At 40.8% G+C, this 72,089-nt stretch overlaps 1 protein-coding gene across 1 annotated transcript; it reads left to right on the forward strand.

Annotated features, from left to right (window-relative positions):
* Positions 1–6,915: 6,915 nt before the first annotated feature.
* On the forward strand, positions 6,916–51,769 carry STX7 (syntaxin 7). Its single transcript, XM_004587325.4, has 10 exons — positions 6,916–7,000; positions 14,590–14,732; positions 37,670–37,739; positions 40,646–40,739; positions 41,413–41,550; positions 42,529–42,581; positions 43,699–43,795; positions 45,506–45,578; positions 49,252–49,334; positions 50,875–51,769. The coding sequence occupies exons 2-10, from the start codon at positions 14,648–14,650 to the stop codon at positions 50,965–50,967; spliced, it is 786 nt and encodes a 261-aa protein (XP_004587382.1). The 5' UTR covers positions 6,916–7,000; positions 14,590–14,647; the 3' UTR covers positions 50,968–51,769.
* The last annotated feature ends 20,320 nt before the right edge of the window (positions 51,770–72,089 follow it).

A 72,089-nucleotide genomic window follows, 5' to 3' on the forward strand; every position in this document is an offset into this window, starting at 1 on the left:
GGCTGAAGTGATGATTATTTTTATTTGAATTTACCTGGTGGCTAACCATCCTGAGCATTTTTTTCTTGTTTCTGCTGATAATTTGTATTTCATACTTTAAAAAAGATGCCTATTTATGTCCTTTGTCTATTTCCTAATTGGATTGCTTTTGTTGTTTTTACTAAGTTTCTTGAGCTCCATATATATCATGGATATTAACCCATAACCAGGTGAATAGTTTGCAAACATTTTCTTTCATTCTGTCAGTTGTGTCTTTACTATGTTAAGTGTTTCCATTGCTGTGTATAAGATTCTAGCTTTATGTAATTCCTTTTGCTTATTTTTACTTTTTCTTGTCTGTATTTCTCAAATGTTATCCAAGAAGTTTAGGTCCATACCAAATATCTTGCGACATCTCTCCTATATTTTTCTCTAGCAATTTGATGATTTAATGTCTTAGGTTATATTGTTGATCCATTTTGAGTTGATTTTTGTATAGGGTGAAAATAAGGGTCTTACCTCATATTTCTGTATGTAGAGATCTAAAATTCCCAGCACCAATTGTTGAAGATTCTGTGGGTCAACATTACATATCCAAAGTCTTGTCCTTCTGCAATAACATTGTTAGGTGGGTACTAGTCCACTGATGGGGTAGGGAAGGAGTGGAAATCTTAAGGGAATTCTCTTTACATTATGTCTAGGGGCTATTAGATCCAATAGCACTATGCTAATAAGGTACTACAAGGAATTTCATGATTTTACATCCAGTGATATCCAAGAACAGGTGGTGGTATGCATGGGGGAAGAGAAATAATGATCCATATCCATATCTTTAAAACTCCAGTCTAAAGCAGAATGGACTCTGTTCTTTCCTAAGATGCCTTGTGCAACTTCTGAAAATCTCTTCTGTGAAGCCAAGGATCTCTTATGCATCCATTGCCAACAAGTTCTGATGGTTGAGTTGATAGAGTCAGGTTGCTACATTCAGAATTTGCAGAACAGCATCAATTTACAGAGTTGCCACACTGAGTGTGCATCCCCTATCCATATTCTTACTCTTGGTCAAAACAAAGTATTATGATTGTTTCTCATATTAGCGATATCTTAGGTCTGACAATGTTAAATTTACCTGAATCCCAAGATTGTGGATATCAGCGATGGTTAAAGAAACACTTCCCCACCTACAACCATGTTTTATGAACTAGGAAATACAATAGCAAACACTGACCCTTCCCATATTTGTATGACTCAGAAAACATTCACAATTTTCCTGTATCAAGTTCTGATGTAAATACCCCCAAATTCCCACTCTTGACCTTTGAAAGGATTGGCTGACCTTCTGGTATCCAATGATCAATAGAAAAACAATTGCTGATTAATGAATCCTCTGTTAAGCAGTTTCCAAAATTTTGGATTAGTCTCAGCCTGAGCCAGAAAGCCACATGCCCCCTTTAATAATCCATTCCTTTAAAAACTAAATCTGGGATAAAATTTCTCTGATCTAATGTCTGATATTGTCACTTTCATTTATGTCACATGCCCACACCCAATTCTTCCCAATCTTCTTTCCTACTCTCTACAAAGCAGAAATACTTTGGCCTGAAGTTATTTTTCAAAAGATTTATTGTGTTTATTCGAAAGGCAGGGCATCAGGGAGAAAGGAAGAGAACTAGAGAGAAAAAGAATTTCCATCTGCTTGTTTAATCCCTAAGTGGTTGCAAGGGCTGGAGTCTGGGATTCCATTTAGGTCTCCCTCCTGGGTATGGAGTCCATACACTTGGGTCATTTTTTGTTGGTTCCCCAGGTGCCTTAACAGGAAGCTGGATTAAAAAGAGAGCAGGGCAGTTGGAATAGTGGCTTAACCTCCTGTATCACAATGTTAGCCCCCATTTATAGATCTTGTGGTTTAAGAGTTCTCCATATTACAATAATTCCTTCCCCTAGCTGCAGTAATTTTTTACTGTTTGTCTTTATCAAGTCCAAGTTTGTTTATTGTATTAAAAAGTTGAAGCAAAAAACACGAACATTATGCTTTATCCGTATTTCACTTATATTTATATATTAAGCTACAAAAGTAAAAGGATGTTATTTGGGGGTCATAGGAATTGCAGTTTGGGAGACACAGACCCAGATAGCTTTGCATCAGTGTTTTGAGGAGAGTTAGCAAAGTAAGTGCTCATGTGTTAATGAAGAACAAGGGTGTACCACTAATGAAATAAAGAAAGGATGAAAAGACAAAATAAAAAAGAAAGTGGGAAAGAAAGCCAGAAAGAAAGTGGGAAATAAAGAAAGGGAGAAAGAAAGAATGAGAGAGAGGAAGAAAAATAGAATGAAGGAGAAAGAAAAATAGAATGAAAGGAAATAGATAAAGAGAAAAGAAAATAGAATGAAAGAAGGAAGGAAGGAAGGAAGGAAGGAAGGAAGGAAGGAAGGAAGGAAGGAAGGAAGGAAGGAAGGAAGGAAGGAAGAAAGGAAGGAAGGAAGGAAGGAAAAAAAGAAAAACTGCACAGATGGAATGGAGATGTTGAGCCACTGAGAGTTTGGTGACTTCCTGACACACACCTGGAACCTCTAGCTCCAATGTAATCATTTTGTGGTCTTCATTGTTGCAGATACTGGAGTTCAAAGGGTGGAAGGGACCAAAGTTCACACTTCAGGCAGCAGGTGGAATCCTAATTTCTTCCCAACCATTCTGGGAAGCTCTTTCAGTGTTGTTTTGATTGTAATTGGGCTTTTATTTTCCTGATATTCAAATGTAAGTATTGGCTATTTTGATGTTTTTTTCTTTGTAATTTATAATCTCCTTGGATTTACTTAGGCCTTGGGGCCTCCACTATTTTCATCACTCATTCCCAGGATGTTTCAGTTAGCAGGGACCTTAGCTTATTAAAATTCTGTTGATTTTCCTGGCCCATTAGCAGGAAGCTGGATCAGAAGCAGAGCAATTGGGACTCTTATGCGATGCTAGCCTTACAGGAGATGGCCTAACCACTGTTCCACAACACCAGCCCTTACCTACTGTCCATCTCTACCCACGGTTCTGATTTAGATCTGACTTTCCAGAAAGCTCGAGTAACACACATAGAAGTGTAGGGTACTTAATGTCCCCGGGGTGGATTTTATTGATTCATAGAGGGAAGGAAGGCAGCAGTAGTGTCCTGTGCTTTATCTCCTTTCCCTCCACCTCTACATTTTGTTCAAAGTCGTAGTGATTCTCCAGGCTTGTCTGAAAGATGTCCAAAGTCACTGATCATAAGCGACCACGCCATGCTTTCTTGGAGACAAGCCAATGTATGCTTGCTCTCCCTCCTTCCTGACCTCCCTTCCCTGTTCTTACTGCATGGGATTATTGTAATGACTTAGTGTCCACAGACAAAAATCACAAGAGATCATTGTTGTTGCATTAAGCTTTAGCACTATTCCCCAACAGACCAGGTAAAAAAAATAAAAATGGAGTCAGTGGTGCTAAAGTTCACCAAGTTATTTATCTGACTTCTGAGAAATAAGAATTAGGGAGAGAATAACTAAATCTCCCAAACAGTCCAGTCTCAAATGGTTTAGCAAGGAGAGTCCCTCTGCTTTACTCCTTAAATAAAACAGGCAAGCCTAACTATTCTGCTAGCAACCACGTTCTCCTACAGCTCTGGCTCCCCATCCCTACCTTTCTCAGAAAACATCTTTAAAGACGCAGATCTGACTTTGGCTCTCTCTTGACTTTCTCTGCCTATAACATTAAACCTCTTCTATTCAGTCCACAGGAGCACTTATGGAATGAAATGGAATTCCATCTTATGGAATGAAATATGGTCCAATTCAAAAGTTGTAAGTTGCATGAGAGTTCCTTGAATGATGGAAATTTTGCCTCTTATTCGAGTTCCTCAACCACTTCAAGTCCAATGAGCAGCTGAAAGTTTTTGATTTACTTGAACTGTTCCTTTAAAAAAAAAAAAAGTCTTCCTTTCATTGTCTAGTTTATCTGTCCCTGGTTTATTTCTTATCTGTCTCCCCCTCCTTTTCAGGGTTTTATTTTCTGCCTATTTCTTTAAAGCAGACAGTCCATACTACTCCACACCTTTAGTGAATCAGCTCATCTCTTTCAGTAGCTCCAACTGGAACTTTGCTGTGGCATCTCTTGAGAGAGATAGAGAAAGTTTTCTGGAAGTGTCTTGGATTTTGAAGGTTTCTCTGACTCTTGTCTGGGTGGGATTGTGCAGAAGACCTTTCCCATTGGTGGTCTCTAACCGATCAGTAAGTGGCTGGGCAATTCCTGTGTTGCCCTCTTGAAGGTGTATTGACTGACAAATGATAAGTTTCCCAACAGCGTATGTACAATCATGGGGAAGTGAGATGGTGCCGAGATGGTGCCTCAGGGAGAATGGCCCCATAGGGTTTGCCTCTGGACCTCACACAAGATTTTAGCAGGCTTGGACTGTCTCAGAAATGATGAGATGATCTCTCCCCCCCCCCCTTTTAATTTTATACATCCAGTGAATTTCAAATGTCAAGTATTTCCATATGATAGCTCACTCATTAAATGGCCTCAACAGTCCGGAATCTTGCCAAGGCAAAGCCAGAAGCCTGGAATTCCATCAGAGTCTCAAACATTGGTGGAAGATTCCCAAGCACTTGGATCTTCTTCCACTGTTTCCCTAGGCACATTGGCAGGGAGCTGAATCAGAAGTGGAGATTCCAGGACTTGAATGAGTAATCTTAGGGGGTGCTGGCATCACAGGCAGTGGCTTACACTGTTGTGTCATACTGGCCACCTCAATTCTTCTTCAATATTTCTCAAGTAATTTTTCCCTCCTTCTCCAGTATACTTGCCTTAGTATTCAACACCTTTGATATTGCAGAGAAACTTAATTGGGGAATACTCTCATTACGACAGCCTCCTAAGAGATTTCTGTGTTTTTCCCCCTTCATTCTCAATGTTATTTCCCTTTCATTCCCTCTGCTTTTCAAAGTTTTTTTTATTGCATGCAATTATTTTTAAAAAAGATTTTATTTATTTATTTGAAAATCAGTGTTACAGGGAGAGAAAGAGATTGATCTTGGATCTACTGATTCACTCCCCAAATGCTCGGGATGGCTGTGGATAAATCAGGGAGAAGCCAGAAGCCAGGGGCTCGTTCACATCTTCCCATACATGCACAAGCCCAAGTACTCCGGCCATTCTCTGGTGCTTTCCATGGTGTGGAATTATGAACACACTGCACCCATCCCTAATATCTTCTAATTATTCAGTTTTTCTTAGATTGTGACTTAGCATGACATAGCGTCTTTCCATTATATAAATTCCACTTGCCTTTTCATTGTCCTATCCCTCCAATCTAGTGAGTACGCTTTCTGTAAGTACATTTATACAGGCATTCCTAAAACATCACCTTTTCTACAACATGGTTAAGCTTTATGTGCTCCTCATTTGCCACAGTGGCCTTTCTCTTCTTTTCCTCTGGTGACTTCATATATTTTTTCCAAAATTCTGTTACCACTTGTGTTTTAGAATACTTGGTAACAACACAGGAAAGCACCCCCTTCCCTGGGCTTTCACCATGCATTGTGCAAATCTCTGTCCCAGTACGTCTTGTGGGGACGTGCTTCCCATTCTCAAGCACCCTTGGGAAAAATACTACATCTTACTCATCTTGATTTCCGCAGTGCTGTCACAGTCCTTGAAATGTAAGGATCTCTACAAGTCACTGAAGGAACAACGTGTTAGGAGGGATTCTAGGTTCTGAGGTAGGACAGCTGCATCTGTGCAGGTCACACTGACCTGGGATTTTATCATTTGGGGGGTTTCCGTTTCCTTAGTTTGCAAAGTGAGGAAGCAAAAGGGCCTGTTCGGCTTTGGTGGTTGGCAATATTGCCTTCTACAAGAGTTCAAATGTGTATTTTGTCTGATCACAGAATGTGGTGCTAACAACGTGAGAATATCAAAAAAGCAGATTCCACACACTTCTCTCTTACACACATTTCTCCGATGTCCTAAAATGCAGGTAATTTGTGTTTGTTGGGCCAATATTCCTAAACATTCACACTGATCATGGTTGGGTCACGATGCCTTTAGGTGGGCATGTGCCCCTGCTCGACTAGCAAGCCCCTCTCTCTGTTGATCCTGTTTTATAGAGGTTAAGACTGGCCCTTATTCATGGATACAATGTATAAGTATTATACCAAACTACCTCCCTCCCGTTTTGGGGGGCAGTAACTTGTTCAAAATAGTGTCTGCGTGTGCCTTTCCCCCCTGAGTTCCTCCTGGACTTTTGATAACATTTAACCTCATAATCTTTTCAGAATGTAGCTTTGTCTTGATACAGGCAAAGTACAAAGCAGTCTAATTCTAATTAATTTGCCGAGGTATTTCTCTTGACAGCCGATGCTTCTTCATGGTAATCGTTCTGTTTGAATATTTATTATTGGAACATGTGCTGCTGGTTTTAAAGTTTGCAAAGGTTTCTCCCTGCCTTGAAAAGACGTCTGGTATGATTTGTATGCTCAACGAAAACTATCCATGAGTGACTTCCTTTATTCTTGCATTGTTCCTGCTAGGATGGCGTATCTGCTGTTTGCATGTTAGAATGGAGCTGTGCGTTCGATTTATTGCCGATTTAAGGGTGAGGAAGGAAAGGAGACAGGAGCTGATGGGACGGGGTGAAGACACGAGTCCAGGAAGGCACTCCATCAAGAAGACGATTGCGCTTCATTTCCTCTTCTCTGTACGCAGGCTACGGCGCCCACCATCTGTACGCTAGGCTTCAAAGGGCTGTTCCCTGCAATTTGCTGGTCCCTCCATTCCTTCCCTGGGAACCAGAGGGGCCGGGAGAGAGTCTCTGTCAATCAGTTCCTTGGGCCAATGGGAGAGGAGATAGCCCCGCCCGCCCCGCCTCCGTGCCTGGGTTTCCCTGGGAGCATGCGCAGTGGGTGTTGCTGCGCCGCCGCCCATCAGCTGAGCGTGCAGCCGGGGGCTGGGGCCCCTGGGTGACAGTGGTCGCAGAAGGAGCAGGAGGCCGAGAAGGTCAGGGTAAGCGAAGCCTGGGGCTGGGGGCCCTGGCTGGGCCACCGGAGCGCAGTGTCACCTGCTCCGTGGCTTCCCTGAGCGACCGCCGGACGCCGCCCTGGACTCTGCGTCGGGCTAGCTGGGCGGAGAGCCGGTGCGGACTCCGGGGTGGACGCCGGCCCCAGACCCCGGGCGCTCTGGCTGCAGAAGGACCTGTGGGCAGGCCTGGCCGGGGCTCCGGGGTGGGCTCCGGGGTGGGCGCCGGCCCCAGACCCCGGGGCGCTCTGGCTGCAAAAGGACCTGTGGGCAGGCCTGGCCGGGGCTCCGGGGTGGGCGCCGGCCCCAGACCCCGGGGCGCTCTGGCTGCAGAAGGACCGGTGGGCAGGCCTGGCCGGGGCTCCGGGGTGGGCTCCGGGGTGGGCGCCGGCCCCAGATCCCGGGGCGCTCTGGCTGCAGAAGGACCGGTGGGCAGGCCTGGCCGGGGCTCCAGGATGGGCTCCGGGGTGGGCGCCGGCCCCAGACCCCGGGGCGCTCTGGCTGCGGACAGACGGGTTGGCCGGCCTGGCCAGCTCGGCTGGTCGCGCCCTGGGCCTCCCGGGGCTGCTCTCCTGGGGCCAGAGCCACTGACCCGCTGCCCTCTTCCTCCTTCCAACTCACGGGTTCAAAACACACATTTAAACTTCTCTTCCTGAAAACAGGGGAACCGAAAATCAAATGCTTGTCCTAGACAGACCCTAGTCGTGTGTTGAGTGGCTCCCCGTGGTTGCTTTTTCCATTTGGCTTGGTGACTTTGACATGCCAACTTTTTTTCTTAGTGCAAGTGTTTTTTTTTTAATTGGTTACAAAATGATCTTAGAACAGGCATAAAATATTTTAAGAATTCCAACCACCCTCTAACTCCCTCAACCCCTGTCTCGTTTTCTGCTTTCTTTAAATATAGACAAAGTGAGGGGTGTGTGAATGTGTGAAAACGTTGTCTTTATGGCAAGTGCTATGTGTTTTCTTTTTTTTTTTCCTCTCCTATTTCTCAGATCTGCTTGGGTCTTCCAGTTGTATATTCATTTTTGTACTACAGATTGTTGTATTTCAACTGCAGGTTATATATCATTTCAGTCTTGCCCCGAATCTTGAAGAAAAGGAAGTGATTATGCAATGGGGTAGTGTTTAGTAATGTTGCAGGTGGGTGTTCCAGCTGCCCTGAGCTGCACCTGGGCAGAGACTGACAAGAAAATGTTACACCGAGTCTTGTGATGTGGGTGAACCTTAGACATGTGACCAGTTAAAAATTAGGCTGCAGCGTGAAGGTGTCTAGTGAGCTGCTGTGGGATCACACATTCACTTCTGCAAAGTCTGTGTCATTTTCCTTCAGATATTTTATATTTGCTGTGGGTAACCAAGTCAATTCTCATTTTAGTTATGTTCCCAAACTTCAGCCAAGTTCTGGCAGTTGAAGAAGAAATTATATAAAATCTCTGCAGTAAGTCTGAATAAGGTTTTCCCATGGATCCGTGTAATTTGAAAGTATAATGTGTGCCAAGGTGAAGGTGAAACCCTTGGTAAAGTGAAGAGAGACTATGGGGGTGGTGAGCCGAGTTTGCACACGCTGTGGGTTCTGTTGGGAATCTGGGCTCTGCACTGAACACTCGCACTTTCCCTTGAGTATCCACTGTGCAGCTGGCACTGCCCATGGCACAGGCTGGCAAGGCTGGGTCTCTCCTGCTGATGTTCCACAGGTGAGGATAGACAGCAACAGAGTACCAACTGCAGTGTTTCTGGCAGGGACGAGTGTTGGGGAGCAGTGGGAGAGAAGGATGGAGGGGCAGGAGTGGTGGATTCTCACTTCAGATTTGGCTTCCTTGGCAAGTGATGACTCCTGGGGGAAGTCAGTCCCCTGCAGATCACAAGGAAAAAATTCTAGAGGCAGGAAATGGCATCAGCACAGGAAAACCACAATCTTGGGGCATCCTTTCGCGATCTCCAGTGCTTTAAAAATGGTAGTATGAGGATACTTCAGAGTGGTTTTTTTTTTCAAAGATTTAGTTTATTTTTATTGGAAAGGCAGATATACAGAGAGGAGGACAGACAGAGGGAGAGAGAGATCTTCCGTCTGCTGATTCACTCCCCAAACAGCTGCAACAGCCAGAGCTAAGCCGATCCGAAGCCAGGGGCCCGGAGCTTCTTCTGGGTCTCCCACGTGGGTGCAGGATCCCTAAGTTTTGAGCCATCCTTACCTGCTTTCCCAGGCCACATGCAGGGAGCTGGATGGGAAGCAGGGCCGCCAAGATTAGAACCAGCACCCATATGGGATCCCAGTGCATGCCAGGCAAGGATTTTAGCCATTAGGCTGCTGCGCTGGTCCCTGTTGTATACATGTTTATTAAGCACTTACTATATAGCCTGAATCTGAAAAAAGAATAGTCCACAAAGTAGACAAAAATGCATCTTCCTTCCCAGACTCCAAAAATATACATTCTGGGATACACTGTGGAGGCAAATCCACTGTGCTGGTACCAATGATTGAGAAAGTGAAACTGACCGCTCTGTCCAGGCTACATTTATAGCATATGAGGAGTGTGCTTACTGGAAATCTTGAAGGCTCCTGAAAGTGGCCACTGGCAGTGGGGCAGTGTCTGTCATGCAGGTTTGCCTTTGTTCCCTCTGTGTGCGCTCTTGGGACGCAGCCTTCAGAAGGCTGTGTGGTGAGTGCTGGCTTTGATGTTCCCTGCCCTCTTTTCTCTTTGTAATTACCTGGGTGATGAGGTCAGCATCATGCAATAGAACTTTCAGCAAGCATGGAAAAGGATGGTCCAAGCGCTGTCCAGGCTGCTGGACGCCAGCCACGTGCAATCTTTGAAAGCTTAAAAGGTTGCTGTTATGACTCGGGAGTGAATTTTTCCTTTCACATAATTGCAGTTTTAATAGCTTAGGGAGTTTGTGACTACTCTGCTAGTGTAGGTCCAGATAATGTAATTATTACTCTGAGGAGTCAAAGGAGGAATTCCAAATGGACCTTGAAAGGGGTTTCCTGAGAGTGGGGTAGCCCGCGCCAGCCAGAGCGAGATCCTGAGAATAGATGTGCAAAGCAAACAGTGGAAAAACTTGCCGTTAGTTTTAGCATGCAAAGTTCACAAACTTCTAGGTCAGTTTATAGTTAACTATTTGTGTGTGCGTATTTTTGTAGTAAAGTTAGTCATTTATTCCCTTATTTCTGCTGCTCTACCATCAGGAGAGCCAATCATTGATGACTTTCAGATACCACTTATTAGAATAAGAGAAAACAAAAATGCTTTGTAGTTGTACTGCTTGACCAACTCACATAAGTATACTGAATCTACTTCCTCATCTTCAGAGAATTGGATATCAAATCAAAGGTGGGGAATTGGTTTTTATTTTTAATTGGGTGAATCAACCTGTCCTTAATCTTACTTTGTAGGAAAACAATATTATTTTTTAAATGCTTTTATTCTTATTTGAAAGGTAGATTTACAGAGAGAAGAGATAAAGAGAGAATCTTCTATCCACTGATTCATTCCCACAGATGAGCACAGTGACCGGAGCTGAACCAATTTAAAGCCAGGAGCCTGGAGCCTCATTCAAGTCTCCCATATAGGTACAGGGTCCCAAGGCTTAGGGCCCTTACTCCCCGGCCATAAGCAGGGAACTGGATGGGAAGTGGAGCAGCCAGGACATGAACCTATGCACTTACAGGATACTGCTGCACTAGCAGGCTGAAGATTTGCCTGTGGAGTCACAGCCCTGGACCCCCATATTATTTTTTTTAAGTGTGAACTTTTGTTATGTCTTAGTTTCAAGTATTTACTCCTTCTGCTTATCTTAAAATAAGTTAATTGCAGTATGTTTCAATTTCTTAAATCACACAGCCTCCTAGCCTTATAATGCACAAAATAACTGGGAATAAAAAAAGCTCAGCTCTGGCCATTGCGGCCGCTTGGGGAGTGAACTCACGGATGTAAGATCTTTCTATCTCTCCTTCTGTCTGTACGTATCTAATTAATTAGAAAAGGAAGGAAATATTGAGTCCTGAATAAGTGTTAGCCATTGTTAATCTTTTACATTTTTTTCATTTCCTTTCTCTTCCATCATTCCTAGATTGCTTTTCATTCTTCACTCAAGACTTAACTGAAGTGAGCAACCCTGTGCTTTTCCCTAAATTCCACACCGACCAAGAATAGCAGTTCCTTGGTTGAAAAAAGCCTCAGTTTCTCACTAGCAGGAACATTCTCAAGTGGAGTCGCTGGAGTATAGGGATGAGGGAAATCCAATAAACTCCTGGAGAGGCAAAAAGGTGCCTGAAATGAGAATAGTGAGAAGGGTTAGGCTACATTTGCATGAGTTTTGAGGATTAAGTAAAGAACTATCCTACTATTCTCAGACCAATAATTCACTGTGTGGGGGAAAGGGAGCCTCAGATGATTGTGTTGATTCTAACACAGATGAGATTTGCAGTCTTGGCTGATGCTGGCTAGACATATGCAAGGAGCAGTTCAGACCTTTCCATCCTGTGAGATGAAAAGCACTTGGTCTCTGGACATTATCTTGTTTTGATCCTGGCAGTAACCCAAGTACTAACTGTCTTGTCCAAGATTGCCACTTCCACTGACAGCTAAACAGGTAGTTGGTGAGTTTGTGTAGTTTCAAAGACATGGAGCCCACAGAGAGATTTGAATATGATTTGGAAGTATGGCTATGAGACTCATGCATGTTTAGGCTAAAATGGAGCCATATGCACATAGCAGTTCCCAAGAAATTACATTAATAAGAAAGAGTCTTTTCTCAGACATTACACATGTGTTGGTTGTAAGATACTGTGGATGGAGGAAAGGAGACAAGGAGAGATCATTGTGCCAATAGAATATTGTGTTATGCATACAGTGGAATATTATTTGGCAATAAGAAGGGATGACATACTGAAACTTATTACAACTTGGAGGCCCTTGAAAATGTGCTAAGAGAATGAAGCCAGTACCCAAGTACTTGAACCTTCCCTTGCTGCCTTGCAACATGTGCAGTAACAGGAAGCTGAATCAGAAATGGATGAGCCAGACTCAGCCAGGCTCTGTGATATGGGTGGCCTCTCAGTTGATGACTTAACTGCTACACACCATGCGCACCCTGAATTGTCTGTTATTAATTGGATTATTTGGAGTGTTTTTTTCCTCTTTTGCTATTGAGTTGTGGGCTTACCTTACATATTCTAACGCCTTCTCGAATATTTAGCTTGCAACCTTTTTCTGTCAATCTATATGTTGTCTCTTTACTCTCCTAATTATTTCCTTTGTTGATAGAAGCTCTTTAGTTTGATGAAATACCCTTTGTCTGGGGATCTGAGTTAAAAAACCCTTGTCCAGTCCTGTGTCTTAAAGTGTGTCTCCAATATTTTCAACTGGCCTGAGAGTTTCAGGTTTTCCATTTAGATCTAGTTAATTCATCTTTATAATCCATAGTTTTCTCATCATTAAATCAAAACTAATACCACTCACTTAAGGGTGAGGTTGACAGCAATATGCCACTGCGTAGTCAGTAAAAAGATGAATGTAGGAGTGCTTGTAGTGTTTTGCTATTCACAATTGTATACATACAGACTATCCCTTCACAACCTTCTTTTCAAATCCTGGGTAATGAGTGGAGCAGGGTGCTGTCGACTGGAGGGGAGCAGAGGGGAGTGAAGTGGAGTGGGAAAATGAAGAACTTTATTTCATTTTTTTCTGCAGCAGCATCCCAGCTTTGCCTTCTATTCCCAAATGGTGGCTGATGGAAAAGTGGCTTGTTTATGTTCTGTTGGGAAAATGTGATGTGGTTTTCCAGGACATTCTTTTGCTTCTCAGTAGTTGGGTCTGCTGCTTTAACTTTTTTCCATCAATATTGGAGACCTGTGAGTCAGAGGTTCCTGAGCTGCTCCTGTGTGTGTTAAATTAGGCATCACGAGCTTTCAGAGGGGTTTCAGAAGCCTGAAGCCTGTATTCCTTCTAAGTTCTTAAAATGCCTGTTTCGTAGTAAGGACTGCTTTAAATGTTAAGCAAAGATGTGTGCATGTGGACCTTGCCTTGCCGCTACTTGCAGTTCAGTTCAGGAGGCAAATTGGATTTACAAACTTCTACACAGAGAAGGGATTTAATAATCCAAGGAAGTTTGCAAAGGTATGGTCCTCATTTTAGTGGTTAAACTTGTTAACATGAGCCTGCCCTTTAAAGTGCAGTTTTTTTTTAAAATAGACACGAGAGTTTTACTATTTATTGCACCAATTGCCTGATTCCAGCCCTGTTTCCTTAGTCAGATTTGTCATTGTAACCTTCCAGATTGATAATTTAAAAAATGTAAGCCAAAATTCACTTTTTTTCTATTTTATTTTTCAACTTATGGTACAATCCCATAGGCTCTGGGATTTCCCCTAACACCTCCCCAAATTCCCTCCCTCCCAACTGATTTCCTCCATTTATTACAATAGGCTAGTCTGTCATAAGCCGTCATAAGTCCATCATTCTGTTACTTAAGTGTGTCCTGACATTTTTTGGTACAGACGATGGCAACTAGTTCAGCATCCTGTTGTCAGGATACATCCAACAGTCTCATTGTGAGTCCATCTTTGATTTGGAAGTAGAGATGTGTACTGCATGATATTTTCATATCTGGATATGATAGTCTTTATTATGCAATTACTATACATTTCCTTAAATGAGAAGCCATGAAACTAAATCAACAAGATTAAAGTTAAAACAAAAATTTACAGTTAAAACAAAAATGTTACTGAATGACCAATGTATCCATGAAGAAATGAAAAAGAAAATACAAAACGTTTCTTGGCGAAAACGGTGCTACTGTGTTATTTATGAGTCAGTGAATAATTTAATAAAAGCAACGATTTTGAAGAAATGAAGATAAAAACAATGTTAAAACACATGATTTGCAGCAAAAACAGTATTGAGAGGGTTGCTGATCTTATAATTTGCATTAAGGTTGCCTTGTATCAGAGAGAACATATGGTGTTTGTCCTTTTTGAAATTTACCTATTTCACTGAGCATAATGTTCTCTAGTTGGGACCATTTGGCCACAAATTGTAGAATTGCAGTCTTGTTAATGGTTGAGTGGTATTCCATGGAGTAGATGTACCACAGTTACTTTAACCACTCCTCTTTGGATGCACATCTGGGTTGTTTCCATGTCTTTGCTGTTGTAGATTGTGCTGCTTGTAAATATGGGATTATAGATTCCTTTCTTGTATGCAGTTTTTATTTCATTTGGATGTATTCCTAGGAGTGGGATAACTGGGTCATATGGCAGGTCAATTTTCAGTTCTTTTAGCACTCTTCATACTGAATTCCATAGCAGTTGTACTAGCCTACACTCCCACCAACAGTGAAGGAGGATACCTTTCTCCCCACATCCATGCCAGCAGGTGTTGTTAGTAGAGTTCTGAATGTAGGCCACTCTCACTGGAGTTAGTTGAAACCTCAAGGTGGTTTTCATTTGTATCTTCTCAATGGCTTGGAAGTCTGAGCTTTTTTTCGTATGTCTGTTAGCCATCTGAATTTGTTCTTTTGAAAAATGTCTGTTCACTTCCTAGAGCTGTTTGATTTTCCTTTATGTTCTTCAGGTGACTACTTTGAAATCTACACAGTCCACTAACAGCTGATGAAATTAGCAGTTCAGCCATGTCTTACACTCCAGGAATCGTTGGAGACCCCGCCCAGCTGGCCCAGCGCATCTCTTCCAACATCCAGAAGATCACACAGTGTTGTAAGTTGAGCTTCCTATTGAGTATGCTGTTTGTTTTTAATTCAAAACTGCATTTGGTGGAGGTTCCTGAAAGGACAACTCTGGTGATTGAAAGAGGAGGAAGCATTCCTAACAGCAGTTTTTAAACAACCAGGCCTCGGAATGAACATTAGAGATAACTATATTAGGTGAGGTGACATGTTCCACATTTTTCTGCCAGAGGTAGCGAAGTATGCATTATTTCAGGAATGAAATAAAGATGTTAAAGGATAACAGATGTCAGCATTTTCTTTAAAATCATCTAGTTCAAGGTGAGTATATGACACATTGGCTCAGTTTTATAGTTTACAACTGGGGAACACCGCTATGAGCTAAAGGGATAATGTTTAAAAAACTAAATCTGACTAGATCATTAAAGTTAATTTTGTAAAGGCAAATATTTGCCACATTATTAACGAGCAGGGAAAAGCTAAGGATAGATGTTTTTAGTCTATTGAGACTGGTAAATAGACAATGATCAGAGACCGAGAAGCAGTAGACTGATCCCCATGAAGCATTTTATCAGAAGTTACTTCTCCTAAGCATATGTAATTTTTTAAAGACTCATCATTGCAAATTTAAGCCTGTGGATTTTCGAAATTTGATAATTGTCCCTAAATAACAGCTAACAACATACTGTTGATTCTTACATTTTGCTCTGTTTTGGACATTCGCCTAAACTTCATATTTCACAGTAGGCTAATCCCATTGTATTTTTTGGTCTGCTTCCCTAAGGTTTCTGTCCTTACCAAAATGTTAACATACTGCTGAAACACAGAATATTTTCAAATGACCATACTAGGTTTCTTTATTAAGTCGTCAACTTCCCAATGAACTTTACATAAATGATTTAAGTGAAGTGCCAATGTATTTGGAGGCAAGGGGATTAAAATTAAATTACAGATGATTCTAAAACTATATCACCATGTACCATGTAACCCTTATTCTGATTTGAGGCTGTTCTTGTTTTCTCTGGCTATTCTTAGAGGAGTAGGTAAGTGAATAGAGTTGGGGTTTGCTGTGCACAGCGGACAGTGCTGGCATGAGTACCAGGATAGGCTCTACCTAGCTCTTCTAGCTTCAGGTTTATTCTGATGGTGGCCACTAAAGATCCTCTCCTTATGGCTCCCATGCTGCTGGTTAGAAATTCTGCTGGCAGGTAAACAGCAGATAAGCTCTTGCTGGTTCCAATATAGGCTCTTCTGCTTCCAGCCCAGCTCCCTGGTGATGTACTCGGGAAGCTGAAATGCTTGAGTCACATTTGTCCACAGGGGAGAGCTGGATGGATTTCCTTGTTCTACCTTTGGCCTGGCCTCAGTGCAGGTCTTGGAGCCATTTGGAAAGTGAACCAGTGGATGGAAGGCATCTGTGTGTGTGTTATGTATATCTTTCAAATAAATAAATGTTAAAAAAAAGGAAGTGTTGCCAGTCTGCCTCAGGTAAATTTGATTACCTATGTGGAAATTAATGAGGTTTTTTTGTTTTTGTTGTTTGCTTTTTAATTTTTATTTGAAAGCTAGAATTTATGGAGAAGGAGAGATAGAGAGGAGGCATTCCTTCTACTGACTCCCTCCCCAAATGGCCGCAATGGCCAGAGCCAAGGTGATCTGAAGCCAGAGGCTTCTTCCAGGTCTCAACAACTTGTACTATTCTCCCCTGCCTTCCCAGGACATAGGCAGGCAGCTGGATCAGAAGCAGAGAAGCTGGGTGAGGAAGCAGAGCCAGCATGGGATGCTGCTGACACCATAGGGCAGAGAATTAGCTTGCTGTGCCAGCACGCTGGCCCAAAAGACTAAAGGAACTTGTAATTTATATTTGTATTTATAGAAAATCAGAACTTTCGTGCAAGAAAGCAGGCCAGAGTCTTCCTCCCAAGAAGGGACAGGCATTCTGTGCTGGAAAAGCTAAATTATGTCAGGGTGTCAGGAACTCTAGGAAGAACATATGAAATGACTGTGTTATACCAAGATTACAGAAGTAGTAAGCACTGAGTGGTTTGAAAGATTTGATGTGAACATGAACTAGAAGGAGATAATGGTTCACTTAAATCAAGCCATCTCAGTATGGAAGATTGATCTGCTTAGATGAAAAGTTATAAATTGGGCCAAAGTAGAATTCATGGAATGTCTGTCCATTAGTTAAGTGTGTGACTATGTTGGGATGCAAGAGAAGCTGGGGTGTGGGAGGGTGGTACAGTGGCTCCCCGATGTCCAAAGTGAAGAAGTGAGAAGGCTAGGACTAAAGCACTGTTGTATGTAGAACAGAAACCACACATTCTGCCTGGACATAGAGGCCTCAAGTTTAAGGCAACTACAGGGTATCAAACTCCAACTTGAAAATGAGGGAGGGCTTTTCAATAATCCAAAGCCTTAAATGGGAGAAATTACCTGTTTCAAGAGGAGAGAGATTGCAGTCACTGACTGACCTGAGTCATATGCTTGTCAGATCTTTAGCTAAGAGTTTTAACCTTGGAATGATGGTTCACATTAAGTGGCTTTCAATTTTTATACGAGTCAACAATTAACTTGAGCACTTGCCGCTTGTTAGGCAGTGTTTCAGACAATGGGGAATCTATAAAGCTAAGCTCTCAGTGTATTTCACAGCATACTAAGGAGCAACAGTATCTAAAAAATGAATAAGCAGTGTAATTTCCTATGAGAGTGATGTAGGAATATGGACTGAGGAAGTAAGTTCAGCTTAGATGGTGCCTGAATGATGAAGAGGGGCTGACAGTGAGAAGATGCAGGGAGTGTGCATTTTGGAGAAAATGATAGCTGGAATTAAAATCCTAAAGCACTCTACAGTCTAAAGTTTATAGTATATAGAAAATAGAGCAAAAAAGAGAAATCCGTTGTCGCTAAAGCCAAACACTTCAGGTAAGAGTAGCAGCAGAAGAACTAAGAGAGGAGGCATGGGCAGACCCCTGGGGGCCTATTGGTTCGGTGAGTTTAGATTTCATTCTGAGAGGTAGTGGAAATCACTGGAAGGTTTTAGACAGTGGAGAGACACACCACGCCTGCACTTTGAAGACTGTTTCCTGACAGCTTTGAAGGTAGACATTAGTGGAAGTGCAAGGGGACTTCCTGGTTATTGCAGACATCTGTTGAGAGAGTTGTTGGCTTGTACCAATGTGATAGCAGTCAGGATACAGAAAACTGACAAGTGTATTTTGGAGGCAGACCCGATAAGACTTGCTAATGCAGGTGGGTTGGCATGGGAGCGAGAGAGTGGACACAGCTTTTGCATCAAGTAGGTGAATTGTTGGTAGCAAGTGCACCTGAGATGATAAAGCACAAGTAGGGGAAACGTTTTTTGTTTCTTTGTTAAGCCAAGTAGATTTTGAGATGTTCATTAAACATCTTAACCAGCAGGTGGAATGCACTCTCTTTCTCTCTCCCTTTGTTTTTCCGTCTCTCTTTCACTCTTTCAAATAAATATCTTTAAAGGTAGAGAAGTGTTAGAGCGTTAAACAATGTGCTAGTTAGGAAGACAGGGAGCAAACAGCATGAAGACTCCCAGAATGAATGGCCAGTAGGTGAGAAAAAAAGGGGGGGGGAGGGAATAAATGGCCAGAGATTAAAAAAATAAAAGTTTCCAGAGTGAAGTATTCGATTCAATAATGGGTGAGGCAGCATCAGTCTAATGCTGTTGAGAAACCAAGTAAGTTAAAAGCTGACAATTGGATGTAGCAAACTGACGACTTTGAAAAGCATAGTCTCATATCCATATTCCAAATTTGGAGAAAGGAAGAGTTACTGCCCCCCATTTTAAAAAAAGATTTATTTTATTACAAAATCAGATATACAGAGAGGAAGAGAGACAGAGAGGAAGATCTTCCATCTGATGATTCACTCCCCAAGTGAGCGCAACTGCCAGTGTTGTGCTGATCTGAAGCTGGAAACCAGGAACCTCTTCCAGGTCTCCCACATGGGTGCAGGGTCCCAAAGCTTTGGGCCGTCCTCAATTGCTGTCCCAGGCCACAAGCAGGGAGCTGGATGGGAAGTGGAGCTGCCGGTATGAGAACTGGCGCCCATATGGGATCCCGGGGTGTTCAAGGCGAGGACTTTAGCTGCTAGGCCACGCCGCCAGGCCCTGTCCCCCATTTTTAAAGAGACTTCCCAGCGTCCTGCTTACCGCTGCTTGGGCTTTTGACCACATGGCTTGAAAGGCTGGAAACAAGTGTCAGGTGGATTTAATATACTTATTGACATTGGGAGTTACTCCATTTATGATACAACAGTTTAATTAGTTTTTCATAAACAGCCATGTTGGTAAGCAAGGGTATAACATATATATATATATATATATGTTTTATATATATATATATATATATATATATATAATATATATATATATATATGGCATTTCTCTAGAACAAAAAGAAGATTCTAGTGAAGATCTAGTTGCAGAAGAAATGTCTTTGAAGGTGAGAGGGAATGAGAGATGGATCACTATTGAGTAGTTTACCTTTCCCTCTCTGTAGAGGTAAGGCTGAATCTGTTATGAGTGGAAGCGTGGTGGGTCTGTGTTAGAAGTTTATGGAAAGAAATGCAAGTGGTCTTGTTATGGTTTGGACAGTTGACAGGATGGTTATTCTGGGGAGGTGGTAGTGTTGGGCATATCGGCAGATGGAGCACATATTTGAGTCAAGCCAGGCATCACTGTGTATTTTTTCTAATGTTGAGACTGAGTGTCCAAATGAAGAGAAATTCATGTGTGGATTGAGTAAATTATTGTTAAAACTCTAACCTGCCATCTGGGCTGCATGATGAGGACTATGCAGAAGTCACGTGAAAGTGAAAAACAGAAGTGTGAAATTTCAGTTCACTTTTTCCTTTTGGTGATGCTGTAGTAATACTGGGAGTGATTGCAAAAACGGTGCTGTGTACCACATTTCTGCTCTTCACGCTGCATTTACATCATTTGAGTTTGTGTCAGTGTTTATAAAATAACTAAAGAGACCATGATGTATGAGGTGAATCCCCTTGTGGTTAGAAGATGGCGCCTTTTCAGCAGAGGTCTTCCTGAGTACCCCTATGGGGAAAGTTTAGTTTCATACTTGTTTTGGTCAGGTAAGTAAAACTTACAAGTTACTGAGTTTACTGGTTTAGTTTATACTGAAAAAAAAAAAGAAAAATGACTACTGATTCTCGGAAGAATTCAAGAATAACAAATGGTAATATTGAAATTTTGTTACTAGTATTATTTTATAGCAGTTGCAATTTACAAAGAGTAGGATCACTAAAACGTTTTTAAACATGCATTTTTGTCAATTTTTTGTTAAGTAATCTATAAACACGAACTATAGTTCAAATGTTTATAGATAATAAACATTTGATAATAAACATTATTATAGATAATAAACATTTGAACTATTTTACAGTGATAGTACTTGTATTAAAATAAAATACTGAAGTACTTTAGATATTTATATATAATGTTATTATAATGATGTCAAAATAATAGAGCACTTGGAAAATAAGTTAAAATAAATATAATTGAACTCAATGCATTGGTTCAACTGGCTAATCCTCCACCTCCAAGTGCCCAGCTTCCGTATAGGTATTGGTTCATGTCCCAGCTACTCCACTTCCCATCCAGCTCCCTACTTGTGGCCCAAGGCCTTGTGACTCCTGGCTCCTGGCTTCAGACCAGCTCAGCTCTGACCACTGGGGCCAATTGGAAATGAACCAGTGGATGGAAGATCTTTATCTCTCCTCTATGTAGAGCTGCCTTTCCAATAAAAATAAATAAACCTTAAAAAATAATAATAAGTGTAACAAAGTGAATTTTATTACAGAATCCTCTGTGGGTTTCTCTGTGGGACATTAATATGATTAAAATGTTTTTATCCAATTGAACAAACTGGTTGACTGCATAGTGGAGACTGCAGGGAACTTGTGTTTGTCCATGGCATGGGCAGTTTGCTCTGTCAGTGACTCAGTATACTGGCAAATCTCCCTCATGCCAGGGCTGCAGGCAGCCATCCCAGGTAGATTGGAGTTACCTTACAAAATAAACTTCATTATCCCAAGTCTGGAAAATCATCATGCAACTGAACAATGTTTACTTTTAGCTTGGGAACTTTGATTTTGCATGTCCATTTACCTCCTTTCTTCCCTACCCCGTGTTCCCTGAGACCGACTCCTGCCTATGTTTAATACAGGGAAGGATAGGAAAGCTCTGGGGGCTGAAATGACTGAGCGCAGTATACAGATAGATCCAAGTGTCACGTTTTTACGGAGCCATTCATCCATTCCCAAGCACAAATAACATATAACAAGTCTTTAGAACACAAGCAGAAATTGTGTTTTAAAAAGAAGCTAAATAAATATGTTAAAACCTAAAATATGTTAAAGCAAAACTGGGATTTTTTTCAAACTTTAAAAAAATTAAAGTACAATATACACTGATTTGTACATGCATTTTTTAAGTATAATGAATGGATTGGCTATTACATCACATATGCACAAAGAAGTAGGCTCTCACCAGCCGCCCGGAGCTGTTTGCATGCCTGTGCCCACTTCAGTTGCTTCTTCAGATAAACGGTATCCTGACTTAACATCACTGATCTGTTTTCCTTGTTTTCAAACCTTTTGTAATAGAATTAAATAGTGTGCTTAACATTGTTTTAGGCTCTTTCATTCTTTCTCTTGTGTCTGTGTATTTATTCATTTTTGTCATTACTGTGTAGTATTCCATATGCAAACATACCGCAGTTTATTTATTCCATCTCCTAGTAGCGGGCCTTTGTACTCATCTCATTTTTTAATTTAGTTTTTGTTATTATCTATTACTGACGATCCGTTACTGAATGTTCTTGTGTGTTGATTGGTGGCTTGTATGTAGCTATGTAGGATATGTGTTGCTCGGTCATGGGGTATCTGTGCATTCAGCTTTGGTAGCTGCAATTAACGTCTCCTCAGTGATTATACCAGGTTATACATCTACCAGCCAGCATCAGAGTTATTATAGCTCAAACTTTTTGCCAACATTTAGCACTAACACTTTATTACATTTTATTAGCCATACTTTTCTCTTATTGTGGTTTACTCTGTAGTACCCTAGTTACAAGCAGTCTTTTTCTGAACTCAGATCCACACAGCAGGGTGAGCTAGCATACACTACCTAGCTTTCCAACACATGATTTTGTGGGGGTGGATTATGGTTTCTTCCAAGTTTAACAACTAATTCCAGTCAGAATTTTAAAGAGTTCAGAAAGCTCTGCTGACATGTGCGTGATTGTTATTGTTAAGAGACCAAGTGCCTTTTTAGGTCCTTAATGCAGCTTATAAAATCTAGTAGCAGTATTAGACATCCTTGAGACAGGCTAGAGTTCCACCAGGACTTATGGATTGTTTCTAAGTATTGGAAGATAAGGCAGTGTGTAGATAAATATTTCATATCACAATTCACAAATTATTCATTGAATTAAGAAATAGAAATAAAATAAACCACATTTCCACAAAACATGGTTCTTGAATACATTTTTCCCATACCTCTGTCCTGAACATGAAATTCCTTACCCTTGTTCTACCCATTACCAGAATAAATGTATATCCTGTTGATTTGACCTGCCACATTTACCTGTTCCTCTCTGTGTACCCTGTCAGTGCCCACGTCCAAGGCACTGCCATTTTTCTGGGCACCTGTACCTCCTGATTCTTCTCTTGGGTTCCATTCCTACCCACCTACATTTTTCTCCATGTGGTAGCCAAGGAAAACTTAGCATTTTTTTCTTTTTGTTTCTTTACTCATTTGAGAGGCAAAGATTATTATTATTATTTTTAAGTAGAGTGATAGAGGGAGATACAGAGAGAGATCATCATCTACTAGTTAACTCCCCAAAAGGCCATCCAGATGAGGACTGCATAAACTCCATCTGAGCTGGCAGGACCTAAGTACTTGGGCCACCATCTGCTGCCTTCTAGGCTGTGAATTAACGGGAAACTTGATCTGAAGTAGAAGCAGGACTCAGTTGTGGATGTTTCTAAATGGAATGTGGATGTCCCAAGAAGTGACTTAACCCACAGTGTCACAGTACCATTGTTTGCAATCTACTGCAATATTTTCTGCTAACATAAGTTCCCAAGGAAAGGTAGCTATTGTGTCTCAGATACAAAACTATTTTTGCATGACTTCATTCTTTTTGTGAAATTTTTTGTGGGATTTCTTTTTGTTTGCTTTTTGGATAATTATGTATTGTATGTGTGTATCTTGCATCATTTAGCCAATTTGCCATTAACTGACATTTTATCCTAGGGTTATATGTTTTAAAATTGAAGAAGTTAGTGATTTATGTTACTTCCCCAAATTAGACCTCTGGGTTCTATTTGATAACATGAAATGCTGGCTGTATGGTAAAAATATATGCATGTTTCTGAGAACACCTATTTAAAAAGTGTTAGGGTTTTTTTGCAACCATAAATATAATCTATGTTCAGTAATTATATTACAGAATAGCTTCTCTTTAATTAAAACATAGCTTGTGGTTGGTTATGTAACAGCCACTACGTGCCCCCTGAGGCTGCCTCCATACACATTTGAGTTGGCATGTTCCTGACATGGGGCATCTACCAGCAGGAGTTAGGCTTGCTGGGCTTAGTTTCATTTCCTGTGATAATTTTTGACAATTGCCATCCTCATTGCTTCGATTTCTTTTTGATGTCCTTGTTTGCTGAAAAGTGTGTTTTCATTAAACAGTGATTGCTGTATGTACTCAATCCAAACTGAGTATTTTTCTTTCTCTTCTCTCTTTAAATCTCTCTCTCTTTCACAAAATATTTATGTGTTTGAAAGCCAGAGAGAGAGTGAGAGAGAGAGAGAGAGAAAGAGAAAGAGAAGATAGGCAGGGAAATTGGCATGTTCACCTGTTGGTCCACTTACCAAGTGGCTGCACTGGCTAGGACTGAGCAAAGCCAACTCCAGGAAGTTGGGATTGCATCCAGAGATCCCACATTGGTGCCAAAGGCACAAGCACTTGAGCCATCTTTTTCTTTCCAGGTGAATCCAAAGTGATTTCAGCTGACATTCCATTTTTTTCTCCCAGTTTCCTTTCTTGTAATAGTGTCAGTTTCATGATCTTTCCATGCCATAATTGATTAATGATCTGGAGAATGGCCACCTGGTTCTCTGGGGAAGCTGGTTCTTTATCTCAGGTAAAGTGAATTACTACAGACATTACTGAGATGACTGCTAGCCAGTGGATTATTTCTCTTGTTCTGGAAGAGGGATGGAGTGGGCTAACTCTAGTGGTCATAGTTGTGTAGTATTGCTTACATATCCTGATTATGCACTCATCTCTCTCTCTGAAAGATCAGCAAGCTAGTATTTCCAAAGCTTTTACTTTTCACTTATTTACTTGAAAGACAGAGAAAGAGATGGACCGATGTAGTTTTGGTTCACTGATTCTGCAGCAGTCAGGCTGAAGACAAGGGCCAGGAACTCTTTCCAGGTTTCCCACGTGAGTACAGGGACCCAGGTATTTGAGCTGTCACCTGCTACTTCCCAGGTCTGCATTAGCAGGAAGCTGGGATCAGGTCACAGAGGATCACTGATTTTCTTCGTTAAAGAATTTTTTTTTTTATTCAAAAGGCAGAATGACAAAGGGAGAGAAAGAGAATCTCCCATCTGCTGGTTCACACCCCAAATAGCTGCAATTTCTAAGACAGGGATAGACAGAAGACTGAATCCAGGAACTCCACCCATGTCTCCTTTGTAGGTAACAGGGACTCAGGCACTTGAACCATCATCTGCTACCCTCCCGGGAGCATTCGTGGGGAAGCAGGTCTGAAGCAGGGTAGCCAGCTTCTCACCAGCATACCAGTATTGGATGTAAGGGATCTCCAGTATTGGAATAACTGCACCACAATACCTGCCTCAGTGTGTGTGTAACCGGGGATTGAACTAACCAAGAATGAAGGCAAGAGTCTTGGTGGACAGAGTGGTGTTGATGCAGGAACTGTGGCCAAGCACCTGGGAGCAAGTGTAGCCTCATGAACGGAAGTGATGACACTACCCTGAGTGGCAGGGAAGGGTCCTGTACGTTTGCTTTGTTGTGCTCCTAAACATCTCATCCTTATCTCTCAATTTTTTTTTCTTTTTCAAGCTCCTCTAGAGCCTTGGCAATGCCTGTGAGCTGGCCATCTTCTCTAGGGACTTTTGTGGGATCTTCCTTTAAAGCTGCCCTTGTCTCGTTGAGTTGTGTTTGATCGGGTTTCTCATTTTCACCTTATCCACTCTGGAATAGCTTTTGTTCCTGTTGCAGGTTCACTGCAATGAGTTTCACTGTTCTTTTCCAAGGTTATGTGATGGCTGTGCCATTTCTTTCTGCTACACAGTGTGATGAGTTTAATTTTCCATCCAGGAATTCCTGGGAAGGTCAAAGCAAGTGCTTGGTTTCTCTGCTTTCTGCTGGCTCTTCTCTGAAGGAGTGTTCCCTTACACCTCCGCCTCCCTGTACCTGACCTGGCAGAGGTGGGCTTCCTTCTCCCTCCTACTGTCACACCAGGGTTTCATGGGCCACCAGATGCACAGCTACCTCCTTCCAAGGTTTCCCCCATTTCCTGGGATGGTGGGCATCTTGAGGGCTCCTGCATAGGTGCTGAGCCCCGCTTTTCCAACACCCTCATCCCTGGCAGTGTCCCCAGGTCCTCAGTGCGTATGAGGTGATCTTCAAGAAGTTAATAGAACATGAGTATTACAGGGGGATAGAATGATGACTCATTTGGCTAACTCTCCCCCTGCCAGTACCAGGATCCCATATGTGTTCTGGTTGCTTCACTTCCCATCCAGCTCCCTGCTTATGAACCAGAAAAGCAGTGGAGAATGGCTCAAGTACTAGGGCCTTTGCAACCATACACAAGACCTGCAAACCCCTGGCTTTGAGCTGGCTAAGCTCTGGCAGTTCCAGCCCTAGAGGCCATTTGGAAAGTGAATACATAGGTGGGAGACCTTTCTGTCTCTCCTTCCTGCTGCTTTCCTATGTACATTATCAATGATCTGGATTGTAAACAGAGCCAGGACTCAGTGTGGCTTTCCATTATGGAATCTGGCATCACAGACTGTGAGGCACCGGAATACCAGCCTTCCATTAAGTTTTTTGAATATTCTCTGTACAAAATGAGTATGTTGGGTGTGACATATTCATATATAACTTATATACATAGGCTAAAGCACATTTTACTGTAGTATTTTTAGTAATCTTATGCAGTAAACAAAGTTTCATGGTGTGGAGATTCCCAGTGTGGAGTCACATTGATGCTTGGTTTTAGATGTGAGGGCATTCTGGAATGTCTGATGAGGGCTGCTGAAGCTGTAGACAATTACTTCCTGGAGCCGCTTGGCGCTCTGCCTCCCTCTACAGCCTTCCTCACCTTCCTCGCCTCCTGCCCCAACCCATACAATTTCCTGCCCAGGAGCTGCTCTTTTCTATTGCTTTTGGCTGTATTTATACATTTTTGAGAATTTTATTATGATAATTTTTCTAAAAAGAATATCACTTCGTGGCTTGTCTTCATCTTTTTCCTTCCCTCAGTTCTCCATGTCTTGAGGAAGGAAGAAAAGGAAGAATTCAGAAATACACGTCTACATTGTTCCTTTAAGAAGCAGAAATCCATTTTCTGAATTTTAGAAACTTCTGCGTAGTGATGTCTTGGCAGTTAGAGAAATCAGAAGTAAAGGTTTGGGAATCAGTGCTGTATCAAAGGTGAGCCTGAGGCCCGGCTCGACCTCTGCTGCTTTTGGAGGATGATTGGGTGACGGGAAGGAAGCTTAGGGGGACGACAGGCAAACAGGGCATCAAGAAGGCTAGAGTCCTGGCGGGTACAGCACTGCACTACGGTCTGTTCCTTGCTGTTTGCTTCTTAACACATCGCACCCTTCAGGGACCAGGTCCTCGATGGGGCTCTGTTTCTCTGTCCAGACTTCCTTAGCACAGGTCAACAAGCAGGTGCAGGTGATAAAATGTGAGCATCAACTTTGCTAAGAGACAACTTGTAATGTTCCAGCCATTTAGAAATATAAAGTAATTGTTTACACATAGTTTTTAAATGACTTGTTTTTTCTAGTTTGGTTTTGAGTACTGTATCTTCAAATTTAACCTCTTTTTAACTCTACAGTAACTTTATAATGCCATAAATTTCTTCTTTGAAGTATCCGGAAGGTACAACAGTGAGAAATGTAAAATTTAATGATGTGTTGTGAGATTGCCTCTTGGAAGAAGAGTGGGCCTGCAGGATTGTGTGCTGGGAGAGAGAGCACGGTGCCCAGTGTCCCTGGTCCTGGGCTGGTGCCTGGTGGCCCCGGTCCTGGGCTGGTACCTAGTGGCCCCGGTCCTGGGCTGGTGCCCGGTGGCCCCGGTCCTGGGCTGGGAGTCTTCCTTAGAGATGTGCTTCTTTTCTTCTCCTCCTTTTTCCTTTTTAAGATTTATTATTATTGGCCCCCTCGCAATGGCTCAGTGGCTAAATCCTCATCTTGTAGATGCTGGGACCCCATTTAGGCAGCAGTTCGTGTCCTGGCTGCCCCATTTTTCATCCAGCTCCCTACTTGTGGCCTGGGATAGCAGTAGAGGACGTCCCAAAGTCTTGGGACCCTACACCCACGTGGGAGACTATGAAGGTGCTCTTGACTCCTGGCTCCTGGCTTCAGCTCAGCTCAGCTCTGGCCATTGCTGCCACTTGGGGAGTGAACCAGTGGATGGAAGATCTTTTTGTCTCTCCTTTCTGTAAATCTGTCTTTCCAATAAAAATAAATAATCTGCTGTAAAGATTTATTATTATGATTATTATCATCATCTATTTGAAAGGCAGAGGCTACTATTTACAGGCCAGGGCTAGGGCAGGAGTCAGGAGCTTCATCCTGAACTCCTACATGAGCGGCATGGAGGCAGTCAGTTGGAGCTCTGCCTGTGCTTCCTCAGCCGCATTAGTAGGAGCTGGATTGCTGGTGGACCAGCCGGGACTCAAGAACCAGCATCTCTGTGGGCTGCCGGTGTCACAGGCAGCAACTGCCTCTTCTCCCTCTCCCTCTGCACCCGTCGTGGTCGCCACAATTGGTAATGCTTTTATAATTAGCATCCTGCGAAGGTCATAAGATAGAGCACAAGAGCCAGGGCACACTGAAAAAAGCCACACTTACGCCGGTACTTCAAAATCTACCAAAAAATGCATGTAACAAAAAAAAAAACGTATGGATTTAAAAAGTTTTTGCAACAAAATAAACTGATTTGTTTTCCTTCCCGTTTTCACAACTTTTAAAAGCACATTCATGTTTTGGTAGCTGTCATTTAGGTTCTTCAGAAACATTTCCATGGGTGATGTGTTTTTTTACACTCTTTATAATGTGCTCTTCTTAATTTTTCTTGATCTCAACACCAAATTCTTTTGATTTATTTTCTTAAAACTTTTTGGTGTTGATATTTACTTATCTTTAATAAACCACTTGATAGAAATGTTTTCGAATGATATATTCTTATGCATCGTTTACTTTATAATGTTACCTGATAGTAATAGCGTCTTGTATTCTCCCAGTGATTTGCACTGCTTCAAAATATTTCATGTGTATCTTTTTTAAGCGTATTTATTTGAAAGGCAGATTGAAAGAGAGAGAGGAAGAAACAGAGAGAGACAGCCCTTCCATCTGGTGTATCACTCAGATGGCTACAGGAAGCCAGTGCGGAGCTGGGCCAAGAACTCAATTCACATCTCCTGCTTGCGTGCCAGGGAACTAAGCACTTGGGTTAACTTCCACTGTCTTCCTAAGTGCATTGGCAGGGAGTTGAATTGGAACCGAGTAGCTGGGGCTGGTATAGAATACTGTTGTTGAAAGTGATGTCTTAACTTGTTATGCCATAATACTAGCCCCTCATGTGTATCAAGAGAATTTGGTGTGTTTATCAAGAGAAATCAAGAAGAGTGTAAAAGACACATCACCAATGAAAAGGTTCTTGAAGAATCTAAATGTTACTAAAATACGAATGTACCTTTTAAAGTTGTTCAAAATACTTCAAACCAGCCCTAAGCACAGGCAGAAAATGTTTGATAGATGAGAAAAGATTTGAATCTAAAGCATATTTGAATCTAAAACATATTTTTAAGTGTTTAGCTTTTTAGTCCCATTTCAAGTACATCATTTATATGCAACTATTGGATACATGTCATTGTCAAATAGTGGCTGAACTCGTCCCTTTTCATTATGGGATGTAACTCCTATGCCAGCTGATATTTATGGTCGCTACCATTTTGTATAGCAGCGTAGATTATGAAACTTAAAGAGTGTCCCTCCAGCGTGGTCCACGTTGGGTAAGAATTCCTCCTGCTCTTCTCGTTATCCGTGTCTGCCCTCCAGGAGAATAACATAAGCAGCATCATACTGTTAGCTCATTTACTGACCTCTGAACTGTGTCAAGTGCAAGCTGCCTACCTATATTGTTCTCAGTTTAAATTCATGATGGCTGAGCAGTAGGTGGTTTGTTGCTACTTGACTCTTAAGAGTTTCCCTTTTTAATCATTTATTGGCTAATTTCATAATTTTATTTTGAACACAAAGGTCATTTTCTAGTATAGTATACCTATGCTTTGTAGGCCTAATCTTACGTATTTGTAAAACTTTGCTTTTTGCTTATTGTTCCTTTTTTCCCCTTAAAGTTTAAAGAGCGGAGATTCGGTCTCATCTGGTGCCAGCTGGGCACCAAAGGCCATCAGTGCCTTTGGCAACGCAAAGGCCATCAGTGCTCCCCTGCTCCCCTTATGAGCCTGCCCTCATGTCCCTGGCCTAGTACCATCGTGTGCTGAGGGTGTAGCCGCCTAGAACCTGCTGGGCCTCTGGCCTGCTGCTCTCAGAACTGTGCAGTGTCATGCAGAGGAAGAGGCTTGCCCAGGACGAATCAGGTACTTGGTCTACTGAAGGTATCAGCAGGGCCCTCTTCCAGGACCACAGCATTAAGACCCTGGTCAAGCTGAGTGGCACACCATGGGTACAGCCTGCCTAGATCACACCATCAGCTTCCAGGCCTGCCACTCCCTGATTGGCACAGTGGCATGCTACTGCTGAGTCCTAGGGCTCTGGCGTCAGAACCCTGGCCTGCCAAGGGCTATCAGTGGGCACCCCTCCTTCAGGACTCTGACCTCAGGCACCAGACCTAGCCTGCTAGTGTGCCATGGATGCAGCCTGCCTAGGACCCCAACTTCAAGCCTCTAGGCTGAAGAGGGGAGGGGAGGAAAGAGGAGAGGGAAGCACAGGGCAAATAAAAGGGGAGGGCCAGAAAAGGGAGCAGGGAGAAGGATCAAGAAGGACAGAGAGAGAGAGAGAGGAAGACAGAGAGAGAGATTGAGATTGAGGCTCCACTGGCTCACTCTCAAACGTTCGCATCCACAAGAACTAGGGTGGTCCAGAACCTCCTGGGTCCAGGCAGAAAGAGACTCCTCTTCCGGGTCTCTCGTGTGCGTACAGGGTCTTAAGGACTTGAGGCGTCTTCAGCTGCTTTGTCAGATCCTAAGCAGCGAGTTGGATGAGAAGTAGAGCCGCTGGCAGGCTAGAACCAGTGCCATGTGGGATGGCAAAGTCCATGCTTTACTTGCAGTGCCGCAGCACTGTCTCCTGTCTGACTCTTGAAACAATTAGAACTTGGAGAAATGGTGTAGATGGCCGGAGATCAACAGCCAGGGCGTGACATCAGGTTTCCAAGCCAACGGGTCTGGCTTCAGGTTTGCCTGCTGATCTCTATTAAACTGCACTCATGTTCACAGACACCTGTCTGAAAGTTTCTCTAACCATGATTTTTTTTTGTTTTGTTTTGTGACTGGCTGGCACAACTCACTTGCCCTGAGTTATGTGGAGCCAGATACTACAGGTGCCTTGTACTGTAGTCAGGCCTGTGATGCCCCTGCATCCCAGTCACCTGTCTGTCAGAGAGTTCCTCACCTAATACCAACTTCTTCTTTTCTTTGGATACAGTTCTATTAGTACAGGGATCTCCCCCTCAACCCTCCATATTCTCCCCTCCAGACCCCCAGACACACACTATTTCCCACCATATTATAATAGTAAAGTCCTTCAGCAGAATCACAAGTCCCATCATTCTACTATTTGACAATAGCATAACTACACTTTTAAGATACAAAGTATTCTTAATGAGACAGCATTCTCTCTCTCTCTCTCTCTCTCTCTCTCTCTCTCTCTCTCTCTCTCTCTCTCAGCATTTGCTTTATTTTCATTGGAAAGTCAGATTTACAGAGAGAGATGAAAATCTTCCATCTGCTGGTTCACTCCCCAAGTGGCTTCAATGGTTGAAGCTGAGACTATCTGAACCAGGAGCCAGGAACTTCTTCTAGGTCTCCCAGACAGGTGCAGGATTTTAAGGCTTTTGGCTGTCCTCTTCTGCTTTCCCGGGCCACAAGCAGGGAGCTGGAAGGGAAATGGAATAGCCCAGATAGGAACTGGCACCCATATGGGATTCTGGCACGTGCAAGGCGAGGACTTTAACAGAAACAGCATTTTCTAAAGACCACTAGATGGCAGCAGAGCCTCATGGAACAGATTAGGTCCTCAAGCAAGGACCCAGAGCTGGGACTGTTTTGAATCAATGCATCATTTTCGGATGTGTGGGAAATAGTACTTTTTTTCTGTTAGGAAAAATATGTTTCTTAAAAGTCACCTCTTTGGAGACAAACAGTTCAGAATTGCAGGTTATACAAAAATACTGTGTTCACTGTATTCAAATATATCTTGACTTAATTGTGTATATAGTAAATGTTCTCTCAAGCGGCTGTTTATTTTGAAGGAGTTGTAATATGAAAGGTTGTTTCTTAGTGTTATGGATCGTGACTTTTATTTATTCTGCAACTGCCTGTAGGCTGATGCAAGTGGAGTCTGACTAGCGTACGAACCACAGCATCCTGGGCTGCGTGATGAAGTGGACTGTTTATAGGGGCTTGGGAGGAGCTAGTATTACTGTCAGTTTTTCCAGATCAAGTTCCAAATATGGGCTCTTTCATGTTCTTTTTGCTTTGATTTAGTTTGGTTTGGTTGCTTGTTAATTTTAAAAAAATACATTGGCTATTCTCGGGTTGAAAAGCACACACAGCTGGATGGTGGGCCGCTGACGCCCATCGCTTGCTGACCGCAGTGCACAGGATTTAGTGCAGTAAAGTGTAAGTGACGTCTCTCAATCCTGTCAGTTCATAAAACTTGAAGAAAGGGCAGCGTCAGGTTCCTGGTCCCTTTCAGTGGAGCAGAAGGAGCCTTGTAATCCCTCGTGGGGCAGGTAGGGGGCGGTCTGCCGGAAACACCCGGACCTCTCCATTCAGGGGCGGTCTGCCGGAAACACCCGGACCTCTCCATTCAGTGTGTTTAAACTATGTCTTGTTTATTCCATGCTTGCTTTGGCATCTGTCACACACATGCAAACAGTGAGATTGTGAAATTATCTTCTTAAAAACAAATGTATTTTTAATTTTTCTACGCATTTTTAAACATGCATTTGTTTCTTTGAAAGGCAGAGTTACACAGAGAGATCTTCCTTCTACCCACTGAATCGTTCTTCCAGATGGCCACAGTGGCTGGGACTGGGTCACGCTGAGCTAGGAATCAGGAGCCAGGAGCTCCCTCCTGGTCTCCCATATGAGTGGCAGGAGCACCAACAGTTGGGCCAACTTCAGTGCTTTCTCAGGCCCGTTGACAAGGCATTGGGTCAGAAGTGGAGCAGCCAGAACTTGAACCGGTGCTTCTTTGGGATGTGGAACTGTATGTAGCAGCTTAACCCAGTTGTTACGGTGTCAGCCCCAGAATTTACCTTTCTTTTTATTATCATTTTATTATACAGTTCCATAGCTCGTGGGATTTCCCTTATCCCCTCCCCAGTTCCCTCCCCCCTCAGTAAGTTCCCCTATATCTTTACTGTAGTATAGTTGTTAATACGCAATCATATGTCCATCATTGCGGGCATAGACAATGGCAGACGGTCCAGCATCCTATTGTCAAGATATAGTTAACAGTTTCATTGTGAGTCCATCTTTGTCTGGAGGTAGAGATGCATACTGCATTGTATCCTCACATCTGGATATGATAGTCTCCATCACACAGTTACTATATATCTCCTTAAATGAAAAGCCACAATACAAAATCAAAAATAGGAAGAAAAATAGAAATTTACAATGCCATGAACCTAAACACCATGCTGGTGAATGTCTAATGTGTCGCTGAAGAAATGAAAAAGAAATTCAAGAACCTTCTTGAAGAAAATGATGCTTCTCTATGATCGATGAGTCATTGAAGAATTTAATCAGAAGAAAGTGTTTTGAAGAGATGAAACTAACAACAAAAATATCAAAATCCATGAGATACAGTTTCTGCTGATCTTTGTTGATGAAATGTGTCTCCTGTAGGCTTTGTTTTTAATCCAGTCTACTAATCTATGATGTTTGATTGATGAGGTTAAAACATTTATATTCAGGGTTAATACAAATAGTTGGTAATTTGGTTCTGTCATTTTAGCGATGAGTTGTTCATTGATTTAGTTTTCTGTTGTTATTTTACTGTGATGTTCTTTGCGTTTGCCTTTGGTTTTGGTGGGCGCTATTCCTCTTCTCTGTCAAGAGAATATCTTGAAGTATCATTTGTAGGGTGGGTTTGGAAAAGGCATGTTCTTTTAAGGTTTCTTGACTGTGGAAGAATTTCATTTCATTTTCAAACACAAAGGAAAGTTTTGCTGGGTACATTACCCTGGGCTGACGATTTTTTGCTTTTAGAATCTGGAATATGTCACTCCATTCTCTTCTGGCCTGTAGAGTTTCCTGTGAGAGATCTCCTGTGATTTTAATTGGCATTCCTTTATATGTCAGTTGATTTTTTTCACATGCACATTTAAGGATCTTTTCCTTATGTTCAATTGAAGAGAGCTTGATGATCATGTGTCTTGGTGAAGATCACTTTTGGTCAAGCCTGTTGGGAGTTCTGTGTCCCTCCTGGATCTTGTTTACCAATTCTTTCTCCAGATTAAGGACATTTTCCCTTAATATTTCATTAAATACATCTGTAAACCCAGCTTCTATTTCTGCACCTTCTGGGACTCCCATAACTCTTATATTTGATCTTTTAATAGTGTCTTTCAATTCTTGAATACTTTTTTTCGGCCTGATCCAGCTCTGCTTCCAGCTTTTTTGTGTGTGTTCCCCTGGTGACAGGAAATATCATCTAATTTTGAGATTCTTTCTTCTGCCTCCTTCATTCTATTTTGGAGACTCTCCACTACACTTTCAATTTGCTCCACTGTATTCTTCATTTCTGATATATCAGCTTTCATTTGATTCATTTCTAGTGTGACACATTTCTTAAATTCCTTGAATGCCTGCTTTACCTGTGTCTCATTGTTAATACGAAATTTTATAACAGGTGTTTTGAATTCTGTATCTCCCATTTTCTCGATGTCTTCCTCAGTGACCTCTGAGGTTGGCATAGGGTTTTGCTCCTTTTGCAGGGGATTCTTCAATAATATTGATTGTGCTGTCTGTCTCTCCTTTTGTTCTTGGTCATTGCACTTCTGGTTATCAGATTCTTTGGAGCAGGTTTCTAAGCTCTGTCACCACAGGTCTACAGTTCAATTTTACTTATTGCAGTGGCACATGGTTCTTTGTTTGCAATCACGTGTTCCACTCCCTCCAGCAAGTTTCAGGTCTGGGTCCTTACGTTAGATTTCCACCATGGTCTCCATTGCCCCAGCTCCTGGCTCACCGAGTCTCTACCTCCTATGATACTGTGCTGAGGCTTCACTGTTGTCTGTACAGTGTTTCTCCCACTTCTGGTTGGAGTAGGTCCCAGGATTAGGGAGAGACTAGGTGTCCTATAGCTAGGTTGTTGGTGGTGCTGATCTTGCTGGAACCTGTTGGCAGTTAGGTCTGAGGAACACATGGATCTGTTTCGACCTGTTTTCCTGTGGGACCAATGGACTCAGTGAGTTCTTACTGAGCTCAGCGCATGCACAACTCACTGTTGTCCCTGCAGTCTAATTTCTTTGCCTGATGTGCCATTGCTAGAGCTCTTGATCTGCTGGCTGGCAGGTCTGAGGGCTACCTGGACCTGTCTTGGGTGGAACCTGTAGAATGCCATGTTGTTGCAGTTCACTGAGTCAGAAATGAATTCACTTCCCGCTTTATACATGCACAGTCCTGCCCCATAGCTCCTGCCTCCTTAAGCAAAATGGCACCCAATATGCTTCTAGGGGATGGGCTGGGCTATGAAATCTACCCTGGTCCTGCACTGCCCCTTTGTCTGGGACCTGCTGCTCTGTCTCTGCTCCTGGTCAAATCAAACAGAGCAGCAGGACAAGCAGTTCTTTGTCTGGGTTCACCTGTGAAGCTCCCTGTAAATGTCCACAGATTGCTGTTGGCTGAATGCCACTAGGATATCAGTCACTGCAATACCACACCATTGTTTTTGCTGCTTTCCTGTGTCTGTCAGTCTCCAGGTACCCCTCTGCTGTTGTTCTGTCCTCTTCAATGTCCTGGAATGTGCCCTCTCTGCTTCACACTGGCTAACATTTCTTTGTCCTTACCTTATTTTACCATCTTGATTCTCCCCTGAATTCTCTTTCACTGAGTCTTTGACTTTGAGGATTTTTAATGAATTAATTAATTTATTATTCCATGATATAGTTCCATAGGCTCCAGGATTTCCTTTCCTCCCCTCCCCAAACTTGCCCCAACAGTTTCCCCCATACCACCACAGTAGCATAGTCCTTCACAATCAGTCATCGGTCTGTCATTCTGCCATTTAGGTGTATCTTGATGTTGCAGGTTTGGACAATGGCAGAGAGTCGAGCATCCTGTTGTCAAGATACATTCAACAGTTTCATTGGGACTCTATCTTTGATTTGGGGGTAGAGATGCACACTTCACTGTATCTTCACATCTGTATGTGACAGTCTCCACTACACAGTTACTATGCATCCCCTTAAATAAAAAGCCATAAGACAAAATCAGCAACAGACAGAAATAGAAAATTTACCACAACATGAAATTAAATAACCTTCTGCTGAATGATCAGTGTGTCTCTGAAGAAAAAGAAAATCAAAGACCCTCCAAAGGAAACAATGCTATTGTGTGATCCATGAGTCAGTGAGGAAATTAATAAGAAAAATAAAACTGTTTTTAAATGAATGAAAATAAAAATAAAACTTTCATGGCACACTGCAAAGTACCATTTTGCAAACAAAGAAATCAGCATGGTGACTCCAAATTTTCTCTAGTTTTAACTCCTTGGGTAAGTCAGTTAGCCATTTTCTTCTGGTTCTAAACATCTTTGTAAAATAGAATTGGATTGATATCAACCTTATTGTAGCTTGTGTTCATTTTTCCACATTTGTTAATTTCAGATTTATGCTAGCATGGGATTTCCCAATCAAAAATGCCTTTAATTGATCCTCAAGTGTATGTTAATAGTTAATCAGTGTTCATTATATCACTTGTTTTTAAAGATGCATTTGTTTATTTGAAAGAATCACAGACAGAGAAAGAGAGAGAGAGTATCCATTCCTTGGTTCACTCCCCCAGACAACTGCAAAACTCAGGGTTTGGCCAGGTCAAAGCCAGGAGCTTCTTCTGGGGCTCCCACGTGGGCAGCAGGAGCCCAAACACTTGGACCAGGCTCTGCTGCATTTCCCAGCCTTTAACAAGGAGCTGGATGGAGGAGCTGTGACATGAACCGGTGCCCAGGTGACATGTTGGCATTTCAGGTGGAAGCTTAATGCACATGCCACAGCACTGATGCCTGCCACTTCTTACAAAGCAGAAACCATCTAAGGTTGAGACGAATGTCCACTTTTAGCCTCCAGAAACCGATGCAGTTTAGGGTTTGGGGTAATTATTTTTTGTTTTGGTTTGTTTTGGTTTGGTTTGGTTTGGTTGTTTTCATTATCCAGCATAGTATTTGAGAGTAGGAAGAAGAGTTTTAGTAAAGTCCTTATAATGCAGCAATTCAATAAAATCTGTTGAGGTTGAAAGGAAAATGTTTGACTAATTTCAAGCAGCCATAAGCTAAAAGGATCACAGAAAATGTCCGTCCTGTCTAAAGAAAAAGAACTCCAACAAAAGTTAAAAGAATTTTCTTTGAAACAAGCTGAGGCACATCATTTGTTAGCTGTGTGATTCCTCTCCAGGATTTGAACTCTTAAGCTTTGGTCTGGCAGCACCATTTAGTGTATCCCCCTCAGCGAAGAGAAGCTATCCTACATGGTGGAACACTTCATCATTCCCTTGATCCCATACACAAGTAAAGGCTCTTCAAAAAGTCTTTACTTCCCATATGAAGAGTGAATGAACTCGATTGTTTCCTTTCACTCATGGGAATGTGAAACTTAATGCTATGGGACATTTCATTTATGTAAAGAGCTTTTTTTAACTGCACCAGTCATAAGATTAGACTATGAGCTTAGCATGACTTTTAAACCCCTTATTTGAGATTCTTTAGATATTCTAACCCTCCAGAAGGAATAGCAAGTACCTTGAAACCATTACTGGGTTCCACCATTTGTTGACGTTTTTTCCAGTTCTTTTTGTTTTATAATTCTTGTCATTTACATGTTAGTGATTTGTGTGTGTGTGTGTGTGTGTGTGTGTGTGAGAATAAAGTGAAAGTCCTTGAGCCATTGTGGTCACATTTACTTATTGTCTCAGTGGAATCTGGAAGAAAATGTTTTTTTGGCTTATTACTGCAATTTCCCACATGAATGTTCCCACACAATTGCCTTTTGAAAATTAACTCATTTTGTTACTAGACTGAAATAAAACATTTTGTTTTTCTTTTTCCTCAGTGTTTCCTTTCTCTTTTGTCTCATTTTACCTACCCAGTTGCTAGCATTAATTTCTCACTTATTTCTTTTGTACTAACGTTTGTAATAATTGCACATTAATTTTCTGTTTTAATAGCTGTGGAAATACAAAGGAGCCTGAATCAGCTCGGGACACCCCAAGATTCCCCTGAATTGAGGCAACAGCTGTAAGTATTAGCACGGGAGAGGAAAGCTTTGTGGCTTTGAGGGAATGAGGCGGTCCCTTGCCTGGAGGAAGCCGTGGGAGGCTCACTGTCCAGCTGCTTCCCCCAGTTGGCAGCGCCAGGTGTTTCGCATGTTCTTCCGTCTGCAAGGAAGGCATGGGCTTGCTTTATTTTAAAGGATATGGTTTATCTGGTGCATTTCTTGTACTTTTAAGATAGGAGTTGGTTTTGATGGCTTTTGAAACAGTGAACTCTAAGCTTGTCCATTTATATGGCTTTTTTTTTCTAGAAGCTTACAGTCACACAAACACCAGACTTATTTGGTTTAAATCCAATACATATCTAGTTGTATGAACTATCCCCACCCTAAATTTTATACTTGCAGTATTGAATTTTAGAAAGGATTTGCTTGTGTTAAAAAATTACAATGAATTTATATAATACATGTTTCAGCAAATTGGTATCATGTTAGAATAGCATAGCAATACTTCTTTTTGGTATGTTTTAGATTTTACAGGGTAATTTTGTTTTAAGATTTATTTATTTTTGTTGGAAAGGCAGATTTAACAGAGAGAAAGAGATAGGAAGACCTTCCATCCACTGGTTTACTCCCGAAGTCGCTGCAACAGTCCATCCAAAGACAGGAGCCCAGAGCCAGGAGCTTCTTCCAGGTCTCCCATGAGGGTGCAGGGTCCCAAGGCCTTGGGCCATCCTCCATTGCTTTCCAAGGCCACAAGCAGGGAGATGGATAGGAAGTGTGGCAGCTGGAACATGAATCAGCACCATGTGGGATCCTGATAGTTGCAAGGCGAGGGTTTAGCCACTGAGCTATCACACTGGGTCCAGAGTGTTTTTTATAATTTTTTTTCTTATTTGAACCTTAAAACACTTGAGTGACATTGACAGATAAAAGAACTGTTTCCATACTGCAGAAAAATACATCTCTAGGGGGATTAATCATTTGTGCAATACTCTACAGAACTTCATTCTTAAATCTTACTCAGTGCTGCAAAACAGCTACAAATTTTAAAGATTAAATATTTAATAAGTGCTATTTCCAAACATTAGCTATAGAAATAAAATTGACAAATGGAAGAAGCTAAAATATACATATAGCAATTCATATATTAGTGAAGATTAATTTGAAGAAATTATGGTTGTCTATTATATTTTTATACATCATTATTTATCAAAATAAAATGTAAGAACATAATCTTTAACAGTTTTTTGATAGAATTAACAGTAGGTATTCCAAACATCTATATAAATGTCAAGATCTTCTTCAGAGAACTTTGATTCTATTACTGTTCCCAAAGAGATTAGTCTGTTGAGCACCTGCAGGTGCTGGCATTCCAAATGGGTACCAATTCTAGTCCCAGATGCCTTACTTCCAATCCAGCTCCCTGTTTGTGCCCTGGGAAAGCAGTGGGGGATGGTCCAAGGCCTGGAGACCCAACACTCATATAAGAAACCTGGAGAACGCTCCTGGTTCTGATCAGCTCATCTCCTGTCATTATGGCCATTTGGGGAGTGAATTAGCAGATGAAATATCTCTCTCTCATTCTGCATTTCCTTATCTGTGTGAATCTGCCATTCAAATAAAAAGAAATAATTTTTTGAAAAACCGATGTTTATCATAGACAGGGATTTGGTAAGTAGAGATATGTATGGGTTTTGTTTATTAGTCAAATATAAGTACAAATATAAGTATATTTAGGAGTTTTTTGAGGGGCTGGCATCTTTAAATGTTTTTTTTTTTTTATTTAGAAAAGCAGAGTTATAGATAGAGGCAAAAGCAGGGAGAGAGAAAAATTGAGAGAGAAGTGTTCTATTTGCTGGTTTGCTGCTCAGATGATGGTAATGACCAGGCAGAAATCAGGAGCCCGGGGCTTCTTTGGGGCATTCCACGTGGCTGCAGAGGCCCAAGCACTGGGGCCATCCTCTGCTGCTTTCCCCAGCTAATCAGCAGGGAGCTGCATCCGAAGTGGAGCAGCTGGGACTGGATGTCAGTGCTGCAGATGGCAGTTAAGCCTACTAAGCACAGCAGCAGCTTAACCTGCCACATTTTTGGCCCAGTGAAGTATGTTCGTACACAACATCTCAATATCTTAAAGGATCCTTGGTGCGACCAACCCTTGTTTACTCTGAGACATACTGTGAGATGAAAGGGACTGATACTGTCATTTATAAAGTATGCATCGTGTTAGGCTTACGTTTTCAGTGTCATGTCTTTTCTTCAGACACCCTGCTTTCTCTGCATGAGCTATCCTATAGATGCAGACACGACTTAATTCTATTAAGTTCCAGTCCCTTTACAAGGACAGGCTGCATTTTCCACAGTGAGTTAAATAATAATTAAACTGTACCGCTATTGTCTCTTTACCACCCTTTTTGGTTTTTTTTTTTTTTTTTTTCTTAAGTATCGTTAGGTTATAGGCGTTGCTCCAGGGAGGTGGGAGAGGCCAGATGTGCCTGAGATGTGGAAACTTGGCAAAGTCTAAGGCACCAAACTTTACTGGCTCAGCTGGCTCCCAGGTGTGAGGATTAGACAGTGGACTCCCACTCTGCTGGAGCTTAAACACTAAGGAGCAGACACCCAGCAGTCTTCTACGGACCAAGTGACCTTCTTACTGGAGTCACATGTTCCCAGAGACTGCTACAGCTCACTTCTCTGAGCCCTGTTGCCCTGCGTACATGAGGAACCTTCCATGTGCTGTTTGCTCAATATTTGATCAAAGAGTAGAATGTGAACACTTTGTTGTGATAGGGAAAATGTAAAGCCAGCTTATTAACTTATAAGTAGTTATATAAAAGCAATAGAACTGTGAAGGACTCATTGGAGGGGCAGATTTACAGCTTTGAAAAAGTATGTTAATATTTTGGCTGTAATGCATGTTTTCTCACTTCAGGCAACAGAAGCAGCAGTATACTAACCAACTTGCCAAAGAAACTGATAAATACATTAAAGAATTTGGATCTCTGCCTACCACCCCTAGTGAACAGGTATCAAAGTCTTAAAACCCATGCTGATATGTCAAAGAAATCAAATGCTTTGTGGGATCTTTGAACTGTTATGCTAGAGAAGAAATTAAGGGGTAAAATATTCCATTTGAGCTTACTTCACAGAGCACAAAGTTATGTTTAATTGCTCAGGTATATCCTGTGATTCAATAAAGCAAAAAATTATTTCCAAGTCTTTTCCCTGGGCCATAATTAAATAAGTACTCAGAAAATGCTTCCTGAATAATTGTTTCCTGGCCTTCCAGGACTGGCTCCATGTGAAACTCATCATGGGAGGATTGTGGGGAGCACAGTTTCACGCAGTTGGCTCCTTATTCACTCACTGGAATTTGCTACTTTCATAAGAATATAAGGTTTTGTTGATCCCGAAAAGTACTGCTGTGAAATCCTAACAACAAAAAATCATGACCCACTTTTTAGCAGGATGAAAATTTGAAGTGAGAAATCCTGCAGTATGGGTTGTTCACCTCAAAGTAAAACAAATATACGAAGAGTTTGAACATATGAAATGTTACCACTGGTTGATCAGGAAGTCCTGGTCCTTGGAGAGTAAATGATTGGATAACGAAAAAGAGAAGCTAGGTAGAACAACTGTGTCAGATGCTGTTGATCTTCAGGATTGGATTCTAGCACTCTCTTCCCCTCCTTCCTGCAGCGTCAAAGGAAAATACAGAAGGATCGCTTAGTGGCCGAATTCACGACGTCACTGACAAACTTTCAGAAGGTCCAGAGGCAGGCTGCTGAGAGAGAGAAGGAGTTTGTTGCTCGAGTGAGAGCCAGTTCCAGAGTGTCAGTAAGTATTTGTAAAGGCATTGTAAAAGTGAACCAGACAAAAGCTCCATAAAAGGCTGCAGTAAGTGCAATTTTTTTTCAAGTCGTATGGATCTGTGAATATCTATCTTGGAAGCTAGCAGTGGAATATTTATTTTCAAGTTCTTCTTTTCAATTTGCAGCAGGGAGATGGGTATGTGTCACTGTGCTTATTTTGTCCATGCTGTAGAAGAGAAGATTACAGATTATATAAGAATATTACAGCATTTTCTCTAGAAAGGTTAGGTGTCAGATTGGAGTGTTAAGTAGTAGTCTCAAATTCACTTGATAGTAAGGACTTCCACTTGTGTACATGCTAATGTAGACAGAACTTCTGTATTGCACCAAGGTGATAGAGGGGAACAGAGTGAGTGTATCATGTGAATATCAAAAATGAATATAGGGCCCAGCGGCATGGCCTAGCGGCTAAAGTCCTTGCCTTGAACGCGCCGGGATTCTATATGGGCGCCGGTTCTAATCCTGGTGGCTCCATTTCGGAATATCTTCCTCTCTCTCACTCCTCCTCTCTGTATATCTGACTTTGTAATAATAAATAAATAAATCTTAAAAAAAAATGAATATAAACCTGGAAACCATCAATGAAATCATGACTTTAAAGTGGAATTTTGAGTTCATCTAATTTTAATTTCCCTCAAAACCTACACAAATTATTACATTACTCCTTAATGTAAAAGTTCCTTCCCTGCCCTAAGTTAATGATGTTTATTATTTGGACTCTGGGCCTGTTTACTGAATTCCTTCCTTTTTCAGCTTAGGACATAATTTTAATATTACTTGAAGAAGTTAATATAAAAACTTAGAACAGAAACTTGTTTCTGTGCACATGCATAAAACACACAGAAAAATCAGTTTAGATTATTAGGGAAAATATGTTTTTATTTTTTGTGCGTCCTTGGTTTCTGTGCCCATTCTCAAGCCATCTCGTTACTAAATTATTTAGGGTGGCTTTCCTGAGGACAGCTCAAAAGAAAGGCATCTTGTGTCCTGGGAAAGGTAAGAAATATAAACACTTTGTTGATTTAAAGATAATCTTACAAAGCTTGCATTATAGTTACTTGGAACAGTACTAAATTTAAGTACTAATTTAGTACTAAAGTGTATTATATTATAAATATCCAAAGTTTTTATACTTTGAAAATAGCAAATTTGAGAAATTTTCAAAATGAAATATTTATTGTGATATAGAAATATGATGAAAATTTCAATATAAAATTACTTATTATAAATTATAAAAATTGGTTTTGGGGCCCGGCGGTGTGGCCTGGTGGCTAAAGTCCTCACCTTGAAAGCCCCGGGATCCCATATGGGCGCCGGTTCTAATCCCGGCAGCTCCACTTCCCTGCTTGTAGCCTGGGAAAGCAGTTGAGGAAGGCCCAATGCTTTGGGACCCTGCACCCGCGTGGGAGACCCGGAAGAGGTTCCAGGTTCCCGGCTTCGGATCAGTGCAGCACCGGCCGTTGCGCTCACTTGGGGAGTGATTCATCGGATGGAAGATCTTCCTCTCTGTTTCTCCTTCTCTCTGTATATCTGACTTTGTAATAAAATAAATAAATCTTTTAAAAAAATTGTTTTTGACTTTTTTATATCTAATTGAGAAGCAGAGATAAGTCCCGTTTGCTGGTTTTTTTCCCCAAATGTATGCTATGGAGCCAGGCATTCAGTCCAGGTCTCCCACATGGCTAGCAGAGATGTAACGTCTTGACTTGTCCCCTGCTGTCTCCCAGGGCCTACCAAGGCAGGAAGCTGGACTAGAAATCAAATTCAGTCAGTCTGACCTGGAGTGCAGATGTCTTAACTGCCAGGCCCAATGCCAGTCCTGGCTTAATTTTTAACCGGATTATTACTGCATAAGAAGTTAAGTCAGCCAAGAAACCTAGTTGGCAAAGTACAGCTTTAAATAATTAAATTACTCCAAACCTGTTAAAGATATATTAGTGGAATGAAAATTAATAGTATTTGGTTATTTGTTATATTTTTAGAGAACTTAAGTGAGCAAAGATCTGATTTTGAAGACCAAAGTATTCTACTTAGTGTTTACTGAAATAGAGATTAAGTTCCATTGTTTTGAAAACTAGTGTTTTCCTTCTCCATATTCTCTTCTTTTTACTAGCCAAATCCAGCCTCAAGCGCAGGTACAGGATGAAGAAATCACCGAGGATGACCTCCACTTGATTCAGGAGAGAGAGTCTTCCATCAGGCGACTTGAAGTAAGACTTGCATTGTAAGGTTGGCTTGCTCTTCTGCTGTTCATGAGTTTGCTTCCTGGATTCCTCAGTAATGCTGGGAGACAAATCAAGAAAGCAAATCAAATGAATTTATCAGTTTTGTGGTATTTTTAATATATAATTAGAGTAATACCTTCTTCTTAAAATAGCTCTTTAGTATTTGTGTTGAGGTTAGAGAATATAATTCCCCATCTACCTTTTTAAAAATTTAGTTTTAGTCATCTTCAAGTCACCGCAGTGTTGAGAAAATGTCAGTCTGTCTAACCTGATTGCCTCCCTTGAAACATGATACATCTCATAACAGTGAAAATAAAACTTTCCAGGGGATTTTAAGACATTGTGTTTTTTAAAATTTATTTTAATATTGTTTACATAGCTGTGATTAGGGTGGGGAGGGTCGGAGTAGGGAGGGAGGTGGGTGATATAGATGTTCTACTTTTGTTTATATTCTCCTGGTCTGTGGAGTGGGTGGGTGGGTTACCACTGTATTTCTCTGTGAGATGTTTATGACTGAAGAGATTAAGGTCACAGTTCCTGTGTCCTGCCCAGGTCCTAGAAGGTGATCGAAGAACAAATGAAATGGCTGCAGTTTGTCAAGAATCTTCCCTATGCCAGACAGGATATGATCAATTCTTTATATTAACTCTTTCACTCAGAAAAACTATGAACTGTAACAGGACTTTAAATGGTCATGAAAGAATGGAATTAAAATGTTTTTTGCTGCAAAATATTTTGAAGCCTTTGGATTTTTTTTAATAATACATGTTTTCATGAACTTTTAAAATCAATGTTCCCTTAGTTCACTGTGTCATTACCATTGTCATTTTACAGAGGGGAGACTCAGGCACATGATGAATATGTGATTTCATGACCTACCTGAGGAAAATATTTGAACTTTACTCTTTAACTGGGGGAAGAAAAGCTTTATCATATATTGAAGAAAAGAGAATGTTTAACTTCCTTATCCAGCAGTGACATTTATGACTTCAGTATAATCTATTGAACATTCAATTATTATTATTATTATTATATTTTAAGGCTGGAGAGTGATGGCCAGGAACCCAGAGTTCCGTTTGGGTTTCCCACATGGGTGGCACTCTCCCAAGTTCCCCAGGCCATGCTTCCCAGCATCCCTGAGCATGGTACCCAGAAAGTGGGATTAGAAGCAGAGCATCTGGGACTCAAACCTGTGCTTTGATACGCCACCTTAGCCCTTTGAACCAAAGTGCTGCCCTCACCACTCACACAGACATTTTTGAATTTTTAATGTAAAATTTTGAATTTATACCTAAGATTTTATTAAGTTGTCAAGCTAATGGGTTATTTTTCCCTACAGAAGGGTGTCATAAGTCTGTTTGATACTTTTACAAGCGGAAATGCTTGTGATAACAGAATTATGGGGTTGCATAAAATAATCTCAGCCGCCCATAATTCTTCCCTGGATAAACTTTATTTCCACTCTGCCTCAGCTGATACAATGTTTATTATTATTATTGTTATTATTATTAATTTTACAGAACTGGTAACCCTTGTTCAAAGTTTGCTTATTTATGATTGCATGGTAAATTAATTTCCTGACATTTGCATAATGTGTGTGTTAGATGCATGCTCATTTCCTTGTGTCAGTTTGGACTTTCCTTTTTCATGGAGCAGGGACTGAATTTCTGGTGACACTGTGCCTTTTTCTTTTAGGCTGATATCATGGATATCAATGAAATATTTAAAGATCTGGGAATGATGATTCATGAGCAGGGAGATGTGATAGGTAAGTTGTACTGATGTAGATTTCACAGGGTGTTGGCAAGCAACCTGGAGTTTACCTGTGGCTGGTTTTTCAAGTAAGAGTAACTGTTTCTTTTCTTGCTGTTTTCAATTCTCTAAAGTCAGAAGCATAATCTCTTCTGCAGACCACGCATCGCTCTGGACATGACCTGTCCCGGACCTCAGATCTGGCTCCTCCTGGCGGACGTGACCAGCTCTGTTTCAGATGCCCCAAATTTAATCAGGGTCCACCTTTGTAGAGACCTTGGAAGGCACCCTGTAACATAACTTCAACTTATTTCCAGAACCTCTAGTTTCAGTTTTATGCCAGTTTAATTGTCATTACACCAATGAGTTGGAGAAACCTGTAATTTTTGTAGTTGTATGCTATCTTTTCTTAGTTTCTAAGGAATACTTAATAGTTTCATCTTTTATTCGAATAGACTTTGGTTGATTAATTTAATACTATTATTTAGATGCTAGGCATTCTTTTTGAAAGTATTTTTGAAAAGAAATTACTCAGAATCCATTTATGTTTTTAATGTAATAGTTTTTCTATTAATGTGAAATTGCATCAAGATCTGGGTCATTTTTATCACTTTGAAATGTGAAGATACCTCTCTGGGCACATCAAAGTCAAATATATCGTTTGGTTCAATTGAAGTACATACTCTGTTAGTTTAATACAATTATTATTTGTACATTCTTAGCATTCTCTGTGGCTCCAGTAAATCACAAGATATTTATTAAGGACCTGTTATGTCTAGGCATTATGGGTAGAGGAGTTGCTGCCTTATGTAGAGTAGACAGAATGTCATGGAGGATGGAAGAGCGCTGAAGTCTTCAGAGAGGTGAGGGGCAAAGCACAGGAACACATTCCAGACAGAGGAAGCAGCAAGGGCAAAGGCCTCTGGTGCTTGGGCAGAAGCACGTTAGGCAGTTTGCAAGTTAAGTAGAGCAAGGAGGAGGTGGAGCTCATGTTAGTAGATCAGAGGGAATGGCATCGTGTAGGAACCTGAGCTACTGAGAAGACTGTGGTTATTGATGATGAATGGGAAGCCATAGGATGTAGGTTCAGGACTGTTGTGAGCTGGCTTGAATTCCCTTGGCTTCTGGCTTGAGAAAACACTTTGGGATAGCAAGACTTAAAAGCAAAGAGACTACTTAAATGGTTATTACAGTCATTCAGGTAAACATTCATGTTGGCTCAGTTATTCTTACATCAGGTTAGGAGCTTAAAAGTGGTAAAGGAATTGTGTGTATTTTTAAAGGTATAAAGCCCCAAAGGATGATTGGCTAGCTGGGTGTAACTATGTACATGAGAGAGAAAGTTAATTGAAGGGTTACTTTAAGGACCTGGCCCATTCTGAAATGATGGATTTGTTTTTGGAGATGGAGAATTGCAGCTAGAGCAAGTCTGGATGAGTATATATCAATGATTCTTGGGTATGTTAGTTTAATGATAAGCGATGGAGAATATTGATGGGCTGATGTCCTTGAGTTAAGTGATAAGGATCGGGATGAAATACATAGTGGAGAGATTAACTCTTGATGGGGATATGGGAAGTTCCCCACAACAGGAAAGAAGTCAGGGTACAGGAACCTTGCAGCTGTTGGTAAAGGAGGTCCATAGGAGAGTGCAGATGTACCTTCTGATGGTTCCTGTTGCTGTTTGTTCTCCTCCTTCTTCTTTTCCTTCTTCTCCTCCTCCTCTTCCTTCTTCTCCTCCTCCTCTTCCTTCTTCTTCTTCCACTGAGAAGAAGGAGGAGGAGGAGGAGGAGAAGTAGTAATAGTAGTAGTTCTTTAAAATAAGATTTGTTTATTTTTATTGTAAAGAGATTTACAGATAGAAAGAGATGCAGAAAGATCCTGCATCTGCTGATTCACTCCCCAGATAGCCTCAGCGGCTAGAGCTAAGCTGATCCAAACCCAGGAGCTTTTTCTGGGTCTCCCACTTGTGTGCAGGGTGCCAAGGCTTTGGGTTGTCCTTCACTGCTTTCCCAGGCCATAAGCAGAGATCTAATTGGGAAGTAGAGCAGCCGGGAAAGACTGGCACCGATATAGGATGTCGACACTGACAGGTGAGGGATTATCTGTTGAGCCACCGTGTGGGCCCCATTCATGTTGTTTAAATGAGCTGGAAATCAAAATGCTGACTCAGAGTTATAATGCCTGAGGAGGTATACAAAGGATGCATGGGAAAGAGAAAGTGTTGACAGTCTTCCAAGAGTTACAGAAATGATGTTGACTTGGCAGCCATGACTAAACAGTGAAATAAGTAGGCATAAAGCTATTTTGTACATACATATTCAGCTACCTGGATGCTAACTAGGTTTTTGTCATGTAAGTGTAGCTAGATTAGAAGAAAAAGCATGAATGATTGAAACAATTGCTGTTTAGTCTAAGGCCAGGAGGGGATTAGGTCATGAATTTTGTGATGGACAGTGAAAAGGTAATGGGGTACTTGGTGGAGTTGGATGTTAGCGATAGTGAACTGGCAGAGAATGATGGTGTTCACGAGGTTAGACACTTGCAGTTGAGATGGTGGAGCAATTGGAGTTACTGGTAGTGACAAGCTTTGGAATGTGACCATGAAACTGGTTGACTGGAGTAACGGGCAAAATCTTTGGAAAAACTCTGCTGAATGAGTAGAGAGGCCAGGGTTTCAGATGGATCGGCCACTGAATGCTGAAATAACCCCTGAATATCAGGAGTGTGGAAGAGAGCGTCAGCGAATCAGAATCTGAAAAATGCAAGGAAAGACCAGAAAGAACTTGGAAATCTGTGGATGTCTGTGACCAGGAGATCAAGAAAGCTTGCATGAGTTGAATAAATCAAGCATGAGGCTTAAAACAGGAAGTTGTTACCAAAGAGAAAGAGGCAGGGATCTCTCTTCTAAGAAGGGATGCCTGTTCCACCCGCAGGCCACCGGGGGGGTGGGATGAGACTGCTGCCACTTGAGAACACAGGCCCTTGTGAGGACTAGTGAGGGCTAGTTTTCTGCACAAATACAGGTTGATGATAGCTATATTTATCCTAGATGAAAGTCATCAGAAGCCTAGTACTGAGTTAGCCATCAGGGAATGCAAACTAGATAAGACACAGATATTATGTTCTAAGCATTTAAAATAGATTGCATTTCCAAAGACCCAGGGTGGGAAATTTTATGGAACAAGATGATAATTTAATAATGACCAAGTTTTAGTGATCAGATTTTTTTGTTTGTGAGTTTTCTTCTGAGGAAATAGTATGCTTTGAAAAGTCAAAATACTGTTTTTTCCCTACATGGTGAAGAAAATCTTTGGTGCTGGGAAGATTTTGCACATTGGTCTTGACATGGAGCAATATTTGAGAGTGAGACAAGTCTGTGCTGACTCTGTGGCTTGGCCATTGCAGACTGACAGCACTTCCCCAGGGGTTGCCAGGTCAAACCGTAGGTGGCATTGTTGTGAGGATCACCAGGTTTCTTTCCTTCAAATGCTTTGTATGTTGTTTGAGTCACTGGTGAAATAGTTTAAAGAAAAATTATTGCTAGATGAAAACAAATCTGCCTTATGATACAGTAAAACAGTAACTTGGTAAGCATACTTAATCTTACTTTGAATGAAATCTAGTGATCTATGATTGGGGTATCATCAGTATTTAACACTTTTGTGCATGTGCATTTTGTTTTAAAGATAGTATAGAAGCCAATGTAGAAAATGCAGAGGTGCACGTTCAACAAGCCAATCAGCAGTTGTCAAGGGCAGCCGATTATCAGGTAAGGTCCTGTAAATTAGCCTTTTGATAGGCATTCAGAGGGTGGAGAGAAACAAGCGGAGCACGCACAAGTATATGTATGTGTATAAGCACATTGAAGGTGCCTGGAGATGTTAAATTTTGAAATATCTTGTGAAAGGGTTCGGCAATATGCTAGGCAGTTTAAAATTGCCTTTTGTTTGCGTAGCCTTAAGGGTTGAACCAGAGTTATTGCAGTACAAAGGAATGGGAAATTCAGGGTTTGGAGTCCTAAGGTTGTTAGTTACTTGAAACCAGGATTCCTCAGTGGTGAGGCTGATTTGTGACTTTGTTTTGCTTTTGGATTTTTGGAGGACGTGGATGAATATCCAGATTTCAGTTTTTCTCTTCCTTGCAGATCTTGGACCCTAGGACCAGGGCTTGCCCATTAGGCAAATTTCCAGAGGCCCTGGAGAATTAGTGTGAGAGGAGAGCAGGACAACGCAGTGCTTAACAAAGAGGCAGATTTCCAATATTTCTACCTCGAAGCCTGGATTTTAAATTTACTAAACCTTAGTTTCTGCAAACCATGGATCATTCTAGTTTGGATGAACTGTGAGCAGAAAGGAAAGGCCCTAATCTTACCCAATGCCAGGGGAGTGTCTCTTGGTAACAGACGGCAGTGGCACACTGGGATGTCTCAGAAAGGCACATTACCTCTTTGCTGTGTAACTGAGTAGGGAGAAGATAGTTACACATGATAACATTAAAACATTAGAGAAATTGTATTTAATGCACAGGAAGTATTCAGTTGAAAAGCAGGTGAATAGGTGGATTCTAAAAGTATTGGTGATTTTCAGGATAATTAAAGAGTTACAAGTGTTATCTTTTAGTGAATTTTGTGCTACTTCTAATTGACATCATAAATGTGCAAGTTTTTCTATTTTAAGAAGAAACAACTTCTACATGTTGGTGGGAAGAATACAAGGCATTAAAAAAAGAGAGAAACCTAAAGTGGAGCCAGGAATGGAGAATGGAACAAAGGTCCTAATCTTTGTGTTTTGAGTACTAGCTGAATGCCTTGTTAACTGTGTAGTTTTTATTTGTATGTTGAGCTTTTTAGGGCAGTTTCTGTTAATGCTAAACAACAAAAATGACTTTGGAAGCTAAATTTATTGTAGAAAAATATTGCCAAAGAGCTATACCTACTAGCATTTACAGAGAATTTGTTTTTAATAGCAACTTTTTGATAAAAGTTTAAGAATGTGAAATTTTCAAGCTGCTCTGTGTATTTTTACGTTACCTCAATCTACTGCTTAATCAGTAACTATAATCCCTTTAACTTGTTAAACCCAACCAGCATGCTCAGAAAACTTACCAGGAAAAATTTACTCAGTTACAGCATTAAATCCAGAAGAATATTTTTGAAATAGTGCTCTAATGTATTTTGGCAGATCTTTGAAAAACAAAAATTATACTGCTCTCCCTAAAGTTGAAGGCAGTAAGCTATTGAACTCACTGCAGATATGAACTCAGTATGTAGAGATGCTTCACTACACCTGTGGCTCTGTTTGTATTTGCAGCGGAAATCCAGAAAAACCATGTGCATCATCATTCTTGTCCTCGTCATTGGCGCTGTGATTGTCGGTGTCGTCATCTGGAAGCTGAGCAGCTAGTGGCCGGGAAGCACACTATTGCACTACATTGTCTGATCGCATGGGGAGAGTCCCGTAACCAGATTTTTATTATTTCAAAGCTGTTGCACAGAGGACAGCTATTCTTTTGTTATTTTTATGGAGGGTGGGGGTAATTTCCTTTGCATTAAATCTAGTATTTTCTAATAATGAAAGTTTTTTCTAAATATTGCTGGTGTAATTTCCAGGCTTTTTGTTTTTCATAACTGCTATTTTTTTCCCGCAAATTGTATGGATTTTTCATATATAATTTATTTATCCTGTTTGATTTAGTTTCTGGAATTTGTCAATTTAAAGCTGTGAGTGTTTTGTGTGTATCTCTCTGTCACTGTATAACATGTACCCAAATTTGTGTCACTTTAAATTAAAAATCTCAATTTTAATTTTTTATTTGGACCAACAGAGAAGTACTCTCTCCATACCTCTTAGAACTTACATGTCTGTTTGTGACTTTTGGTCTGGCTCACAAACGGCACAGAGGATCTCTTTCATTCTTTTACTGTTGGTTTTCTTTTGAGGCCCCTGATTACTCTGAATGAAATCAGTGAGAAATGTCCTATTATATCTCATACTCCTGATATGTACATAGTAAGCATTAGCTGTAGATTGCCTAGTAAAGATACTAAGGATAGACTGTTTTTATATATGATATGCTTAAGTGTGATATTTGCAGAGGAAATAGTGATACTGTGAGTGTTTAATGTCATTTGGAGGAGGAGAATGAAACTAATACCAATACTTACTATGCCTCACTTCTAAGGAATCCAGTCTTGTAGTCCACTGAACTCTGCAAGGACTATAACATAATGATTAGCTGTGAATCTGTGAGTCAGAATTACTTTTGGGAAATAACTTTCCCACAGTTAATTAGTATTGGACAACTAATGCTTGAAACTTAGTGTTGATGTTGTTTGTCACCTGCGCCATCTTTCATCAGAAAAGGAATTGGGTGTTTGCAAATTAGCTCCCTCATCCTTATAATCAATGTTGTTTTAACTAATCTGAATACTGTAAAGAGAATTAGCTTAGCTTCCGGTTTGTATTTTATAATGTTCTTATATAGCAGTTTCCTAGTGAAGGCAGTTTAAAATGACAAGTTGAGACTTCAAATGGGAACAGATAAAACTTGAGGAAGTTCGTTGTGTCTTTGCAACCACAATAAAGGTGATTTGAAAGATGTCCCCATAGATCTCTTTGATGAAGCAGAAGTTGCCAACGCTTGACCTCACTTGTTCTGTGCTCCCTGAAATCTCAACACTGGAGTTGTAGCCACCTGCACAGTAACCGTTTTACATCTTTTGCAATCTGATGTATTTACTTACAGTTCTTATTTTAGAGATCTGGACTAGTTTTGAACTAATTGCTAAAAGCTCCTTTGGATGTCAACAAAACAGAATCCTCCCCCAAAAGGAGCCATGACAAGCTTGTGTGTGTGTGTGTGTAATTAGAACTTTGAGATGTTGTGTTGCCACATTCTGATTGCTTTAATGTGCAGATGGGCCATTCAGGGAGAAATCATAGCAGTACCACTTCTTCCATGATCAGCACAAGACCACCAGGCCTACTCCATTATGGTCTTTCTTCGTAAGGGCACCTGCTCTTTCCCATGATTAAACCAGCATCTTCAGCTGCATGCAAGTCCCAATGATAAAACGTTTATTCTGCTTTTTATTTTCATTTTAAAATTGTCTTTGTTAGTATAAAGAGAGTGGATTTCATGCATTCCATAGGTACAGTTCCAAAGAGACAATCACATTCCTCTCCCTGCCCCTTCTCCTGGGTTTCTCTCCTTCATTACCCTCTCTTCATCAGTTTTTGCAAACGTATCTTTAATCCCAACTGTATTCACAGCCTTAATTTTCCACTGTAACATTGAACAAGTAAAAGGAAGATCACAGTTCCGCTAGAGTTTAAGCAAGGACTAAAAATTGGAATCAAAACAGAGTCTCCATTTCATCCAAATACCTTTTATTCTACATTAACTGTTATGTATCAGAAAACATATGGTATTTGTCTTTTTGAGACTGGCTTATTTCACTAAGTATGATTGCTTTCAGTTGCATCCATTTTGTTGTAAAATACAGAGTTTTGTTATGACTGAGTAGTATTCTGTGGTGTTTTTATACCTTATTTTCTTTATCCACACACCAGTTGATGGACATCTGGGTTCATTCCACATCTGAGCTATTATGACTTGAATTGCAATAAGCCTGGGGGTACAGATGACTCTCATGTGCTGACTTTATTTTGTTTGGGTAGAGTCCCAGGAGTGGAGTGACTGGATCATATTGCGTATCTATTTACAGATGTGTGAGGAACTGCCATACAGTCTTCCATACCAGTTATATTGGTTGATTTTTTTTTTGCTAACAGTGGTTTAGGGTATCTTTTGTTCCAATCATTTCCAGCATTTGATGTTTTTTTGTTTTTTGCATCATAGCCAGTCTATCTAGGGAGAACTGAAACTTCATTCTGATTTTTATTTGTATGTCTGATGACTAGTGAACCTGAACCTCTTTTCACATGTCTGTTGGTTCTTCTATTTTCTTCTTTGAAAACTGCCTCTTCTTGTCCCTGACTCACTTCTTGACTGGATTGTTTGCTTTATTGTTGTTGAGTCTCTTCAGCTCTTTACAGTCTTATATATTAATCCATTATCTGTTTCATTGTTGGCAAACATTTTCTCCTATTCAGTAAGTTACTTTTTCATTTTTTCTAATTTTTTTCTGTGTTTGTTTAAGATTTATTTTATTTCTTATTGGAAAGTCAGATATACAGAGGAGGAGAGACAGATAGGAAGATCTACCATCTGATCATTCACTCCCCAAGCGGCTGGAATGGCTGGAGCTGCGCCAATCTGAAGCCAGGATGCAGGAGCCTCTTCAGGTCTTCCACTCAGGTGCAGCGTCCCAAGGCTTTGGGCCGTCCTCGACTGCTTTTCCAGGCCTTAAGCAGGGAGCAGGATGGGAAGTGGGGCTTCCAGGATTAGAACTGGTACCCATATGGGATCCCAGCATAGGCAAGGCGAGGACTTTAGCTGCTAGGCTACAGTACCAGGCCCTGTTTGTTTTTGCAGTGCAGAAACTTCTTAGCTTGGTGACGCTGTTCACTCCTAGGCTCTTCAGTTAGGGATTCTTCAATGGAAAAATTTAGAAGCCCTGTTGGTAGATGGCAAGTAAGTTCATTTTTTCCCATGAAAACTGAATCTCTGCAATAAGACCATGGGCTGGCATTGTGGTACAGGGGTCAAAGCACCTCCTGCGTCACTAGCACCCCTTATGAGAGCTCCCTGTTAAGGCACCTGGGGAAGCAGCCAATGGTGGCTCAAGTGATTGGGCTCCTGACGCCCATGCGGGAGACCCAGATGGAGTTCCTAGCTCCTAGCTTCAGCTTAGTTCCAAGCCTCAGCCAAATCCCTGCAGCCTTTTGGGAGTGAGCCAACAGCTGACACATGTTCTCTCTCCCTCTGTCATTCAGCCTTGACAATAAATCTTTTAAAAAATAAAAATAATAAATAAATAAACAAACAGATAAAGGGGTCCCAGAGCCATGGTATAGCATGTTAACCCCTGCCTGTGGCACCACCATCTCGCTTGTGTGCTGGGTCAAGTCCCACATACTCCGTTTCCAATCCAGCTCCATGTTAATAGCCTGGGAAAGCAGTGGAGTCGGGGGCCTGGAACAAGCTTCTGACTTCTGGTTTTGGATCGGCCTACCTCCAGCCACAGCAACCATTTGGGAAGTGATTCAGTGGATGGAAAGTCTCTCTCTGAGTTTATCTCTCTGTAACTCCACCTGTCCAATAAAGATAAACCTTTTTAAAAATGAAGGCTCCAGGACCCCCAGTTCCCAACACAACAGCAGAGTTTTCTTCTTTCTCTGTGTTCTCCTATTCCTCCATCCCTGTTACTGCAGTTGCTCAAGGAATCTTTGACATCATTTGGCACTGATGGTATGTCACCATTTTGGCAGATTTCTACATGCCTTGACATAGAAAGTTTAAGGATGAACTAAAAGAATATGATGTCTGGCCTCAAAGAACTAATATTTTGACATTTGCCATATGAAAAGCTATTGACATGTTAAAAGAAAGGAAATGGTAGGAGGGAAAAAAGCAGACAAGGAATAAACGGAATTGAGGATGAATTCACCACTCTTTAGACCAACTAACATCTACTGAACGACTAACTGGGCGTCAATCTTTCTTTAGAACCAGCCTCTTGCTTATCCTATTTTCCATTTACTAACTAACTCGATTTGATTTGATTTTTGGCTCAAGTAAAAGATACTAAAATAGTAACAGTTCACTAAGAAGTTATTAATTTGAATGATAATATGTGTGATGCCTTCATTGTGCTGGTGATGGTAGTAGTTAAATTCATAGCTAGTGTGTCTCATAGGAACATTATTTGCAATACATTGACCAAGTTGCTGTTCCTAATAGACTAGGAAAGGAAGGAAGAGAGGTCAAGGGAATTTGCAATTATTGTTTCACCAAAGCACATGCAAAGGCACTACCAACACTACCTTTGAAATAGATGAATAATGTTTTAATTTAGTCTCATGACAAGTCCTTATTTTTTAATTGAAAAGAACAAAGAAAATCTTGTTAATGGCTCATGTAATATGTTTTCTTATAATTATTGTATCAATGTGTCTTTGGATTTAGTGTTCTTTTAGTTAAAAGAAAAATCATGTAGTATCTTATTTTTGTGGAAATATACGTAATTTTAAATGCAGAGCTAGAACTAATTTAGTGACACACTAGATAGGTTTTTATAAACTTTGTTGCTTCTGGCAAGTTTTTAAGAGGTTGGTCACTTAATTACTCAGAGTGGGGTTCCTGTCGGTTGTATGCAAGGATGGTATTTTTGCTTAAAATTCAAGTGGTAGAAGGCAAAAAACAGATTTCCTGTGAAATCGTCACAGGCATAACACCTCTGTTTGTTTCACAGGGAGTCCGCTAGAACTGAACTGAGTCTTTAAATAAACTTGAAAGGACATTAATTCCCACTTTGGCCAACCCAAAGTACAAAATTTTAAGTATTTACTGTAAGTACTGTTAGACAGCAGTTGCTAGCTCCAAAACCTGTTAATCTTGGTGGAATATGTAGAAATGTAGCAAAGTTGTCTCAACAAAGACTTATTAATATGAACTTAGAGTTTTTAATAGATGCTGGAAGTTCTATGCCACTATTTAACGGTAGAACTGAAATACTGAACCCATACCAGGAAAAAAGAAAATAAGTTTTCTAGAAACCAGAGATTTAACCCAAGATTTAGATACAAACTTTTGTGTTTTCAGTTTTTGCTTTTTTTTGTTTGGATTACTTTCAAAACCAAAGGCATGATGGCAAACCTTTCAGGTTAAAGATGATCTCTCTGCCAGTAATAATTCTAGAAACATCAGTCCAACTTTAGGTAGAATATTGCAATTATTTATCTAATTCTGGGTGCTTGGTCACTTTGAGTTTATTTCAAGGTGTTTGACCGTATCAGCCTTCTTTCTAGCGCCAACTATAATGTTTCAACCTCCCTAAAAGGTACCAGGGTTTTAATTAATTATTATTTTGCAAAGGCCCATATACAATTAATAAAAATTAAGTAAGATAATCTATCATATATCATTCACCTTACTTCTACCTTGGATGAAAAATAATACTTCTAGTTCAAAATTAGGGCTTCCCCATTGTATTTTTTTGGAATCTACAGTCAAATATTTTTTTGTGCTACTTTAAACTTTTTCTGTTATATTGCATTTTAAACTGGAATACAGGCAAACAACCAATATTTTACTTTGGAATAACATGGGCATTTTAAATAAAGAGCCTGTTTGCTGTAAAACATAAAACTTTTTAAAAAGATTTATTAATTTTTATTGGTAAGTCAGATATACAGAGAGGAAGAGAGACAGAGTGGAAGACCTTCCGTCCCATGATTCACTCCCCAAGTGAGCGCAGTTGCCAAGGCTGCACTGATCCGAAGCCAGGAGTCAGGAAGTTCCTCCAGGTCTCCCATGTGGGTGCAGGGTCCCAAGGCTTTGGGCTGTCCTTGACTGCTTTCCCAGGCCACAATCAGGGAAATGGATGGGAAGCAGGGCCACTGGGATTAGAACCGGTGCCCATATAGGATCCTGGCATGTTCAAGGCAAGGACTTCAGCTGCTAGGCCACCGTGCTAGGCCCCATAAAACATTTTTAATGTTACTATTTTAATTAAGCTTCTATTGAAATAGCTGGAGTCAGATACAGTTTTAAGATATTATAAAAGTAATTCTCCCATGTACCTTTTACACAGCTTCCCCCAAATTAATATCTCACAGAATTTCACAGCCAAAATATTGATCTGAATACGATTGAAATAAAGACTTTTTACATACAGAACATTTTCCACCACAAATTCTTCATGTTGCATTTATAGGCACACCTACTTTGCTCAGATGCCTCGTCTGCTTCTTAGAATTTCTGTTCTCCATATATATATATATATATATATATATATATATATATATATATATATATAAAATATATATTAAGACAACCTGTGAATAAGGATTAAGAAAATTTCATAATAAAAGAAATTTTAACCAGGTTAAAATTATTTACACAATTTTAGGCAAAACAGAAAAATGTAGAAATTAGTGAACTACAGAGAAAAATGGAGAACTCTCCTTAAAAGCAAAAGCATGGCATAACAAGCTAAGCTTCCACCTGTGGCAATGGCATTCCTGATGAGTACCAATTCATATCCTAACTACTCCACTTCCAGTCCAACTCACTGCTCATGGCCTGAGATAGGAATAGAGGATGACCCAAGTGCCTGCCTCCTGCATCCATGTGGAAGACCTGGAGGAAGCTCCTGGTCCCCGGCTCCTAGCTTGGGTCAGCACAGATCTGGCTATTGTACCCAATTGGGGAGTGGGACTCTCTCCTCTTCTTATTTCTTTGACATTATATCTTTCATATATATATATATATATATATATATATATATATATATATATATATATATGTATATGTGTGTGTGTATCATGTCCCTCACATATCTCTATCTTGGTTGTCTTCCTGGCACCCACAGCACAATGGCTCCCATATTTTCCTGTGGAGCAGTGACGTTGTCTACTGGTCAGTAGCCATATACTTTGCCTGAAATTGATTCTATCCTAACTAGAGATGATGGACATTATTCAACATCCTTTGGTTAGCCGAGTCATATTGTTTTTGCCTTAATGACCGGTTTAGTTATGTGTGTAAATCTAGATTAAGCAAATGAACTCATGACTTACTCTCCTTCAACCAGTGATCCAATTATGGTAATGTGTGAAATGTGATCTTCTGGCAGTGAAATTAGACACTAATGAAAGCTTTTATTGTTATAACAGAAGATACAACTTCAGAACAAAAAAGTTTGGGTGAAGTCATTCATTTACATATTTAATAAATATTCACTGAGTGTTTAAGCTCTAAGAAAAATTAAATACTTTATTCAGCAAACTTTGACACTGTTGCGAAGGAAATAGCAGATAGCTTCCACACTTAATTAAAAGCAAAGATTATCTCTGAAAGCCCCATTCTTGCTTCTAGAAAGATTGTTGTTTTCCCAATCAGAAATTTTAGTTCCAGGAAAAGCACAAGACAATGACAGTATTGTATGAAAGGTTTCTTTCGGACAGTTTTTTACCCCAATCATCATGATGCTAAAAGCCTTCAGAAACACAAGTGAGCCTGTGTTCAGACCAAGCACTTGGCCTCAAGAAGATGAATGATCAGACCTACTCACCATATGATTATAAGGGTCAGGTAGTTTAAAAAGAAATTATAATCTGAATTGAACGAAGGATGAACAGTGTTGCTATTGAGCTACAAATCCCAGCTAATAAGCATAACCTTGTAAAGAGAGGTTAGTGTTTGGGAAACTGCATGTTCTTACAGAGGGCAAAGCTTTTCAATATAAATAGTTGTGAGTGTACTAGCTTTCATCTTTGGTGTCTTAACCCTACGATTTAGCGTTTTTACATCCAAAGTTGGATTGAAGATTTGAGATGTTCCAAACATTGTTAAGATTATAAGGACAATCCCACATGTAATTCAAAATACATATTTTTTCCAAATGTTATAAAACTCACATGGATGCTGAAATTAAAACACTTATCCTGAGTGTTTCACCGTAAGAAAATGAGTAATTTTTGAATATGCAAAGAAGAGTGCTTGAAGGTCTGCTCTTTCTTCATCCTCATAACTGTATGAGGTATAATTTTCTTTCTTTTTTCTTTTGAAAATAGAGTAAGAATAAGTTAACAGATGAACAGCTCCTACCTGTTGCTTTCATTGGGATGTCTAGTGATTATTATTATTACTATTTTTAATCTCAAAATTTCCTTGAACTCTCAGGAACAAAGAGAAATTGACTGTTGAAAAGTGGGGAGATTGCATAATGAAATGGAAAATGTTTGTCAACCTTAGGTATGAAATAAGAGTAAATATTACCTTCACCAAGGAAAACAGAGAGCTTAGTTCCATAGTTTACATTTTGGCACTTTTTATCTAATTTTTGTTTCTCTCTTTAAGAATATTTTCAAATTTTATGACATATTTATCTTGTATATCATGATAATATTAGTTGAAAAGCTTTTTTTTTTCATGGAAACAAAATTTACTACTGGAAATAAAGGCACACACTGGCCAAAAAATATAGGGGCATGATTTTATATGTTGAGTAATATTTAATTCACCTTAAACTTACTGTACTTTTCCTTGAAGCATCATATATAACAAGTTCTCTCCAAGTTTTAGTTTTTGGTCCTGGTAATTTCATTAAAATCATTGATAACTGTTTCTGAAGGTAGTTAATAGAGAAAGTCCAAATAGACCTTCAAAAGCAGCATTTTAAGAGGATAAGTTGTGCATTTAAATTATAATACTCAATTAGTCTCAAAGGCATTGGGGGGAGAAAAAGCAATGGGAACACTATAATTGAGTCATAATCCCTCTTAGATTGCACAAATGCTGTATTATCCATTCCAATTCCTTCCATTTTAACCAGCAAAGAGACAGTTTCCTTTTACGAATACTCTCTCCAATGTGTATTGACTACATTTACACAGCTGGGCCAAACAGAGGAGAAATACACACTTCTCCCTACATCATGGTGTAAGAAAAATGACCTCTTATGAGTGTAATAGATGGCGATGATTTTATTCAGAACTATAGCAATAAGGATCAAGTCTACTGAAATAGGGGGAGATTGAGAATCTGGCACTATAACAAAATCAGGAAGGCTTCAAGTGTTGGGGTATATGCAAAAGTAATGAAAGGTGATCGGTTAACATCATTATGCCCTCTGTGCTTGCTCACTGGGACTGGGACTTACTGTAATTAGCCTTCTTCTTTCCCACAGAGATGCGGGGACAAGGTTGTTATTTGTTCTGATGACTGCTCTTTAAGTCAGTGTTCCCATGTCTTTAGGAAAAAAAGACATTTCAGGGCTGCGAAGAATTTGCCTTGCAAAAGGGTAGAGAAAGCATTTATAATTTTAGGTTTTCTTAATGATACAAGTTGCTCAAAATTTAATAAATCCAAGAAAAATGCCAACATTTCACAATTAATAATTGCTACCGTTCATGCGCCAGGTATAGGGTACATGTTTACCTTATATTTATCAGTGACCTTCGCAACAACACTTTCAGGAAATTATATGATCACCTTATTTTTCAGATGAGGGATCTAAGGCTGAAGCTTGGGCTTAAGGCTTTTTCCCCCATTTTTTAATTATTAATATTTTATTATACAGTTCATATACTCTAGTATTTCCCTTACCCCATTCCCAAATCGCCTCTGCCCACCTCCACTGATCTCCCTTATATGATTACAATAGTATTGTTTTTTAGGAACAGTCATAAATCCATCATTGCCAGCATGGACAATGGCAGACAATCGAGCACTATACTGTCAAGATAAATTTAACAGTTTCATTGGGAGTCCATCTTTGATTTGAAAGTAGAAATACATACTGCATTGTGTCCTCACATCTGAATATGATCGTCTCCTTTGGACTGTTACTGTACATCCCCTTCAATGAAAAGCCACAAAACAGGAAGAAAAATAGAGAAATTCACAACAGCATGAAGTTAAATAACATGCTACCAATGACTAAAGTGTCACTTAAGAAATAAAAAAGAAAACCAAGAACATTTTGACGAAAATGCTGCTACTGCATGACCTATGAGACAGTAAAGAATTTGAGAAACAAAGTGTTTTGAAGAAATGATACTAAAACCAAAAACATCAAAATCCATGAGATATAGTTTCCACTGGTCTTTGTTAGTGAGATGTGTCTCCTGTAGCCAACAAATAGATGGGTTTTGGTTTTTTAAAATCTAACCTACCCATATATGGCACTTTGTTGATGGATTTAAATCTTTTACATTCAGGGTTAATTTGAATTGGTGGTAATTTGGTCCTGTGCTTTTAAAAATGGGTTGTCATTATTTTGTTGTTGTTATTTTGCTGGGATATTCTTCACATTTGCCTTTGGTTTGGTGGGTGCTATTCCTTTTTTCTTTCAAGAGAACATCTTTAATTATCATCTGTAGGGCAGGTCTGGAAGAAGCATATTCTTTGAGCTTTTCTTTATTGTGAAAGCATTTTATTTCATTTTCAAAGACAAAAGAAGGCTTTTCTGGGTACATTATTCTGGGTCAACAATTTTTCCTCTTATCTGGAATATCTCACTATATTCTCCTGTGGCCTGCAGAGTTTCCTGTGAGAAGTCTGCTGTGAGTCTGATTGCCATGTATCAATTATTTTTTTTCACAAGTGTATTTAAGAATCTTTTCTTTATGTTCTATTGAAGATAACTTGATTATCAGGTGTTGTGGTGAATTTGATCAAGAGAACTTGATTATCAGGTGTTGTGGTGAAGATAGCTTTTGGTCAAACTTGTGAGAGTTCTCTGCCCCTCCTGAATTTTGTTTCCAATTCTTTCTCCCGATTAGAGAAGTTTTTCTTTATAATTTCATTAAATGCATTTGTAAATCCAGTTTCTCTTTCTGCATATTCTGGAACTTCCATAACTCTTATATTTGGCATTTTAATCATTTCCCTTAATTCTTGGGCACTTTTCTCAGTTTGACTCAGTTTCTTTCCAGCTTTTTGATTGTTTCCATATTGTGGCAAGAAATATCTTTAAATTCTGATATTCTTTCTTCTGCCTCATTGATTATATTGTGAAGACTTTCCACTGAATTTTTAATTTGTTCTATTCCATCATTCATTTCTAATAATTCAGCTTGATTTAGTTTCAGTGTTGTTATTTCTTGTGTGACATGTTACATAAATTGCTTGAACTCCTGTATGTGCTTCGCATTTTAATGAGCTCTATAACAAGTTTTCTGAGTTCTGTATTCCCCATTTTCTCGATGTATTCCTCAGTTATCTCTGAGATTGGCAAAGGGTTTTGCTCCTTTGCTGGGGAGTCTTCAGTATAATATTCATTCACTCAGTGCCTCTGACTCTTCTTTTGGTCTTGGTCATTGTACTTCTGGTTAGCAGATTCTTCTCCTTGGGGCAGATCTAAGCTGTGTCTCCCAAAGGTTTACAATTCAATTTTACTGATTGGATTTGCTATCCAGTTCTTTGTTTGCAGTCACTCCCACCTTAGTGAATTGCTTCTAGCTCATTCATGCACAGCTCACTCTTGTCCCTCCACTTGCCAAAGCCTTTGTCACACTGCACAAAATGGCTTCTGATATGCCACTGGTAGAGTCCTGCTGGCTGTTAAGTCTGGGTTTTGGGTGGAAACTGTAGGATGTCATGTCAGTACATGCACTGAGTCAGAACTAAGTTTGCTCATTTATTAGTGCATGACTCCTTACACAGAATGGTGCCCCATGTGGCTCTGGTTGGGGTCTCAGCTGTGAAATCCATCCTGTTCCTGAACAGCTTGTTTGGATTCTGCTGCTCTCTCTCTGCTCCTGGTCAAATCAAACAGATCCACAAGACAGGAAGTTCTTTTCCTGGGTTCATCTCCTGAGCTCCCGGTGAACCCTCCTTCCCACCTGGCTGTTGGTGGAGCAGGAGCCACCAGTGGAGCTCAGATCACTTCTTACTGACATCTGGTCGCTGCAACAGCACTCTGTTGTCTCCTCTGCTTTCCCGTGTCTATCAGTCTCCAGGTGCCCCTCTGCTGTCAGCCTGTCCTCTCCTCTTTACTAGAATGTGTCCTTTCTGCTTCACCTTGGCTAATGGTTCTCCCTTTATTTAACCTTACCCTATCTGCCATCTTGATTCAGGCTTAAGGCTTAAAGCTAAAGCTGTCTGTGATAGTAAATGATAAAATGCTGTCCATTTGAGTTTGAAGAAAACTTGTCAACTCTTGCCAACTTCCGTTTAACGTTGCAAGAAAAAGAAATAATAGGCTTCCATAGGACAAGTGAACCAAGTCATTAGTTATAGTTGGCATGACTGTTCATGATGACAATCAGATATAATCTACAAAAAAATTATTACACTATAAATTAGCATTCTACACTGAAATATATCATCAGAAAAGGACAATGCTTAGGGATAAATTTAACAAAAAGTGCAAAATGCACACACTGAAAACTATAAAATATCACAGAAGGAGATTAAAAGATATCTAAATAAATTGAGGTATATACTCTTTTTATTGACTGGGAGCTCAATATTATTAAGATAATAAGCATTCCTAAAAAGAAATACAAACACTGTACAGCTCCTTTCCAAATCCTAATGGCAATTTTTATAGAAATTAGCAATCGATCCTGAAATATATATGGAAATTCAAATGCATTAAAATAATTTTGAAAAAGAAAAATAACAGGCTTTTGCTGTTTGGGTTCAAAACTTACTATAAAGCTTTGATAGTTAGGACGTTGTAATGTTAAAGAGGGAATAGGCACATAGGTCAATGGAATAGACAGATTTCAGAAATAATCCTTAAATTTATGGCCAGCTGATACAGTTACTTTGGACGGGCTTCAGAAAGCTTAAAAGCTTTTGTTTCTTCTGCATCTTTATCCATAGGGTCAACGTTGGGTGAATCAGAGCTTGCTTTGGAGTAGAGGCCAGCATCATGTGGGTGTGCCCACATTAAGGAAAACAGAATAAACTTATGAGTATGAAATAGCTTTGAAAGTATTTCATTTAAGAAAATAATCATAAAAAGTGCAATTTTAAAGAAAAGCAAGTAACACAACCATCACAAAATACAGAAAATCAACATGGCTGTTATTAATTAACTAACCAATGTCTACACAAAAAAGTTTCCCCTACATTTTTGGCCTCCACACATTTAGAGATTATCTTCTCTTATGAAATATTCTTTAGTATTTTCTCCAGGAAAGTAGAAACATATCCCATCTTTTCTCCAGCATGACTGAGGGCAACCCGGAGTTCAGAAAGCTTTCTTGCAGCTTCACCATTCATTACTGGGGAAATCATATTTGAGTTTCTGGCTGGTGCAGCAATCAGCAAAGTCACAGGAAAACACCCAAAAAGCCCAACTTTATGTTTAAGAGTTCAATCGGTTATGCCTATAAAACTAAAGCCTGCAGTTAGTTTTACACAACAGTCCCACTACAGTCTCAGTATTCACTTTAGGTTGTAGAAGGTGACTCTGAGATTGCACAGTACTTCATGCTCTTGAGTGTGGATGAGACCAGTGCCTCTTTCTCTGGTCATGAAAACACAAGTGTTAGACAGTGTTGGAAGTGAAAATCCCTAGAGGTGAAGCTTCATGAATAACTCAGCAAATCCATAAATCTGCCTCTAACCACAGTTGACATTCCTCTGAAGAGCTTCTCTATGCACTGCCAAACAGATCCTCAAAGCTTCTCTTTCATGCAAAAGTAGACGGCAATTAGCCTCATGATTTCATTAGTTTGATCTCCTTACAAAAGATTTAAAATCAGTTCAGAGTTTGGGTTTTGACAAGTGGAAATATTCCAACACATTAAAGAGGGTGAGAGAGGTACAGAGGGCAGAAGTGAATGAAGACATATCGTGGGGAGAGCAAAAGGATCATTTGGGAAAAATATCCAGTTGTAATTAAGCTAATAGATTCATTACGAGTACTTGGATGTAAGGAAGATCAGTGGTTCATCATACAACATGAGATTGCCCTGGGAAAATAAAAGAAGATCAGAACAGTTTGCCACCGGGATCTGTCTGCTATGAGGACTTTCCTTTGAAAGGGCTGGTCAGTGGGTGATGACACTGCCATTTGAATAAATAGAGGATTCAGAGTTTGGAATCGGAATATATATTGCATTTTTTTCATGTGGGCCACTCTTACTGGCGTCAGGTGATACCTCATTGATGTTTTAATTTGGATTTCCCTTATTGCCAGGGAACTTGAGCATTTTTTCATATGTTTATTTGCCATTTGGGATTGTTCTTTTGTAAAATGTCTGCCCATTTTCCGTGCCCATTTCTTTTTTTTTTTTTTAAAGATTTTATTATTATTGGAAAGCCGGATATACAGAGAGAGGAGAGACAAAGAGGAAAATCTTCCATCCGATGTTTCACTCCCCAAGTGAGCCGCAACGGGCCGGTGCGTGCCGATCTGATGCCGGGAACCAGGAACCTCTTCTGGGTCTCCCACGCAGGTGCAGGGTCCCAAAGCTTTGGGCCGTCCTCAACTGCTTTCCCAGGCCACAAGCAGGGAGCTGGATGGGAAGTGGAGCTGCCGGGATTAGAACAGCGCCCATATAGGATCCCGGTGCGTTCAAGGCGAGGACTTTGGTCGCTAGGCCACGCCACCAGGCCCCATGCCCATTTCTTGAGTGGCTTGTTTGGGCATTTTGGTTGTTTTGGAGTTCTTTGTATATTCTGGAAATTAGCCCTCTGTCACCTATGTCGTGCGCGAAGATCTTCTCCCATTCTGTGGGTTGCTTTTTTACTTTGTTGATTGTTTCCTTCGCTGTACAGAAACTTCTTAGTTTGATGAGGTCCCAATTGTTTATTCTGGTCTTGATTGCTATTGTTTTTGGTGTCCTTTTTAGGAAGTCGGGACCTACCCCTAGATCTTGCAGAATGTTTCCCACATCTTTTTCTAAAAGCTTGAAGGTTTCTGGATGTAGGTTTAGATCTTTTATCCATTTAGATTTGATCTTAGTGTATGGTGAGAGATGTGGGTCTATCTTTTTGTTTCTGCAGGCTATTAACCAGTTGTTCCAACACTTGTTGGCAAGGTTGTGGGGAAAAGGGAACCCTACTCCACTGCTGGTGGGGCTGCAGATTGGTACAGCCTCTATGGAAATCAATAAGGAGAACATGCAAACAACTCAAAATCGACATACCATATGATCCAGCAATAGCACTCCTAGGAATATATCCAAAACACTTGTTTTATGAGAAACCAACATGCACCCCTATGTTCATAGCAGCACAATCAGTAATTTCAAAAACATGGAAGCAACCAAAATGCCCATAAGCAGAAGATCGGATAAGAAAGCTATGGTTCATCTACTCCATGGAATACTACTCAGCTATTAAAAAAAAAAAATGCAGTTCTTTGTGGCCAAATGGGCCAAACTGGAAACCATAATGCTAAGGGAAATGAAACAATCCCAAAAGGTTAGATACCACATGTTTGCCTTAATTTAAGATGATATGATGTTATGTAAAACATGTTATTTTATGTATGTTATGTTATATGTTGTGTATAAACTAAAATTGAAATGTCAATCAGGTGACCACAGAATGTGGTTAAGAAATCACATTTGTTTTTATCATATTGGTTACTCAATACTATGTCAATTAATTCCATAATGATGTAAATTTTTGCTGATGGTATGTTGGAGCTTTTAATTGATCGGGATGATACTCTGCTGGTTCTGCCCTCACACCAGACAGGGTCTCCCTAAGAAGCAGAGGAACTTCACTGGACGATAAGATGCTGGACTCTATGTTTAGTATATGCTTGCAATGGGGGAATCTCAACTGAACTTGAACTGTGGTTATGCAACAAGGTGGAGGAATCCACCATGGTGGGAAGGCTTGGGGAGGGGAGGGGAGAATCCCAGTACCTATGAAACTGTGTCACATAATACAATGTAATTAATGAATAAAAAAATAGAAAAAAAGAATATATATTGCAAACAGGATTCAAGACAAAAAATAAATGTGAGAGTATGAAAGCTATCCTTGGATAGTCCATGCCAGGGCTGAAAAGAAAACAGTAGCTACACAAATGACACTGGAGAGACTAGCACCCTATGGGTCCCTGGCCGTAACTGATAGTGTAAGCTGCAGATGCTGGAGATCCAAGAACAGGTGCTTTTCCTGAGGCCAGAGCAGCCACTGTCACGAAGAACTGATGAGCTGGCCCATTGGACACAGCCTATTGCTCTTGTTTCCTGGAGATCTTCAGAAAAGCACAAATGGGAAAGCTTTCTAATTTGTTATTTGTCAAATTGGGGTCATCTATCAAATTTAAAGTTAAAGGTAGCATGAGAAATTGCTGTTGGGGGCAGGGGTAGCTTTCTGGATACTTTAGAATACATATTATAAATTTCTTCCATACCAAGAATTCTCCAGAGAAAGACCTGTTCCACTGAAAGTCACCTGATTCCCTCCAGACCAAGAAATGTTCAACTTTATGGCACTGGTTTCACATTTGACATCTAGTGGCTACTGTAAAAAGCTGCAATTCATTCCTCACTGTCTTCTAGGATATGTAACAGCAATGATCCTACAGACCAATATGCAGAGAGAGAGCCTGAAAATGTTTTTACTATCAGTTACATGGTCAATGGGTTCTGATTTTATGTATCAATACACAAAAAATCATGATCATGAAACCACCTTTACTTATGGCTATTTTAGACTGTTTTGAGACATATAAAGTAAAAAAGTAATGCTTTTCTTATTATTATTATACTCCCCCAAAACATTTTTTAACTGATTGATATATATTGTTTGGGATTTTTTAATGCAGGTATGAAGACCCATATTTGTGTATGCAATTCAAATCTTCTTAAGCCACCAGGAACAGTGAGCTACCATGTCCTCCGTGCGCACCATGGTCTGCTGTCAAGCACTCCATTCTTTACACTGAGGAGGACCAGTTCTAGGTGGACTCATGAACCTGAACCATGCAACTAGAACCATGCTGGACCACCCCACTCCAGGGCTCATGGACCCTGTCCCCACCACACAGGTGGGCTTTGTGACCTGGACCAAAAGACCCAGGCCCCTCCAGACCCCCCCCATCTTGGGGCTCACGAATCAAGCACTCACCACATAGGCAGGCCCTGCTGGATCCCCACACCTCTGGGGTTCACGGATCTGATACCCACTATGTAAATTGACTCATGGGCCTGGGCCAGGAGACCCAGGGCCAAGCCAGACCCTCCACTCCTGAGGCTCATGGGTTTAGCACCTAACAAGCAGGTGGGCCCAATGACCTGGGCCAGGAGATCCAGGAACCATGGAACCCCAACCCCTGGTGCACAGTGACTCAGCCCCCACCATGCAGACAGGCTTGATGACATGGGCAAGGAGTCCCAGGCCCCTCCACGCCATCCAGGCTTATGGATCCAACACCCACCACACAGGCGGGTCCAAGGACCTTGGCCAGATATCCAGGCCTTCCTGGACCCCCATGCCCAGGGCTCGCTGACTTGACACCCACTACATAGGTGGGTCCTGGAACCTGGTCCAGGAGACCTATGGCCAAGTTTAAGCCCCTACTCCCGGGGCTCACGGACCGGACACCCACCACCTCCAGACTGACAAGGCTCATCTTTGCTCATCATCCACCAGTAGGTGCTTCAGCTGCAGAGTCAGCCCCTGTACTGGCTCAAGTATGAACTGGCTGGTGATGCAGATTGATTCAATCCTTCTTGTGCCCCATCCTGGTTTTTGGATTTGCCAGTGAATGTTATGAACTTATCTGGCCTGGCCCAACCCACGACCTGACCCCATGTATGCCGGCGGATACTGTAACCTGCTCTGGGTTGGGCTGCTCCTCGCCTTGGTTCTTGTGCTTACCTGCAGAGACTATAATCTGACAAAGGAATTCACCCAACTCCTCTATCCAGTTTCTTCCTAGTGGCAGATCTTGCACATACCAGTGGGTCCCTGGCTCAGGTTAGTTTTGTCCACCTATTGTCCTGGCAGGGATGGTTTCCTTGCCCAATCAGTCTGTATCCTTTCCAGTTCTTACTGTTGGGCATTGCAGTCCAGCACACCTGGTCTGTATCCAAACACAGCTCTCACATGGTTCACTGGGAGCTGAGACCTAGCCCAGCCTGTTTTACACCCTCCCTGACTCTTACAGTACCAGTGGGTGCTGGAGTTTAGCCTAGCTCATCCCTCCTCAGACCCAGGCCATACCCATGCCAAGGGAAATTGAAGCCATGTTCAGCCAGCCCTAGACACCCATTCTGATTCCTAAGTTAATCAGTGGGAATTCCAGCCCAAATGGGGCATCCCCTTAGCCCCTGAACCAGGTCTATTCCCAGCCACAGTACTTGTGCGTGCCAATGGATATTGCTGTTCCACTTGGATGAGCCCACATATTGCCCTGCAGATTCTGCCCTCAGACCTGATTCATGCATGTATTTGTCCACTTCATGGTCAAGCCTCATAGAACCTGTTTCCTTTGCTGACACTCCCTGGTGAGTTCCATGTAGTAGCTTTTCAAGTAGAGTGGCCATGTCAGTGGAAGTTCCAGAGAAGTCATTCCTCACCTGGACCTGAACCTTGAGGTCCTTATTGATCTCCACCTGTGCCATCTCTCAGACTCCCTGCTAGACCACATCCCCAAGATCCCAGAGTGCATTGCCAGGCAGCCTGTGGATTATGCCTGGGCAGCATTGGCCTGCTGGACTGCCCCAGCACAGCCACTGAGATCCCAGTGCCTGAGATTGATCCACAGTGTAATTACTGTGGGAGGAGGAGTTTCTTGGGCCTCAGGACAAGCTCGAGATTTGCCCACCACCTGTCAGTGATGGACAAAGCTAGGACCCCATGCATTGAGCCTGGCTCAGCCCAGATTCCCCCAGCACAGCAACGAAGCTAGGAGAGTTGAGCACCCATGCCTCCAGCTTCAGACTCACCTGGGCTCCCCCAACCCCATTCCTTTTGACTTATTCTTTACATCTCCTTCTGAACCAATACCCCTCTTCTTTAATGCCATTATAAGTTTAGTCATCCTCAATAAGCCTTATTATCTTAGTGGTCCTTTAAAATTCATGTGACATTAAGATAAGTCAATGTCTTTTTAACTTTTTCAGCTACGCTGCTATTCTACTGACACTTTCTCATGTTTTTCTGCAGCAAAAACTTTGTTTCTACCAAGATAATTTATTGGAAAATTCTTAAAATCACAGCCTGTAGAGTACAGATTAGTTCCAGAGGTCACAGAATTGCCAAATGAGAGAAATTATATTTGCTGCTGTAGGCATCAAAGAACTGGCTGAGTATACTTTCAAACATGAATAAATATAGCCTAAGCCTGAGTATGGTGCTGTACGACTTGCTTTATTACAGGCATTTGTCTTTTTAAAACATGTGTAACTTTTACCAAAGGTAGAGTTATCAAGTATGATGGACACCTGCAGCTGATCTAACAACTGTATTTGTTTTTCCCTTCTCTTTCCCAGAGCGTAAAAAACTTTCCTAACTTATAGTGAGTTACTAAAACATATGTATCCAGATGGAATGATATTAACTTTCCTCTACCATATCCCAAACACTTGAAGAATTTCTTGAGAAATCTGGTGTAATGTCACGGGTGCTGTGAAGTGCACTTAAGAAACACTGTGACACTTCTTTTTCACTACAAATGGAATTACCTCCTTGGAAAATTAGTTATGCTGCACCTTCTTCTGAAACAATTGTCACAGCTTAACAATAATATAAAAAAGCACATATGCCATATGACAAGCTTCTCAACCTGCATCCCAGAGCTTGTAAGATTCATTCCTGGAAACAAGAAAAGATGCTATCCCATCAGAAATATTATCATGTAACAGCAAAAAGCTAGAAATTATGTGTGACATATGGAATGGTTGCATAGCTACTTGATTGTTATGTAAATGTATAATAATACAATTATCTTTACAAGTAACAATTGAATAACATGATATGTTCCTTTTGCTAACAATAGTTATGTAAATGAAGGAGTAGATTCTTGTCTGACTCTTAGTCTTACTTCTGCTTTGTCAATACTGGCTTGAGTTCCAATTTAAAGAGTTATTACTGAAGATAGGTAAAAGTGATCCAAGTTATAATTAAGGACACATGGTGTCAGCTACACAACTTCCGGTGTTTGTGAACTCATCTATCTCACATAAGACACAAAAGTTGATCATGCAAAAGGACCATTTCAGAAAATTAATCGCTACTGAAGACAATTCAACTATGTGTTTTGTCACAAGAAGAATGTCAGGACAACTTTCCATTATGTCTCTTAAGTTGGGATTTCTTGAAGTATAATTATCAGGTCATGACTTGAAATCAGTTCACTAACTGGTGCTTGTAAAAGTGCAGGTTTCTGATCCTGTAATAAGGCTACAGTATATGAAGTCTCTGTGTCTGTGGCTTGAGAATCTTTAACAACTTCCAGGGAGAGCAGGACTGAACTGTGCTAGACTGTCATGTTCTCTCCTTGGTCACTTCTGTGTCATCACTGCTGGGGTTTTCGCTGTCCTATTGCCCTGCTTCTTTATTATTGCACCTCAGCTTTGCTGTCTGAGTCAAGGGATGGCTTAACCGTGAGGAAGGGTATTCCTTGCTCTTTCCGTGCCTTAGGGAGGAATGCTGGAGTCCATGATTTGGGCTCCCCTACATACACATGTGGTGGACATTCCAATGTGCACATAAGCGCTTAAGCCATCTTCCATGTTTTTTGGATTGTGCTTAATTCTTCACAGATTGCTTAGATTTAATACAACAGCCTGAGCTGAATGGAACACTTGGTTCTTTTTACTTCCAAACAGGAATTTCCTCTTTGGAACATACCTCCAAACCCTCTTTAGAGAAGACACCAGCTAATGCAGTAGAGAAAGGGTTTGCTTTCTTCTACTGGCTTCAGTAGATGACCTTGCGGAAAGACACGTTACTGACTGAACGAAAA

The sequence above is a fragment of the Ochotona princeps genome, chromosome 1, assembly GCF_030435755.1.
Source record: "Ochotona princeps isolate mOchPri1 chromosome 1, mOchPri1.hap1, whole genome shotgun sequence".
In the NCBI taxonomy this organism is placed as follows: Eukaryota; Metazoa; Chordata; class Mammalia; order Lagomorpha; family Ochotonidae; genus Ochotona; species Ochotona princeps.

What these genes read in the sequence shown, in the direction of transcription:
- STX7 (XM_004587325.4), top strand. Translation starts at nt 14,648, where the DNA reads ATGTCTTACACTCCAGGAATCGTTGGAGACCCCGCCCAGCTGGCCCAG. An exon ending in CCTGAATTGAGGCAACAGCT is followed by an intron (nt 37,740 to 40,645) that starts GTAAGTATTAGC and finishes TTCTCACTTCAG; the next exon opens with GCAACAGAAGCAGCAGTATA. An exon ending in CTACCACCCCTAGTGAACAG is followed by an intron (nt 40,740 to 41,412) that starts GTATCAAAGTCT and finishes TCCTTCCTGCAG; the next exon opens with CGTCAAAGGAAAATACAGAA.